This window comes from Schistocerca piceifrons, chromosome 1 (assembly GCF_021461385.2).
Source record: "Schistocerca piceifrons isolate TAMUIC-IGC-003096 chromosome 1, iqSchPice1.1, whole genome shotgun sequence".
In the NCBI taxonomy this organism is placed as follows: domain Eukaryota; kingdom Metazoa; phylum Arthropoda; class Insecta; order Orthoptera; family Acrididae; genus Schistocerca; species Schistocerca piceifrons.
The window spans coordinates 868,056,866-868,128,954 of record NC_060138.1 but is presented as its reverse complement, the minus strand read 5'-3'; positions in this window follow the sequence as shown (position 1 = coordinate 868,128,954).

The following is a 72,089-nucleotide window of genomic DNA, read 5'->3' as shown; positions in this document are numbered from 1 at the left end:
AACCATTATATATTAAATTCATATATTGACAAAAAGGCTTCTATAATGTGAAACTGGAATATTTAATCAAGATTTCATTTAGAGTTTGTCTAGATTTTAGAGGCGGAAAAAAGTTAATAAATTTTGTAAAAAGGAAGGTCCACCATACATATAAATTATGAAATGGTAGAAGTTTGCATAAATAAAAGAGTACGTGAGAGATGTGTATTGAGGAAGGCATTGAGGAAAGCAATGAGGATGTGCGAAGAACAAAATTAAAAGAAAGAAAATGAAATTCCTAAAATTTGCTGACGACACAACTGTCAGCGGGGAAAACGAAGAGAAAATGCAAGAAATTTTAGTATGAATGAGGAAGATCTACAAATAGAAGTATAGCATGAACTTTAATACAAAGAAAACCGAAATTATTGTAGGATGAGAATTACAGAGGCAAAATCAGCCTATCACAAGAAAAATTACTGTTTCCACCAAGAACTTAAATGCACAGACCAAAAAATATTTACCCAGAGCTTTGTCTATAGTGAGGCCTTGTAGAAATCGGACACGTGAACTGTTCGTTTATAAGACAAGAGACTTCTTGAAGCTTCTGAAATGTGGTCTGGAGGATGATAGAAAAGATTTCGTGGACAGCAGAACTCAAAAATGATAAAATTCTTAGAAGAATTTCTCCTGCAATATGTACAGAAAAGAAGAGATCAATTAATACTATAGTTCTCCTGACAAGTCACAGATGAGGTAGGGGTAGGCTCACTTGAGGAACAAGGAACAGAGAAAAGCGAAGCAGATGAATTGTTGCCAGCCAATCGTCGGACTGAGATTTACGGAAAGATGTCAGCTCAGTCCACAATTCAACGCTGTATTAAAACTTCACCTACAGAAAATTCAGCTATTTGTACCCTGTTGCGAGAAACGTTAGGTTTATGGAGATTTGCGTCGACAGTGAAATGTGTATGAAGCACACCGGGAAAAGACAAAATAACCAGATGAAATATATGTTTTGATAGCCCAGCATATACACTGACTTGACATTTTTCTGTTTCGTTTTAATTAATGTTGCATAGATAATATTCACCGTAAATGGTATGACGCGGAACGCGTTAAAAGAACAAACACACACACTTCAGTTACAGTCTAAAAAGCTTGTAAAGGTATTGCAGGACAGATTGTGCTGAGGAATAATTGCTAAGAAATGTTTGATTTGATACATTCCACCTTTTCCGAGTTAATTAGCATGGCAGTTAGCTAATCAGGCCGTTGTGCGGGAAATTCACGCGGCCCTTCAGGTACAATTAATGTCAGTTGCTCTCATAGTGTAGATGATAGGGAGCGAGATTGCTCAGCCCTTGGATCGGGTTCGATCGTTTCTACTATCCTGTGTCCTGTTTTTGTATCGCTCCATAGAAGCACTCGTTCGGCGACACCGTCTCTGGGAGGCCGCTTGAATCTGCGTGCGAAATGGTCTGATTGCTTAACTTCAATGCTGATTAACGCGAAACGGTGCAACGTATCGAATTCTTTCCTAAATGATTATTTCTCAGCTCAACCTACCATTCAACACCTTACCAAGTTTTTAAGACTGTTTCTGACCACCTTTTATGTATATGGTATATCATATTTCATGTCGTTCAATCATACAGTTCAAAGTGTACAAAAAAAAAAGCATATCTAACGAACAGTGAACACTTCTTCATCTTCGACGCTGTGAAACAAGTCTCTTTTACTGCAAACTCTTTGCTTTCTACGTTTTGGGAGGAGTTGGTTTGGATCAAACTAAGAAAAAAAGTCCAATAAACACGGAATCTAAAGCGCATACCTCAACACTATGAGCATTTGTTCAGTAGAAGAGATGCATTTCGCAGTAGCGAAAATGAAACAGGGGGTAGGTAACAGCTTCACGACTGATCCGATATTTGCCGGTCTCATGTATAGGAGACCTCCAAGTCTTTTTCTTTCGTGGGACTTTCCTCAGAGATGCTGGTTTGCTGTTAAGTTATCTTGTCGGCGTCCTCCGGTGTGTCTGGTGCCGATTTCGTGAATCTTTGTGCTACATACTGGACTATGGTTTTCTCATATTCTTTTTCCCTGCCGATTTGCACATTGAAGTCACCCAATAGAATCTTCACCATTTCTTTTGGGTATTTTTTGGCGTGACTTTCTCGAGCTTTGCGGGTATTTTCTGTTGTACACGTTACTGGCACATTGGACATTGATCAATGTGTACTTCCAGTCGGCGCACTGTATATGCATGGTCATAAGGCGGTTTTTTACAGGAGAAAGAAACTTTCTGGTTTGCTCTTAACGGTCCTATAGTTACAGTAGTCTATTGTTTTTTATTGGTGAATCATGTTTCTTGGATGGCGAATACTAAACTTTTTTTTGTAGATATAACTCTAACACTAGGGTGAGCAATTTTCCTGGTAGCATTGGAGCGTTGTGTTGAAGATGCAACGCATATGTGAATTCTAGGTTGGAGTTTGACAGAGAAGTCGGACAATATCCGTATTCGTGATTGCCCCATACCCCCAGCATCAGAGTGCAGGGATGCCTTCTGTCTACGGGTGGATCGGTTGCTAGTTTTTACTTTCACGAATTGTAATAGCTTGTGATTGTTTGTTCAGTATGCCCGTTGGTTACTTAAAATCTGGAATTGTCTCTGCCTGAAGCCGAGAGGCAGCCTCACCCGCGGTTGATCGGACACTGACCAAGTCATCAGTGGTTTCCACTGCAGACACCTCATACTCACTAATCCCTTCGCTACTGTTATCCTCAGAGAAGTCTACATCCGAAACAGATTCTTTTCCTCTTTCCACGTCATCTTTGGTGTCGTTCCAGAGCATATCATCCTCACTGCCGTCCAGAGTGTATGAACTACAGCATCTCTTGAATGATTTCACGATCACTGGTGCTACGATGCTTTTCCAGCTGAAACCGATGGTGCAATAATGTAGGACGCAGGACTCTTAATTTTTCTTGTCGAAGTCAATTCAAGAATTTGGTTCGTAAAACCATTTTTCATACTTTTCTGGAAAGTAACCTTTGAGAGGCTTATTTGTACTAATGTCCAGGGGTTGTAGCACAGAAGTTATTCCTCTTGAAATAATGATAAGGTCACTGGCTAAGCCGGCGATCTTCATTTCTATGTTTTCAGTGAGATGATCACGAACTGCATGAAGGCAAAGCATTGATGATGGTTTGGAAAGCCCACCAGGACGGAGTTCCCATACATTTCAGAGCCAGTCAAGCATTAAAGTTTCAGTCATGTATCCATCTTCTTGATTTCGAACAATGACATCATTCTTTTTACGGTTCGTGGGGCTTGTTTACTGCCTGAAGATCAAGAAAGGGTGAAATTTGCACCCATCTGCTTTGAATGCTAGCATTACAGTAATGCACTTTTTTTCGCACCTTGATGTTTTCATGATAACTTCTATTATCCACTTTCTCATCAGTCGGTAATTATGTGGTATTTCAAATCCCACTGGTGCCGCATCTGCGTTGCCTATTTCGCCAATCGAAAAATACTTATCTTTTTGAAGTGTAATAACATACCGCAGAAATTGTTGAAGTTCTTTGTCAAAATTCTCTGGAAGGTGTGGGCATACTATTGTACAATAACCTTGCTGGAAAAAATAAAGTTTGCGAAGCATGAAGACAAGCAGTAGAAAATCTCTAAGTGTGCAGGTGGCCATTGTCTTGATGAAACATACGCTCAGGATGGCTTGCCATGAATGGCAACGAAATAGTACAGAGAATATCATCGACGTACGGCTTCGCTGTAGGGGTGCCCTGATGACAAGCAAAGAGGGCCTGTTATAAAATGATATGACACTCCAGACCATCACTCCTGGTTGTCAGGCCGTTTGGCGAGTGACAGTCAGATTGGTATCCCACCAGCCCATTTGCTGGTCATCAGGACATGGAATCTCATTGACTGGAATAGAACTGTCTTCAGTGATGAATCCTGCTCTGAAATGGGCAACTATGACCAGTGAAGGCGTGTCTGTAGATGGTACAGACAGCTGAGGGAATACCAACCTGACTGTCACCCCCTGTATGGTTGTCATCAGAGACAACCTTAGAAAAAAGCTGTACGTCGACCATATTCTGTGCCCTGTTTTATTTCTGCTTCGTGGCAAGCCGTCCTGGGCTTATATTTCAGCACAATAATGTCGACCCACACATGGGGAGAGTTTCTACTGCTTGTCTTCGTGCTTGCCAAACCCTGCTGTGGCCAATGTGCCAATTATCCAACAACTATGTCAATCAGTGCCAAGCCGAATAAGTGCTTATGTGAGGGACAAAGCCGGCCGAAGTGGCTGTGCAGTTCTAGGTGCTGCAGTCTGGAACCGTGAACCGCTACGGTCGCAGGCTCGAATCCTGCCTCGGGCATGGATGTGTGTGATGTCCTTAGGTTAGTTAGGTTTAACTAGTTCTAAGTTCTAGGGGACTAATGACCTCAGTAGTTGAGTCCCATAGTGCTCAGAGCCATTTGAACCATTTTTTTGAGGGCCAAAGGTGGACCAATACGTTGTTGACTTGCTTAATTTGTGAGCTCTTTCACTTGAATAAATTACCGAATTTGTCTGAAATTATAATAATATGTTTTTCAGCATATGTATTACAAGTCACATCCACTGATTTCCGCCTCCCATTGAGAAAATTACTTCGAGGTGCATAGTGGCAAAGTATATGTTTTCAATGCACACGGTGATGAATCTGCCAATAAAATGCTAGTGTGTGTGTGTGTGAGGGCCCATGTATGTCTCTCTCCACCCCTCTCTCTCTCTATTGAGGCTATGAAACATCACCCTAACGTGCTACTGCACATGCGGCTGCTAGACAAAAATTAACGGCAACAGCCGCAAACAGTCCCCTATCAGTCCGTTATCAGCGCGTATTGCGCAACCGGAAGTGAATTATTCTGCAACACGATCTAAGTAATACTAGAGATCGTGTGTTGCAGCAGGCTCGCCAGCGACTAAGTCCCGTTCAAGGTCACCCGCATTAACGTGCGCCGCATTAAGATGCTAATATTTTGGCTTGGAAGACATGGAGTATTGCTGAGACTGTTGGCTAATCAGCCTTATGGTACTCTTGTTCCAAGCATGCCATTTGTTTTGACTACGAGAAGGAAGACCTCCAATCAATTGCTGTTTATTAAACTGACCAGCCAAGTCAATATCAATAGCCTTCAAACTGCAATACACAGGTATACTGCGCTTCCAGCGACGACGGTAACCGCGTTGCAGAGGCATTGCTGTGGCACGTTAACACAAGTGAACGTAGCAAGCCAACGCCCAGCGAGACACCCAGAGCTATGCGTCCGCACTCCTCGACGTTCGCAGAGCGAATGACACTCCGTGCTGCGGCGCAGCTGGGCCCCAGTAGCGCTTATTGCAATCACAACTTCAGGTCGCCACGTGCAGGCAGAGCGCCAGCGCGCCTTATCAGTCCTGACTGCCGCGACCAGAAGTCAGTTATTCTGCAACACGGGCCTAGTAATACTAGGGCCCGTGCTGCCCGGCAGCCTCGTCCAGCGGCTAAGTCCCACTGAAGTCCCTGGTTTTTTTTATTAAAAAAATTTATTCACTTTTTGGTTTGGTGGCCGTGCCGCTCTTCGTTGCACGCTAGGCGGGAGACCTTGAACGGGACGAGGCTACCGGGCAGCACGGGCCCTAGTATTACTAGGCCCGTGTTGCAGAATAATTGACTTCCGGTCGCAGCAGTCAGGAGGGAGATAAGGAAAAGAGATAAGGAAAAGACAGAACACACTTTATTGTCTATAATAAATCATACAATCACCGTTGATCTTTATTTTACAATTGCCATTGCCGACTTGTGTTAACGTGCAACAGCAATGCCTCTGCGACGTGGTTACCGTCGTCGTTGGCGGCACAGTGTACCTGTGTATCGCAGTTTGAAAGCTATTGATATGGACTTGGCTGGTCAGTTTAATAAATAGCAATTGATTGGAGGTCCAAATGTTTTTCGTGGACTCCATCTGAACTTCACGTGTGATATACAAGCAGTGTTTGGAGGTAATACCTGGCTTACACTTGCTGTTGTATGGGGCAATCAAGCAGATTATGGTGGCCTTGAAGCATTTCCAGAAGCTAATATTTTGGCTTGGAAGACATGGAGTATTGCTGAGACTAGAGGACTGTTGGCTAAACAGCCTTATGGTAGTCTTGTTCTAAGCATGCCATTTGTTTTGACTACGAGAAGGAAGAAGAAGTTAAATGCTGATGAGTACATATATATATATATATATATATTGTTGGGGGTCGGTGAGACGAACCCAGGACTCCAGATGGCCGAGCTGAAGCCGGGACCCAATGCGCCATTTTTCATCTGGAGGCCGAGCAAGTTCAAGAGAGTCGAGGGGCAAGGGGCAGTGCAGGGCGATACAGCGGTATTTGGTGGCATTTCCTTATTCAGCTAATTTACAGTACTCAATGGGTGCAGCATAGTGTTGCTGTGCTGTCCACAGCGCTGTCGCACGGGTCCAGTTGGCTCAGAAACTCCTGGTATGCCGATGCTGCTACTGCTGTCATCAAGACCACTCAGCTGGAAGTTGGCTGTGCTCTCCCTAGTCGCCGCCCACCGATGCATCCTTGTGGCTGCCCGCAATTCTGGAGACTGCTACAGTCTCTGCTCCTCACCGCCCTCCAACTCGTTTGGCCTGCTCTGTCCAACCATGGGACGAATGTGGATGTATTGGTCACCTGCTGCCCTTGGACAGCCGCTGCTTCCAGGACAGGACCGCACTGGAACCCACTCCCTCCTGTACACTGTGCAGCAACTTGCCACTAGTGGTGCTTGCTGGATGGCAACACCTGCTGCCGCTGTCTCTGGCACTGCCACAGTGCTGCTGCGCCTGCAGCAACATATGCCTCGCCCGGACCCCAGTACACCAGGTGGAAATCGAACGTGGCCTGTAGACTGGAGTGGAACCGGGCCCCTCCTGGACCCACTGCAGTCCGCTGTCACTGCCCTCTTTCAGGCAGCCCATGCAATCTCCAAGTTCCAGGCTGCTGTTCAATCTTGCCCTGGTGTTGTATCCCTGGGGGTGGAATATAGGCTGAACAAGTACATAGAAACAAAGCACAAGTTTATGCCAAATACTTATAACACTGCTGCCACACTGGCCCCCTAAGCGTAGACGGGCACAGGTCAGTCCCGACCTTCGACTGACGTGGCACACTCTCCCCTCTAGCTAAAATTGCCCGTCTATTTATACGGGTTTTTCCCTCGCTTCTGATGTAGTGTCAGAGAGGGACAGAAACATTTGCAGAGATAAATTCCCTCACATCAGCCACTTACAAATTGCCCTCCTGGCTCTGGCCTTGTGCCCCGCCTCATACATCGCAATAACTTTAAGCAACACTGAAGTTTCCTGCCTCGTTGTTGCTCCATTCAAAACATATCGTTCGTGCAATACTGCCGTCGCAACTCCACTCCCTCACGTGCCATGTTCACTATGCCCGGCCTGCTGGCTGTTTGTTACCACACTCTGCCAGTTGCCCCAAATTTCATCGCGTAACCACACCTTCATTGAACTTTGATAAAATTTCCCTTTCGCTCCACTAGGACTGACACTAGCGTAGCACACTTCCCTCCTTTCAACAAGATTCGTCCCAAATAGAGATAAACCAGACGTGGCCAGTGGCTGCGTAAACATACCTTGTTCAAAAAAACTTACATTCTACAGACTAAAATTAACAAGAACATCAAAACCTTACCTCTACACCTACACACTGTTTACACTGGTTACCCATATATATATATATATGTATTGCCGTAGGCAACTGATGTGTTGGCACCTCCTCCACTGGTGTATGTTTCCACATTCTCCACAAAGCTATACTCAAGAAAAATAGAAAAACGGCACACCCTGCGGCTGAAATGCTCACTGTCACTATACTGTTGCTCCGATGCTGTTGTAACGTTCGAATGTGTTCCAATACTTTATTAACAGTGATAGATCCTTCCTGTTCATTAGTAAAGGAATGCAACATTTCCAAAATCTCTGGGTTAAATGTGGAGTTCAAACATGTCAGGTTCTGCATTGATAATATCTCCAGAACCCCTTCCGGATAGAATAACGTTCCCTGTGACAAAGGTACAGCTGTTTCATCCATATGTGATGCTGGAAGACCGAAATCTTCCCCCACAACATCACAAACCGTACCATTTATAATTATTCCACTCTTCTGCAGTTGCAGCCTCCTTATTTTATCCGCTGTCTGGTTGCCATAACAAGTATCCATCGTGCATATCGGCGTAAATACCGAATATAACCAATGCCTCCCTACATTCTGGAAGTAGGAATGTATCGATAACACCTCTTTCTCACAATCTGAGCCATTCATAGTCCCCAGGAACAATCCAACTTCGCCTGTACTACTATCTGCAAAAACTGGTCGATTAGGGCAAATCATCACTCGTCCCTGCGACGAAAAGGAACGAAACATGCCTGTACTACCCCTTTCCACTACAAGTTACTACAACAGCGTACGACATCTTCAAAAATTGCAGATAGTTCACTTTGCCCCCAAAAAAGTAGTCTCCCCATGCAATGACAAAACTAAAACAACAAACAAAGAAAAACACAGCTATCATCGGACCCAACTAAACGCGAGAAAAAGAGAGAGAGAGAAAAACCACACACACACACACACACACACTCACACACACACACACACACAAAACAAAACGCAAATTATCCTTTGCTAGAAATGGTCTTGCGGTTGCGTTCTCGCTTCCCACGCCCGGGTTCCCAGGTTCGATTCCTGGCGGGGTCAGGGATTTTCTCTGCCTCCTGATGACTGGGTGTTGTGTGATGTCCCTAGGTTGGTTAGGTTTAAGTAGTTCTAAGTTCTAGGGGACTGATGACCATAGATGTTAAGTCCCATAATGCTCAGAGCCATCATTTTTGAACCTTGCTAGAAAAACACAAAACGTAAACATGCCATACAATACTACTCATACAATAATTTACTTCGTCCGTGACCGTAAAGCATACGGAACGTTATGTATTCACTGTTGTTCTTCTGCTGAGACCTTCTTCATCCGTTTGCTTTGCCTAGTCTCTTTAAAAAGTCCATCATAATTAACAAAAGATTGACACATAAACCATAAATCACTCATCCCTCGCGCGACTGCTACGGTCGCAGGTTCAAATCCCGCCTCGGGCATGGATGTGTGTGATGTCCTTAGTTAAGTTTAAGTAGTTCTAAGTTCTAGGGGACTGATGACCACAGATGTTAAGTCCCATAGTGCTCAGAGCCATTTGAACCATTTTTAGCCATCACTCATCCCTCCACATCGTGCTCATGTGCAGGTGAACAGTCCTGCTTTCCTCCCTCAACTGGTATGGACGAACACCTCCTGAATGACAAGATGTAACAAAAAGTGCACGACTACCCACCACGCACGCAACCAAACACCTCAACTACCCCTTTATACAGGCACACCTCAATGCCACTTGCTCAGCAGAAGATGTGGGATTGGAAATCCGGTACCAGCCTTGTAACTGACACCACTTCTGACATCACTATTGCGGGGTCGGTGAGTCGAGTCCAGGACTGCAGATGGCCGAGCTGAAGCCAGGACCCACCGTGCCGTATTTCATGAGTAGGTTGGGCAAGTTCAAGAGCGTCAAGGGGCAGTGCAGAGTGATACAGCGGTATTTGGTAGCATTTCGTTATTCTGCTAATTTACAGTATCTGATGGGTGCAGCATAGTGTGGGCGTGCTGCCCGCAGCACTGTCTCGTGAGTCCAGCTGGCTCAGCAACTCCTGGTACACCGATGCTGCTTCTGCTACCATCAAGGCCGCTCAGCTTGAAATCGGCCAATCTCTCCCCGGTCGCCATCCGCCGATGCATCACATCTTGCGCCATGTAGCTGCCCGAGATTCCGGAGACTGCTACATTCCCTGGTCCTCGCCGCCTCCGCCCCATTTGGCCTTCTCTGTCTGACCATGGGATGAATGTGGACGCACTGGTCACCTGTGGCCCTTGGGTCGACGCTGCTCACAGGACAGGACTGACTCAAACCCGCACCCTCCTGGACGGTGTGCCACAACTTGCCACTAGTGGTGCTTGCTGGATGGCAACACCCGCTGCTGTCTCTGGCGCTGCCAGAGTGCTGCTGCGCCTCCAGCAGCGCACATTTCGCCCAGACCCTGGTATGCCAGGTGGGAAGCAAACTTGACCCGTAGACTGGAGTGGAACCGAGCCCCTCCTGGACCTGCTGCAGTCCACTGTCACTGCCGTCTTTCAGGCAGACTGTGTGATCTCCAAGTTTCAGGCTGCTGTTCCGTCCCGCCCAGAGTTAGTTGTGTCCACGGGGGCAGAATATAGCCCAAACAAGTACATAGAAACAAAGTACAACTTTATGCCCATACTTATAACATGGCTGCCGGACTGACCCCTATAAGCGTAGACCAGCACAGGTCTGCCCCAATGCTCGACTGACCTGGCAACTCCCCTCTCAAGCTAAAATTGCCCATCTATTTATATGGGTTTTTCCCTCGCTTCTGACGTAATGTCAGAGAGAGACAGAAACTATGATAGAGATAAATTCCCACACATCAGCCACTTACAAATCGCCCTTCTGGCTGTGACCTTGTGCCCCACCTCATACATCGCAATAACTTAAAGCAACGTTGCAGTTTCCTGCCTTATTGTTGCTCCACTCAAAACAAATGGTGTGTGCAGTACCGCCGTCGCAGCTCCACGCCCATGGGTACCATGTTTACCTTGCCTGGCCTGCTAAATGTCGTCTGTTACCACACTCTGCCAGCAGCCCCAGATTTCATCGCCCAACCAAGCCTTCATCGAATTTTGATAAAATTTCCCTTTCCCTCGACTAGGACTGACACCTAGCACAGCAATATACATAAATATATATACTCTACTGGCCATTAAAATTGCTATACCAACAAGAATTGCAGATGATAGACGGGTGTTTATTGGACAAATATATTATACTGGAACTGACATGTGATTACGTTTTCATGCTATTTGGGTGCATAGATCCTGAGAAATCAGTACAGAGGTTGGATGGCGTGTACAGGGACAGCTGCCCATGCAGCTTCAACACGATACCACAGTTCATCAAGAGTAGTGAATGGCGTATTGTGACGAGCCAGTTGCTCGGCCACCATTGACCAGACGTTTTCAATTGGTGAGAGATCTGGAGAAAGTGCTGGCCAGGGCAGCAGTCGGACATTTTCTGTATCCAGAAAGGCCCGCACAGGACCTGCAACATGCGGTCGTGCATTATCCTGCTGAAATGTAAGTTTTTGCAGGGATCGAATGAAGGTAGAGCCACGGGTCATAAAACATCTGAAATGTAATGTCCACTGTTCAAAGTGCCGTCAATGCGAACAAGAGGTAACTGAGACGTGTAACCAATGCTATCCCATACCATCACGCCGGGCGATATGCCAGTATGGCGATGACGAATACACCGTCCAATGTGCGTTCAAATGGTTCAAATGGCTCTGAGCACTATGGGACTCAACTGCTGAGGTCATTAGTCCCCTAGAACTTAGAACTAGTTAAACCTAACTAACCTAAGGGCATCACAAACATCCATGCCCGAGGCAGGATTCGAACCTGCGACCGTAGCGGTCTTGCGGTTCCAGACTGCAGCGCCTTTAACCGCACGGCCACTTCGGCCGGCTCCAATGTGCGTTTACCGCGATGTCGTCAAACATGGGTGCGATCATCATGTTGCTGTAAACAGAACCTGGACTCATCCGAAAAAATGACGTTTTGCCATTCGTGCACCCAGGTTCGTCGTTCAGTACACCATCACAGGCGCTCCTGTCTGTGATGCAGCGTCAAGGGTAACCGCAGCCATGGTCTCCGAGCTGATAGTTCATGCCGCTGCAAACGTCGTCTAACTGCTTGTGCAGATAGTTGTTGTCTTGCAAACGTCCCCATCTGTTGACTCAGGGATCGAGACGTGGCTGCACGATCCGTTACAGCCATGCGGATAAGATGTCTTTCATCTCGACTGCTTGTGATACGAGGCCGTTGGGATCCAGCACGGCGTTCCGTATTACTGTCCTGAACCTACCAATTCCATATTCTGCTAACAGTCATTGGATCTCGACCAACGCGAGCAGCAATGTCGCGATACGATAAACCGCAATCGCGATAGGCTACAATGCGACCTTTATAAAAGTCGGAAACGTGATGGTACGCATTTCTCCTCCTTACACGAGGCACCACAACAATGTTTCACCAAGCACCGCCGGCCAACTGCTGTTTGTGTATGAGATATTCGAAACCATTAGGAGGCATGGATGACTGAAACCTTAATGGTTGACTGTCACTGAAACGTATGAGAACTCTGTCCTGGTGGGCTTTTCGAAAGCATCATCAATGCTCTGCCTTGATGCAGTTCGTGGTCATGTTACTGATAACGTAGAAATCAAGATCGTCAGCTTATCCAATGACATTATCATTATATACATATGAAAGCCCCTTACGGATTCGTTTATGTAACCAACTGTATTCATGAATTCCTCTATGGTATGGAAGGGAAAACGAGGAATTATTTCTGCTATCCTTAAGGGCTTTGATTTTCATGGGTAGGTCATCAAAGAGCTTTTTAGCTGCAAATTTCACGCCTTTCTGTACCAAAGCTAGGTTCGTTGAAGTATAATGCAAATCACTTTTCCTTGCAGCGTTGTACTTGTGAAAATCGCTGTTACTCTTAAGTTCTGATGGATTGTTGATGACAGATTCCATAACTGAATAAATGTCCTGTGAACAAGTGGTAAACATTCCCAGCTGGCTTAAAGCGATGCCTGTAAAATGTATGTTTATGAACCCCCACACGTAATTCTAATTTCTTTATGTTGTACAATGAATAGTTTTTATGTAAGTGAGGTGTTATCACAGAATATTATTTCATAACATATCAGTGAATGAAAATATGCAATTTATGAAAATCTAGTGACTTGTGTATCTGCAAAGCTGACAATTATTTCTATGGCAAAAGTCACCGAAGTTAAATGTTTTAGCAGGTACCTTATATGGTTTTACCACTTCAATATTTCTACAGTTTGGACGCCTATGAAATTAACGTTTTGTACTCTGTTTATTTTCTCTTGTTCGTAAAGTAGAGCAATAGGAGCTGGAATGTTTTAACAGTACAAAACTGGATGAGGTGTAGTATTTCAGAATTTAAAACCCGTCAGTTTGTGAAAAACTAGTCAATAATTTATACAAAAGCGCCATTTATTATTTTTCTCTTGATGTTTCTTTCCTCAGTTTCACCCCAACCCTTATATAATTAGCAAACATTACTAATTGTTCTGATTCAAATGTAGTAACAGATCACGAACATAAAGTTAGAAGAGTAATGGGCCAGAGATCGAATGCTATAGGGCTTTTGTTACTTACAAGCATGCAGATGATGTTGTGACCCTCTTTGTATTATCTGAATAGGCTAGGGTCACTTTCTGGATCCTACACTTAAAAGTAAGACCTAAACCAGACACTTGCTAAGTCATATATGTCATAAAAACTCAAATACAATGATGGAATTTTGTGAATGACACAGTAAAATGATTTCCATAATTCACAGAAGATCCCAAATGATGATATTTTGTGATTTAAAGATATTATTACATGCTCTATAAATGTATAAATAGTTTCCAGTAGAGTGGCGCTTTGAAATCCTAACTGTGACTGGCTAGATATCTGATCGCTATGCAGGGGCTGACGGCCACCCTGGAATACATTATCTCACCAAGATGTTTGGAAAATTATGTAAGGAGTGACGAAGAGTGGTAGCCATTATCTATGGGGTCGCAGTTCTTACAGAGTCCTACAATAGTACATTTCAGTCTGTCTGGGAAAACATCCTGAATTAATGATGCATTACATAAATGATTAAAACATTACATCTTATAGGACCACAGCATTTTTGTGTGTTGTTGGAAATATTATATATGAAGTTTTACTTTTTTGTTAATCTTCCTTATATCAGATGACAACGTGAGATAAATTTTTAATTTACTAAATGTTCTGTGCATCGCTTCCTCTTCTGAAACTTGAGCACTAATTTCTTCAACTATTTTTTAAAAAGCAACTATTACAATTATCTCCTACACATGAACTGTCTTTTACAGAGTTCCTCTCCTTTTCAACAGAAATAATGTCATCTTCCATAACATATTTACTTGTCTGCCTTTTGGTATTCCATACTGATTTGATTGTAGTGTTTGATCTATCAATCTGAGACAAGATTGCTCATCTCTGGACGTTTCTACAATTTTTCTTAACACGTTTAGTTACTGTTTATAGTATGAAATTGTCTCTGGATCATTACTTACTCTGGATTTTTAGTACAACTATTTTTTCATTCTGAAGAAAATCTGACACTGTAGTAATCCAAGGTTTTAACACTGACTTCTCATTACTTCATGTAATTATCTTTTTAGGAAAATTATTTTCAGAAATGGGCACAATCTCAGTTAGAAATTGTTGAATCTAAAACTAGAGCCAAGGTCATTGTAAACTTATATTATGTATATATTTGCAACTAAAACAAATAAGCCAATATATCATTCCACTAGTCCCAAGTGGAATGATCGTCATTTTTTAATGAACATTAAATGAAAGAGTCTTTTACAAATACTAATGCACTGAATTTTAAATAAAAAAGTTTTTATTTATTTATAAGGTAATAAACGTGTAATACAACTTATTTACAATGAACACATTACTGCACTGAAATTGTGCAGAAGTTATATATATACACAAATCAGTTGGTTTTACTGAGAAATTCATCAGTGGAGTGGGAGGAGTTGGGCACCAATAAATCCTTTAGGCTTCTCTCAAACTGAAATTCATTGATTGTTAAGCTTTTTATGGCTGCTGGCAAGTTATTGAAAATGTGTGTTCCTGAGTAATGGACACCTTTTTGTGCAAGACTAAGTGACTTTAAATCCTTGTGAAGATTATTATTATTTCTAGTATTGAGTCCATGAATTGTTTTTTTGTTTTGAAAAAGTGATATATTTTTAATGACGGACTTCCTTAAGGAATAAATATATTGGGAAGCAGTAGTTAGTATCCCTAGTTCCCTAAACAGGCTTCTGCTTTATGTTCTAGAGTTCACACCACATATAACTCTTACTGCACGTTTTTGTGCCCGGAAAACTTTAGCTTGGCTTGATGAATTACCCCAAAAAATAATACCATACGAGATTATGGAATGAAAGTAAGCGTAGTATGCCAGCTTTTCATTTTTATGTCCCCTATGTCTGACACAATTCGCATTGCAAATAGAGATTTGTTAAGATGCTTCAGCAGTTCTGTGGTGTGCTCCTCCCAGTTGAATTTATTATCAAGCTGTAATTCCAATAATTTTACACTGGCCACTTCTTCTATCTTATTGTCATTGTATGTTAGGCATATACTCATGGGACACCCCTTACAAGTTCTGAACTGCATATAGTGTCTTTTTTCAAAGTTTAGTGACAAAGAATTGGTTAGGAACCAGTGATTAATGTCCACAAATATTTTATTACTTGATCTTTCTAAGACTTCATTTGATTTGCTATTTATTGCAATGTTTGTATCATCAGTAAACAAAACGAAAGTGGCATCTGGTAATGTTACTGATGAAAGGTCATTGATATACACAAGAAAAAGTAAGGGCCCCAAAATGGAACCTTGTGGGACCCCACATGTAATTAGTTCCCAGTTGGATGGTGCCTGATAGCTTGATACATGTCTCTTTCCTAATAACACCCATTGTTTCCTGCCAGATATATAAGATTTGAACCATTTTGCAGTATTTCCTATTACACTATAATATTCTAATTTATTTAAAACGATATTGTGATTTACATAGTCAAATGCCTTTGACAGATCACAAAATATACCAGTTGCCTGCAATTTTTTGTCTAATGAATCAAGCACATTTTCACTGTAAGTTTAGATAGCCTTCTCAATATCAGAACCTATTAGAAACCCAAACTGTGACTTTGACAGTATGTTATTTGAGATAAGATGGTTATAAAGCCGATTGTACATTGCTTTTTATAAAATTTTTGAGAATGCTGCCAACAGTGAAATTGGACGGAAATTTAATGCTAATCTGACAATCCATTTACCACAAGACAGGCTTGTGTGTCTTTATATCCTGCTTGTTATATGAAAAAAATTGTCTGTAAGAGCAGAACTGTCTTGATCAACTTGGACAGGGAAATTCGTAAGTATTAAATTATAAGTGGCTAACAGACCTGTTAAATCACTTTTTGTCTCTGATTCCTGCAAAAAATTGGCTACATTTACTACAAAATTATAGAACCTTCCTAGCAAATACTTCTGCACCTGATCTTTACAGAATTTACTTATTTATGTATTCCTGTATTTATGTTTCCTTTTTATGAACGTGAAAATTTCTCCTCCATTTATAATGGTTTTCCACGAACATGCAGCTAATTTATAACCACTTACCTTAAGATTTTCAGTCTGTCTCGTTTTATGATGTTGATACAGGAAAATGACATCAAATTCTTTCCAACTACTAATATCTTGCAAACAAATGAACAAACCATTTACTTTCTTGTTTAACCCCCCACCTTCTAATACTGTGATGCAGCAGGTGATGTCACTTCTGCCTCTGTTATTACAATTTGAATTGGGAAACCCTGTTAATTTAATTACTTTTAATAATATCTCTCTGAATTCTGAATTTTTCTGAATTTGGTCTCTAGTCGATAACATCGGAATTTGCCTTTATGTGAGGGTTAGCGCCTCATATTTTCTGCTATTAAATTTGCTAACTTTTTCTTACCTGTTCTGTTCACATGTAATCCACGAGAAATAAATCCCTACGTTCCTATAGCAAATACTGGAACAGCACAATTATGAGAAGATGCATCCGTCTGAAGGAGCCCCCTCCACTCCAAGTTTCCTCGCTAAACAGCAGAGTTCAAGCAGGGCTAGCCATGGCGCCACAGATTCGCCAGAAAATCCACACTTGAGTGTTCAATAGCTGCTCCTATTTTTCAGTTACAATATTTGTCCACGCACATGTGATACAGAGTGACAATATTTTTTAAAAAATCTGCAAAATTTCAAAGCCTGGAATTGCAACCATTTCAGATCCGATGTTTGCAACATTTCACTATATTTTAAACTTACAGGAGAATCAAATGAAAGTGTCTTACAGTCAGCGCCAGTCAGCGCCTTTACAGGCAAAACGCAGTTTGACGGCAAGCTATTGTCATCAGATGCCCTTATGTCTTCCATTCATTGAGACTGGTTTCGGGTACGTAATTATCATAGGATGCAAGTCAATGAGAACTTTTTTGTGAAACTCCCAACATTGTGTTGGCAAAACAATCAAAATAATAAATTAAAACTATAGTGTTCAAATGTCTACCGTTGAAAGAAATGGAAATAATTCGAAGTGAGTACTTACTTAATATAGAAACATTAGCAGAATCCTGAAATACTTTACAAGTACTTCAGGACGCCGAGGCCACAATCATACTGGGATTGGCGCCTTTCCTCCAGAAGTATTCACTGTCTTCACATCTGTACGTCTTCGCTTAACATTACAAAAAAGAAAAAGAACGAGGAGAAACAATATCAGTGGCATCAATCGTTTCACTACATATTAGTGTCAATGTTCGCTATTTTTCTCATCTAGTTACGAAAAGCTGAACACCAGCTGTTTTGCAGGGCTCACTATTTGCGTGTTCATGCATACAGGTCAGCTCCTTGACGTGGAGGGCAGGCAACCCTTTTCACTGGATAAGTTTTCCTGCGATTTTGTATTCAGTTGATAAACGTAATGCACAGTTAATGATTCAGTTAAGATTCCGCTCATGTCACAGTGTATCTTTAAAAATGTTCAAATGTGTGTGAATTCCTAAAGGACCACACTGCTGAGGTCATCGGTCCCTAGACTTATAAACTACTTAAACTAACTTACTCTAAGGACAACACACACACCCATATCCGAAGGAGGACTCGAATCTCCGGCAGGAGGGGCTGCACAATTCGTGACATGGCGCCTCTAACCGCGTGGCCACTCCGCGCGGCAACGTATCTTATCCTGAAGAACTCTACGAGAGGGGTACGTAGGGTACGTATATGTACACAGTATTTTCTTATATTACTGAAGCAAATTTTCTTTTTGAAGTGTCATTAACACCTTCCGCGTTAAAGTACGGTTCTTGATGGGAGTGTTTGTCACTTGAAGTTGTTTGATATTGCTGCAACACTGCTACACGAATTAGATAAAAGTGTAGATTTTCAAGCGTATTCATTTCCTCCGTTTGTTTGTACTGGTAACGCAAGCTGTATGTAAGTCTAACTCGTCTACTAGCTGACTGTTCACACCGTACTTTCACTTTACTCTTTACAGCCGTCCTACGTGATTGTTCCACTTCGTGTGCTTACATATTGCCATTCCCAGGAATTTGTACGTCGTTTCAGGCCCAACTTGTGTTCTTTACTGATGCGTCAAGTCTCACATTTTGTTAATAAGACGTAACGTGTACGTTCTCGGATTCACGAGTCCTCTGAGTTCGCCACAGGGGCGAAGCCGTGAGGGCTCTGAGTTACGCAGGACCAGACTCCCCAAAGTTGGGCAGCGGGCCTCCAGAGACACAGAGAGCAGGCCAAGTTTTAATGGCGGCTGCCGCGATGGGCCCTGGCGCACCGCTCGCGAGCCAGAGTTGGCAGCCGGTGGGACTGGGCTCTCGAATAAAATTCCCCCCTCCGCACTTCGTTATTACTGCAAAATTTAGTCCACCGCTGAGTCTGCTCTAACTACCACTTGGAAAAAAATGTAGTAATGTCCGTTTGAAGGGCCACGTTCTCTTGAAACTATCTTGAGAGTTTATATAAATGGTCCAAACCACATTAATTAAATCACACTGTATTTGTTACCCCATTATTTAAAGCACTCCACTTGTTCTGTTCTGAAGTTGTTAAACTGATGCATGATTCATCACATTTTTTGAGTATGATCAGTCTTCTTACTTATTTGTTGTGGCCCGCCACGAATTCCTGCCCTGTGACAATCATTTCATCTCAGACTAACCTACGTCCTCAATTATTTGCTGGATGTATACCAACCTCTGGCTTCCTTTACTATTTTTACCCTTTATTTCTCCCTTTAGTACCATGGGAGTTATTCTCTGATGTCTTAACAGATGCCCTACCATTCTGTCCCTTCAACTTGTCAGTGTCTTCCAGATATTCCTTTCCCCGCCTCCTCATTCTTTACCTATTCAGACAACATAATTTTCAAGACTGATCTGTCGCAGCACATCTCAGAAGCTTCCTTTCTGTTCCGGTTTTCCCACAGTCTTATCTTTTTATACGACATAATACTATGCTCCAAAAGCAGATTCTCAGAAATTTCTTCTTCAACTTAAGACCTCTGTTTGATACTAGTTCATTTCTCTTGGGCGGGAATACCCTTTTTGACAGTGCTAGTCTACTCTTTATATCCTTCTTGCTCCTATTTTGCTATGTAGGTAGTAGAACTCCTTAACTTCGTTTAATTTGTTATCCACAATCCTGATGGTAAGTTTCTCGCTGTTCTCAATTCTGCTATTTCTCATTACTTTCGTCCTTCTTCGATTTACCCTCAGTCCACATTCTGTACTCATTACATTGTTCATTCCATTCAACAGAATTGCAGAATTCTTATTTACATACACTCAGGATAGTAATATCATCAGCGAATCTTTTCACTGACATCCTTTCACTTTGAATTTTAATCTCGCTCTTGAATCTTCCTTATATTTCCGCCATTGTTTCTTCGATGTATAGACTGAAGAGTAGGGGCGAAAGACCACATCCATGTCTAACTCAATTTTTAATCTGAGCACTTCATTCTGGGACCTCCAATCTTATTACTCCCTCTGGGCTCTTGTACATATTGCATATTACCCGTCTTTCCCAATAGCTTACCCTATTATTCTCAGAATTTCGAACACCTTGCACCATTCGACATTGTCGAACGCTTTTTCTTGGTCGACAAATCACATGAACGTTTCTTGATTTTTCTTAAATCATGCTTCCATTATCAACAGCAACGACAGACCTGCCTCTCTCATGCTCTTAACTTTCATAAATCCAAACTTATCGTCATCTAACAGATCTTCAGTTTCGTTTTCCATTCTTCTGTATATCATTCCTGTCATCAACTCGACTGCATGAGCTGATAAGCTGACTGTGCGGTAATTCTCGCACTGTCTTCATAATTGTGTGGATGGCGGTTTTTCGAAAGTCTGACGGTGTGTCGTCAGTCATATACATTCTACACATGGACGTGAACAGGCGTTTCGGTGCCACCTCCATTAATTGTTTTAGAAACTCCGATGTAATGTTATCCATCAGTATTGCCATATGTCCAAATCTCTTCCTATTCTAATATTGGATCCCCTATCTCTTCCCCATCGACTCCCGTTTCTTCTTCCAACACGTCATCAGTTAAGTCTTCAACCTCATAGGGGCCTTTAATGTACTCTTTCCACCTATCCGTTCCTTCATCTTCTTTACAGTGGAATTCCTGTTGCACTCTGATGTTACCGACCTTGCTTTTAATTTCACTGAAAGTTGATATGATCTTCCTGTATGCTAAGTCAGTTCTCCGACTATCATTTTTTTCGATTCTTCCACATTATTAATGCAGCTATTCCCATTTATTTCATTCTTAAATAACTTCTATTTCTGTATTCCTGAATTACCCCGAACAGTTTTGTACTGCCTCCTTATCTACCCCTCACATAATCCGTCATAATTTTTACTTCTCATGCTCACAATTATAACATTGGTTATCGTCAAGACTGCCTATTGGTGCTTTAATTATTTTCATATTTCCTCCTATTTTGAGCAGACTTATTATATCTTTGTATATAAAGATTGGTTGTGTAAGTTATTTGACTTCTCACCTAGAAATGAATTTCAGAAATGTCAACACTTGTATAGCATTTCTAGGCAGCTGGAGAATCAGTAGCATTTTTGAAGTAACACTTGGTTGTAACGTAACTGAAATGACAGAACAGTATAAACTAAAAAAAACGCTATTATCGATTTCTAACGAAATATGACTGAAAACAGAGTAATCTTTGGTATAAAAGAAGTAAAGTATGTTTTACTGAAGGCATGTAGAAGTTCAGTTTTACCTACGTCAGAGCTGTTAACAACTCGCTATACTGTTTATAGCAAACACGAAAACTCATTGTTGATGAAGACATGGCGCTCAAACATACACTATGTGATCAAAAGTATCCGGACACCTCCAAAAACATACGTTTTTCATATTAGGTGTATTGTGCTACCACCTACTGCCAGATACTCCGTATCAGCGACCTCAGTAGTCATTAGATATCGTGAGAGAGCAGAATGGGGCACTCCGCAGAACTCCCGGACCTCGAACGTGATCAGGTGATCAGGTGTCACTTGTGTCATACGTCTGCACGTGAGATCTCCTACACATCCCTAGGTCCACTGTTACCGATGTGATAGTGGAGTGGAAACGTGAAGAGACACGTACCGCACAAAAGGGTCTGTTGACTGACAGAGACCGCCGACTGTTGAAGAAGGTTGTAATGTGTAATACGCAGACATCTATCCAGACCATCACACAGGAATTCCAAGCTGAGACAGGATCCACTGCAAATACCATAACAGTTAGGCTGCTCATAAGTCACACTTCACGCCGATAAATGCCAAACGACACCTCGCTTGGTATAAGGAGCGGAAACATTGGGCGATTGAACACTGGAAAAGCGTTGTTTGGACTGACGAATCACAGTATGCAATGTGGCGATCCGATGACAGGATGTGGGCATGGCGAATTCCCGGTGAACGTCGTCTGTCAGCGTGTGTATTGCAAACAGTAAAATTCGGAGGCGGTGGTGTAATGGTGTGGTCGTGTTTTTCATGAAGGGGGCTTGCATTCCCTTGTTGTTTTGCTTGGCACTATCACAGCACAGACCTACATTGATGTATTAAGCACGCTCTTGCTTCCCACTGTTGAAGACCAATTGAGGGATGGCGATCGCATTTTTCAACAGGATGGGGCACCTGTTCATAATACCGGCCTGTGGTGGAGTGGTTACACGACAATAACGTTTCTGTAATGGATTGGCCTTCTCAGAGTCCTGACCTGAATCCTATAAACACCTCTGGAATGTTTTGGAACGCCGACGTCGTGCCTGGCCTCACCGACCGACATCGATACCTCTCCTCAGTGCAGAACTCGATGAACAATGGGCTGCCTTTCGCCAAGAATCCCCGCAGCACCCAATTGAACGTATGCCTGCGAGAGTGGAAGTTGTCATCAGTGCTAAGGGTGGGCTAACAGCATATTGAATTCCAGCATTTCCGAAGGAGGGCGTCACAAACTTGTAAGTCATTTGGAGCCAGGTGTCCGGATACTTTTGTTTACATAATGTATTATAGCTAAAATTAATTATAGTATTACGTTTTGCAGAGATTATTATGGAAGCGCAGTAAAAATGTTCATGTTATCAACTTTGCAGATACATACATGCTAAAACAAAAGAGAAAACGGGTGACAGATTTAGCTACTACGAAATTCCGTATGACCCGTCGGTAATATAGGAGGGCTGGTACAAGTAAAGAGTAACATCGGCCCACGCACCACTTCTGGTGCATCCTTATGCATCACGTCCAGTGAGCACCCTTTCCGAAATACACTGACAGACATCAGAAGAAGTTTCAGGATCTCGGCAGTCTACAGTCGTGTTATCAATATGGATTTGTGATGTGATTCGCCATAGCAATTTAGCAGTAGGTTTTCTCCGTCAGTGCAGGACGACAAACCTACTGTTTGAACACCAGTACTGTCAATGTCGGTATGATACTGAAAAGGGAGTTCTGCCTGGTGGTAGTACTTTAAAATCCTCGGTTTATGATGTCAGAGTAATGATATCCATGGTTGAATGGTGTCGATTGTATGATGTGTGTGCATATTTCGGCCTTGTCCACGGAAACGTTTACTCTCCACTGGTGATATTGGATGAACATACAACCTCTGTAGGGGATTTCCCTGGTACAGTTAAAATATTTAACAGCAGAGAGTCCACCACTCGTCACGTGCTGTTGACAATGTAACCATCTCTGACTAACGTCACTACTCTCGATCTAAGGTAATCGATTGTCACATCGTTGATGCAAAGTCGACCGCCATATCTTATCCAACTTTATGCCTTCTTCTTTTCTGATAAAATTACGGTAGTGTTTACAAATCTGTATTGGTTGTCTGCACATACTTGCATAATAATGCGATGCTAACACGCTTGTCTCACTACATTTTACGAGGGGCGTTCAGAAAGGAAGCTCCGATCGGTCGCGAAATGGAAACGACTATGAAAATCCGATAAAGCTTTGCACAGATGTGTTGGGTAGTGTCTCTAGTATAACCCCAGTTAGCATCACGTCGCTCTTCTCATTTCTGAGCTCGCAGTGAGTGCGTAAAGATGTCTAGAAAATAGTGTCTGCCGCCAAGTACGAGGGCCTGGTGAGAAATTTCGCCTGAAGCTATGCAGCTAACATTACATAACTGTCGTGCTGTTTCTTCTTCAAGACAATTCTCAGCCGCATTCTGCAGGGGCAATGAAGATGCTCCTACATCGTTTTCAAATGGAAATGTGAGATTACCCACAATACAGTCCGCAATTGTCTCCCCCCTGAGTTTCATCTCTGGTCACATGAACCGCTGTCTTTGAAGACAACATTTTGACACAGACAACGAGGTGTAGGCCAGCGTGGAGAATTGGCGGAAAGCACTGGCGGCTGCCTTCTATGATGAGGCTATTGAAAAGTTGGTACAACGCTATGACAAACGTCTAAGTCAGAACGGCGACTACGTAGAGAAGTAGCTGAAAGGTGTAGCTAATTGTTACAAGTAAAACATTTCTGATGTTCACTGTGGTTTCAATTTGGCAATCAATCGGAGCTTACTTTCTGAACAGGCCTCGTATTTCATGATCACCGTCTTCAAAAACATGTTCCGCTACAACCGGTTTGTCGGTATGCCCTAGACGACACTTCCTTTTGTATTCAGTTAGGCGGTTATTAACACTGCTTTTCATTGTTCCAATATAAATCCTCCCACAACTTCCATGGGACTGTACAGCTGGTCCAAAAACCAATTCTTCTTGATTAGTGATTCGAAGAACTTCACCAGACTAAGGAATCCTCACGCTTTTAGATCATTCTCCAGCATAATCTCCTGTTTGATTATTTTCCGCATGTCTTGAGATCAATATGTGTTAAGCAACGCGTCCATGAACTCTTTATACAAGCGACAACTCTCAGGAACACTGTGCATATGTTCCGCAATCGATCCCTCTAAAAATCCACAGACAAGTTCCAGCTTATATTTCAGTGGTCATGACTCCAGTGGTACTTTGTCGTGCTGACCTACCCAACGTTTTGGACGTAATTTATTGTTATTCTCCTTGAACATTTGGAAATTTTGAATGGATAAGGAATGTTTGAGGTCGTTCGACATTTCCTGCTAACGAACTTTTTCTCTTTCTGCAGCACACGTCTCCATAAATCGGTGTCTAAACCTTCCTTGTGCTCTGTTAAGGCCTCCCCTTGTGTCGTCATATTCACGGAGTAATGTTTGCGTCCGCCGATGACGTACACAATTGTGCTCTGGTTCGGTTTCTGCCATCTTTGCGTAACCGACGTGCGCCCTGCGGCAGCTGGTATGTTCTCCTGCGGCATTCACCTTTGTGCTGGTGATGTAGCCTCATATTGTGCATCGAAATGTCATAACACGTGCTCTTCTTACCTTCACTGATCATGCGGGAATGCTGCCGTACCACACCGTGATTCTAATTGTGCAATTCGCTGACGTGCTTCCTGGACCTCTTTTGCTAGCTTGTTTTGCTGTGAGTGATCCCGGTCTGTTGCTCTTTAACCTCTGATATTTCTGCCTATTTGTTCTCGATCTGTTGGATGCACTTCAAGTTCTCGCAAATTTTTTTTTGCATTCTCTTGAAATACTTCTTCCCTGTGAGGGGTGGCGCCTTATATCGCTCCTGTCTAGAGCCTGTGTATCGGGAGAATGACTCATGCGTGCACAGTGAGAGATGGTCTGAAGCGGGTTCAGTTTAGAACGTAGTTCTAATTTTCATCTGGTAGAGACCATTAGTGAACAGAGACATTCAAGAAACAGGTCAAGAGAATGTTTTTTTGAATTGTTCTATTTATTTCGTGACGGTTTTTGTTTATTTATGTTTGTACCGTTTTATATATGCTTTTAGTAGTGTGAATGATGCGTGAATGTGGTCTAAAATAAATATGTAGATCACTGTTCCACTGATGAACGCTGTATGAACTAGCATGAGAAATTTTTAAGACCGTGTGAATACAACCGACAGGGAATTTTGTATCATAATATGTTAAGTAAGTTTATAGTGGAAGGAAAGCTAATTCGAGTGCAAAAGAAAGTAGTTAATAACGTAAAGTATAAACAAAATATCAGAATGTTAAATATTTATTTTGGGAAAAAGTACAGTTAGAAAGTATATTATTTGTGGATTGATTAGTCATGAAAAGCGCGGACTAAGGCGGAAGAATAATGTTTTCCTATTGGCCTAAAGAAAACTGACCAATTAGAATGGAGTATTCTTTTCTCTCAGAAATATAGAATACTTACAGCAGTCTAAGTAGTCGGAGCCTAGCTTTTCAATGGTACGGTCATGTGTAGTATAAGCTCCAAAAGAAGTTATATTTTGCCTGTTTTAGTTGGGCTACATGCCTCAAAAGAGTTTGAAATAGAAAAGGCATAATATATCCCGGTGTGTTTTTTCTTTAGAAAGAACGGATTTTTAAGTAAATTTGTGTATGAGAAATGACAGTAATTCCACGAAGCATATTGAGCAGATCGGTGACTAAAAACTTGAGTTCATTAGACTTAATAGCGTGGCGAGCATTTTCATTTAAGAGCAATCCGTGCTTAGTAGCTGTTCAGATTTCGGGAAATACGTTACCATAATAAATGTAAAACACCAGTTTGCTTCTGTTCTACAATGTCGTAGATCAAAAGCAAACTGGTGCTTTTCATTTATTATAATGTTGTTTTACCAAGAACCGACGGAAGATTCTGTTAACATGTTACCACAAACTCGATAACGTGAATGAAAGGATCTGTGCATGACTGTGTTGGGATTAGCACGGGCTTGGCAGTGAACGTGTACAGTATCGACTTCAGAATATACCGAAGTTTTGACAGCATTTTCACCTTTCATTCAAAATTAAGATATTTCCCGGTTATTAGAATAGTTACGTTGTTTGCAGCCTGGTGCGAGTTGCCGTACGGTAGGTTTCTGCTCGGCTTTCCTACTGGCGATCTGTTGCAACGAATTCACAGGTTTAGATGCTGGTAAAAAGGACTAGAGGAACCACGCTGTCGCACATGTTTTTGGTGCGTGGCGAGAACTACACTTCTGGAAATTGAAATAAGAACACCGTGAATTCATTGTCCCAGGAAGGGGAAACTTTATTGACACATTCCTGGGGTCAGATACATCACATGATCACACTGACAGAACCACAGGCACATAGACACAGGCAACAGAGCATGCACAATGTCGGCACTAGTACAGTGTATATTCACCTTTCGCAGCAATGCAGGCTGCTATTCTCCCATGGAGACGATCGTAGAGATGCTGGATGTAGTCCTGTGGAACGGCTTGCCATGCCATTTCCACCTGGCACCTCAGTTGGACCAGCGTTCGTGCTGGACGTGCAGACCGCGTGAGACGACGCTTCATCCAGTCCCAAACATGCTCAATGGGGGACAGATCCGGAGATCTTGCTGGCCAGGGTAGTTGACTTACACCTTCTAGAGCACGTTGGGTGGCACGGGATACATGCGGACGTACATTGTCCTGTTGGAACAGCAAGTTCCCTTGCCGGTCTAGGAATGGTAGAACGATGGGCTCGATGACGGTTTGGATGTACCGTGCACTATTCAGTGTCCTCTCGACGATCACCAGTGGTGTACGGCCAGTGTAGGAGATCGCTCCCCACACCATGATGCCGGGTGTTGGCCCTGTGTGCCTCGGTCGTATGCAGTCCTGATTGTGGCGCTCACCTGCACGGCGCCAAAGACGCATACGACCATCATTCACGCCTGTCGCGACACCACTGGAGGTGGGCTGCACGATGTTGGGGCGTGAGCAGAAGACGGCCTAACGGTGTGCGGGACCGTAGCCCAGCTTCATGGAGACGGTTGCGAATGGTCCTTGCCGATACCCCAGGAGCAACAGTGTCCCTAATTTGCTGGGAAGTGGCGGTGCGGTCCCCTACGGCACTGCGTAGGATCCTACGGTCTTGGCGTGCATCCGTGAGTCGCTGCGGTCCGGTCCCAGGTCGACGGGCATGTGCACCTTCCGCCGACCACTGGCGACAACATCGATGTACTGTGTAGACCTCACGCCCCACGTGTTGAGCAATTCGGCGGTACGTCCACCCGGCCTCCCGCATGCCCACTATACGCCCTCGCTCAAAGTCCGTCAACTGCACATACGGTTCACGTCCACGCTGTCGCGGCATGCTACCAGTGTTAAAGACTGCGATGGAGCTCCGTATGCCACGGCAAACTGGCTGACACTGACGGCGGCGGTGCACAAATGCTGCGTAGCTAGCGCCATTCGACGGCCAACACCGCGGTTCCTGGTGTGTCCGCTGTGCCGTGCGTGTGATCATTGCTTGTACAGCCCTCTCGCAGTGTCCGGAGCAAGTATGGTGGGTCTGACACACCGGTGTCAATGTGATCTTTTTTCCATTTCCAGGAGTGTATTTGGTTTTACACTTTCCTGTTTCGGCATTTTTTACTTGCTCTTTTGCTAACAAAGAGTTCTTGACTGCACCACGGGCTACTGCTGTTGCCGCCCTGGCATCGCGTTTTGCCTCGTTCGCTACCTCTTGAGTCTCAGTTTTTTCCTCTTCTTTAACACCCGCGAGTTCCTTCTTAACCTGCTCTATACTTTCAAAAAGCTCTTCAGACATCATCCGCCTTCGTCTCCTTAGTGACTAATTCCTTCATCTCCTTCGTGGCTACCTCCTCTCTCTCTTGCCTCTTCACCTTCGCTTCCTGTGTGAATTGCACGGGGGCCTCAAACTGAGATCCTCTGCTAATACCTTCAAGACTATACGAAAGCGATTCAATTGCTCTATGGCGTTTTGTTCGTTGATATGATCTGCCATTCTCACTGCCGGTACGTCTTGTCGTGCCTTCACATTCTACCGGGCGCTCTGCTGCAGTTTCACCTTCACGCTCGTAGTCTGACTGAAGCACCTCGTCATAAGCAGAAAATTCTGCGTTCGACATATCCGCAAGGACATCTACTACAATCGACTGAGAATCCTCCGCAACATTCTCCTGATCAATGCTACCGGTCTGAAACTGGTCCATTTGGGACGAGATTCGAATATTCTCACTTCTTTGGAGCAAACGTACCTTGCTTCTAGTGAACATGCATTCAGGTTTCTAGTACCGAGAGGTTTCAACTGCTCCTCGTGGCAATGCCACACAAGTGTGCCCTGAAATTTGCTCTGGCAAGCCACTAATTGTAAATCTCTGACGGCGCATATCAAATAAATTCAACTCTAATCTACACAAAATGCAAGAGCCACAGATAATCTACCATCCCCCACGTTAACACAAAGCCGTTCACCGTCAGGAACAATCAACAAGTGACACAGATATCACAACAACAACTGAATGAAAATACTAACAAGAAACACACACAAAATTTACAAATATTGCGGTTACGCGCAACTAATTTACCCCATTGCACAAACTGAATTTCAACATGGGAAAGCAGAAACCTTTTCAAAAAATTGCATCTGACTGTCACAGAAGGAGCAATCAGTTCAGGATCCTGGCAGCGATCGTCAAATTGCAAGACTACACTGGACTTTAGATATGATTCGGAAGGCGATAGGCGACTACGAGTTTACGCCCTGATAGCAATTACTTTATCCATTCCTTCCACACGTCTATCTGGCCCATGCATCTGATAACTCATTTTGGCCTTTGACTGTGTTTGTTGTTGAAATTCTGCATTTATAAGAATATAAATCAACTTGAATGCTAAAATAATATTAATGAAATGGTGGTTCTGTGATAATTTTGGTCTATTGTCTATGAGTGATTATATATCAACACAGGATTGATCTTTTATAAAAGTTATGGCACAAGTTTAATGATTAAAAACAGGGCAAAAAATACATGTTAAATGTGATGAAAAATAAACACGAACTGTTTTGAACCCAATTATGTCACAAACAGCTAAATCTGCCCTTGGTGGTGGCTGATAGGCAAAGACTAAGGTTCCTGTGACTGAACTATGTACTCTGGCTCAAAACATCGATAATGTAATCTGAAATATTGTAATTCAAAATATACTTTGATGGATTTGTTCAACACAGAAGTTATAATGCGTTGGTGCAGCTGAGGACAAGTGGCGAGGCTGTGATCCTGATTCATCTACATCTACATCTGCATCCATACTCCGCAAGCCACCTGACGGTGTGTGGTGGAGGGTGCCTTGAGTACCTCTATCGGTTCTCCCTTCTATTCCAGTCTCGTATCGTTCGTGGAAAGAAGGATTGTCGGTATGCCTCTGTGTGGGCTCTAATCTCTCTGATTTTATCCTCATGGTCTCTTCGCGAGATATACGTAGGAAGGAGCAATATACTGCTTGAATCCTCGGTAAAGGTATGTTCTCGAAACTTCAACAAAAGCCCGTACCGAGCTACTGAGCGTCTCTCCTGCAGAGTCTTCCACTGGAGTTTATCTATCATCTCCGTAACGCTTTCGCGATTACTAAATCATCCTGTAATGAAGCGCGCTGCTCTCCGTTGGATCTTCTCTATCTCTTCTATCAACCCTATCTGGTACGGATCCCACACTGCTGAGCCGTATTCAAGCAGTGGGCGAACAAGTGTACTTTAACCTACTTCCTACTTGCACTTCCTTAGGATTCTTCCAATGAATCTTAGTCCGGCATCTGCTTTACCGACGATCAACTTTATATGATCATTCCGTTTTAAATCACTCCTAATGCGTACTCCCAGATAATTTATGGAATTAACTGCTTCCAGTTGCTGACATGCTATACTGTAGCTAAATGATAAGGTATCTCTCTTTCTATGTATTCGCAGCACATTACAGTTGTCTACATTGAGATTCAATTGCCATTCCTTGCACCATGCATCAATTCGCTGCAGATCCTCCTGCATTTCAGTACAATTTTCCATTGTTACAACCTCTCGATATACCACAGCATCATCCGCAAAAAGCCTCAGTGAACTTCCGATGTCATCCACAAGGTCATTTATATATATTGTGAATAGCAACGGTCCTACGAAACTCCCCTGCGGCACATCTGAAATCACTCTTACTTCGGAAGACTTCTCTCCATTGAGAATGACATGCGTTCTGTTATATAGGAACTCTTCAATACAATCACACAATTGGTCTGATAGTCCATATGCTCTTACCTTGTACATTAAACGACTGTGGGGAACTGTATCGAACGCCTTGCGGCAGTGAAGAAACACGGCATCTACCTGGGAAGCCGAGTCTATAGCCCTCTGAGTCTCGTGGACGAATAGCGCGAGCTGGGTTTCACACGGTCGTCTTTTTCGAAACCCATGCTGATTCCTACAGAGTAGATTTCTAGTCTCCAGAAAAGTCATTATACTCGAACATAATACGTGTTCCAAAATTCTACAACTGATAGACGTTAGAAATATAGGTCTATGGTTCTGCACATCTGTTCGACGTCCCTTCTTGAAAACGTGGATGACCTGTGCCCTCTTCCAATCCTTTGGAACGCTACGCTCTTCTAGAGACCTACGGTACACCGCTGCAAGAAGGGGGGCAAGTTCCTTCGCGTACTCTGTGTAAAATCGAACTGGTATCCCATCAGGTCCAGCGGCCTTTCCTCTTTTGAGCGATTTTAATTGTTTCTCTATCCCTCTGTCGTCTATTTCGATATCTACCATTTTGTCATCTGTTCGACAATCTAGAGAAGGAACTACAGTGCAGTCTTCCTCTGTGAAACAGCTTTGGAAAAAGACATTTAGTATTTCGGCCTTTAGTCTGTCATCCTCTGTTTCAGTACCATTTTGGTTACAGAGTGTCTGGACATTTTGTTTTGATCTACCTACCGCTTTGACATAAGACCAAAATTTCTTAGGATTTTCTGCCAAGTCAGTACATAGAACTTTACTTTCGAATTCATTGAACGCCTCTTGCTTAGCCCTCCTCACACTACATTTCGCTTCGCGTAATTTTTGTTTGTCTGCAAGGCTTTGGCTATGTTTATGTTTGCTGTGAGGTTCCCTTTGCTTCCGCAGCAGTTTTCTAACTTGGTTGTTGTACCACGGTGGCTCTTTTCCATCTCTTACGATCTTGCTTGGCACATACTCATCTAACGCGTATTGTACGATGGTTTTGAACTTTGTCCACTGATCCTCAACACTATCTGTACTAGAGACAAAACTTTTGTGTTGAGCCGTCAGGTACTCTGAAATCTGTTTTTTGTCACTTTTGCTAAACAGAAAACTCTTCCTACTTTTTTTAATATTTCTATTTACGGCTGAAATCATCGATTCAGTAACCGCTTTATGATCGCTGATTCCCTGTTATGCGTTAACTGTTTCAAATAGTTCGGGTCCGTTTGTCACCAGAAGGTCTAATATGTTATCGACACGAGTTGGTTCTCTGTTTAACTGCTCAAGGTAGTTTTCAGATAAAGCACTTAAAAAAATTCACTGGATTCTTTGTCCCTGCCACCCGTTATGAAAGTTTGAGTCTCCCAGTCTATATCCGGAAAATTAAAATCCCCACCCAGAACTATAACATGGTGGGGAAATCTATTCGAAATATTTTCCAAATTATCCTTCAGGTGCTCAGTCACAACAGCTGCTGAGCCAGGGGGCCTATAGAGACATCCAATTACCATGTCTGAGCCTGCTTTAACCGTGACCCTCACCCAAATTATTTCACATTTCTGATGTCCGTCAATTTCCTTCGATACTATTGCACTTCTTATCGCTATAAACACGCCTCCCCCTTCACTTTCCAGCCTGTCTCTGCGGTATACATTCCAATCTGAGTTTAGGATTTCATCGCTGTTTACATCTGGTTTCAGCCAACTTTCTGTCCCTAGTACTATGTGGGCATCGCGACCGATTATTAATGAGAGCAGTTCTGGGACCTTTCTATAGACGCTCCTGCAGTTTACTATTAGCAGATTAGTATTGTTATTCCCTGTTGCATTTTGCCTACTCCTACCTTGCCGCGTCTGAGGTTGCGTCTTGTCGGGCCTAGGGAGGCAATTCTCTAACCTAAAAAACCCACATGTGCACTCCACACGTACTCCGCTACCCTTGTAGCCGCTTCCTGCGTGTAGTGCACGCCTGACCTATTCAGGGGGACCCTACATTTCTCCACCCGATAGCGGAGGTCGAGAAATTTGCAGCCCAGAGCTCCGCAGAATCGTCTGAGCCTCTGGTTTAAGCCTTCCACTCGGCTCCAAACCAGAGGACCGCGATCGGTTCTGGCAACGATACTACAAATAGTTAGCTCAGATTCTACACCGCGAGCGAGGCTTTCCGCCTTCACCAACTCCGCCAACCGCCTGTATGAACTGAGGATGACCTCTGAACCCAGACGGCAGGAGTCATTGGTGCCGACATGAGCAACAATTTGCAGTCGGGTGCACCCAGTGCTCTCTATCGCCGCCGGCAGGGCCTCCTCCACATCTCGGATGAGACCCCCCGCCAAGCAGACTGAGTGAACACTAGCCTTCTTCCCCGACCTTTCCGCTATTTCCCTAAGGGGCTCCATCACCCGCCTAACGTTGGAGCTCCAATAACTAATAAACCCCTCCCCCCCGTGTGCCTGCTCGGACCTTAGTGAAGGAGCGGCCACATGTCCACTCACAGGCAGAGCGGGCGATGCCACACGGCCAGCCTCCACATTGACCTTCCGCCTCGTGCGCCGCGAACGCTGCTGAACCCGCCACTCCCCTTGGGGAGAGGGTGGCCCAACCGCGCCCGGTACGCGCGAAGATGTCTCGACAGCAGGGACAGTGGGTGAAGCATGTAACACCTGGGGTGTACCATGCGACACACCAGACTCCCCACTGCCGCTACAAACCGAGGCAGCAGCCTGAAGACGACTGACCGCAGCCGTCAACACGTCCAGCTGTTCGTGAACAGTGGCCAGCTCCTCCTGCGTCCGTACACAGCAGTCACACATCCTATCCATCCAAAGGAATCAATTTACTGTAGAGAGTTAATCATCTTTTAACTAGACTGCTAATTCACTAAAGGCGGCTGATAGCTGACTAAGCTGTGGTTACTAGACACTTCTTGTAGAAAACAATGAAAATAGCACTACCTGTCTCTGGACTGTATTCAAAACAAACACCAGCACTACTGGCACTATGGCTGACTAAAGAGACTCTCTCTGACTGTATTCAAAACAAACACGAAATCTATGGAATACTATTACTAGCACTCGACAATTAAAGCTTCCTAAAAGCAAAAACACACAGAAGAAGTGACAAGTAAGAAAAATACAGTTAATACTGCAATTAACGTAGCTCGCTGCACAGCAGACGTGAGGCAGACGGCAGTTGCCCTTACAAGCTGGAGAACCAATACACTACCACTTATATCGATGTTTGGCACTGTCTCTGGTGATGGTCGTGGTTCAAGCATCTGCATAGCAGCGATGTGCTGCGCCTCTAATTAGCAAGCACAAAATATGCAAAGTCTTGTTTGGTGATCTGTTGGACGGATTGCAATTAGTCTCTAATGGAGCCCTAAAATCGCAACAGATTCCACCTCTGAGTGACACTCCAATTTGCCAGTCATATCATGGACCAATCTAACTCATTCATATGGCAGTGCAGACAAGGAGATCAAATGTCAAGGTGCCAGACTATACATGAATAACATGGCCCTCGACACAGTGAGTTTTCAGAGGTGACTGAGGTCTAAATTATTTGTACAACTAACCCCTCACCACAGGCTCCCCAGTGAAGACCAGCGCTGGTGTGGAGTCACACTCAGGTCAATTATCCCAAGTTCACCCCATTCATAACAAGAATCAAAACCAGTATTCTCTACAGATCTGAGCCTGAATCATAAGACCCACTTCAGACTCAGACAGGGTTCTGAATCGAAAGACCCAGTTTTCCTCTCCCCACTTTCCATCAAACCGTGGTAAACTCCCCGAAAGCACTTTCACATCTGCTCCCACAAGGGTTTCAAGCTAATCATAAGACTCCACAAGCTCCATGTCTCCCCTCTAACACGTCTGTCCTACTCATCAGCCAATCCTTATCAAAGTTAATAATACTCTACTCTTTTCCAGGAGAAGCAGCCAATCCCTGACTCACAAATTCCTGTGCAGAGAGGAGGAGATGTTGTGCTCCTGAGTTACTTCTTTTTTTGGGTGGATTTTCGTATACGTAGCTTTGAAGTGAACAACACATTTAACATGGAGAACATTATCTGGACGACCTGAATATTACTAAGTATCCGACCAGAGCCCCTGGCTAAACTACAAGAAATGATATTGTGTCGGAACGTACATCGTTTTAAAGCCTCTATAAACGTTGTTTTCCTTCTAAAATTGATTTGAAGACCTGAGGATTCGGGAAGATCTCTGCAGGCAGAGGGCAACACCAGCTGATGGCTCCCTCGACAGCGTCCAGTCCAGGGTGAACCTCGAAACTCGCGAATTTTTATGGTCCCTCAACCATGATCACATAAGACTTCTATGACACTGCCCAAACGCGTTGGTTGGGCGACCTATATTTCTCTCAGGCCCCTGCCCGTGCTGTAGGTAGAGGCGCATAACAGGTAGGTCCAAGTAGGCAGCTTTTCCGCCTCTTTGACTGAACATATTGTCTGCAAACTGGTGTGAGAAATCCGTGAGACCAGCATTTTGTCCTCAGTAAGTGCTTCGAGATGTTAATTTTCCTAATTGCTGCACATGGCTTTCAAGATCCTAATGTCCACTGCCAGATTTATTGTTAAATGGCCTAACTGCCTACCTGTTCAGTACTCCTGAAAATACTGTTGGAGGGAGAGTCACTATCAAGGTCCCGCATGCATTAAAAATGTACATGTTCCCTTCAATGTCTGCTCATGATGATATATTCCTGTCTACTCACATAGCTGATGTCTTGAGTGTATAATCAACATTGAATTGTATCTTCAAAAATAGAGAACAGTGACTGAGTGACTCGCCCCTTAGTACTGCAAATATTAGAGTTATCACACTATTTAAAGTCAGCTGATACAAATATAATAGTGTCTTCATGTCTTCCTCTAAACACAAATAAGCTAATCCACCCTGGCTTGGTATTATCTCATTGCAGCCTAGTAATCAGAAGTAGTAACTCTTCTCATTCTGTTAATCTTCAGTGATTGTGTTTCAAAGTATTCTCCATGTAATATCGAAACTAATGCTACAATGTCTTTACGCTTTACTCTGCTTATAACTACTATTTACATGTACATACACAGTAATAAATGCTTGAATAGTCCAGGCAGTACAGGGCCTACCAAGTAATTCATTCAACATTCATGGTCAGTAAGATAGTAACATCCAGATTCAAGTAAATATTAATAACTCAAATTTCCTTCTTCTGCTAATAAGTATCCAAGTACTAACAGTAATAAGATCCTAGTATTCTTTCAGTCCATACAGATAGTTTTGTTACACAGGACATTGGAGTTTCAACTGCCAACATTAGTTAAACTAGTTCCATATGTCAAATAATAATCACACTTAAAGATAAGAAATCAGATATAAATAAATAAGTCAGTGATTTATGCGAATATTTCTTGTGGTACTGTTGGGCACTTAATCCTTCAATTCTACTGGTTTTAAGATAGTCGATGAGATATCTTCCTTTTGGTGCAATTCTCATTCTTTTATAAGAACTTGTGTACAAGAATTGTCATTTCCAGATTTTTTTTTTTTTTTTTTTTTTGAAGAAGTGACGATTTTGGGGTGGTTTTTAATAGAACGTACTCTATTAACTGAGTTTTTGCATTTGTCGAAATCTTCTGCCACAATAGAGCTTTCTCATGCGAGACTAAGATTTTTCTCGCCTTCTCTGTCCAGGAATACTCTTCTCTGAGAATACGAAGAAGTAGACTCATCTGTTCATTCTTTGCTTTCGTCTTACTTACGACTTCAGGTGAAGTGAATTGTGTATTATACAGTGGCAAATTGTTCACTGCCTGTTCAAAAAGCTCTAAATATTCTACTTATTTTGTTTCATTATTGTGTGCATAGGTTCTGATGAAATGGTAAATTTTTGGAAGATATATTTAGTGGGATTTTCCTCAGGATGGAAATGGGGTGTGAGGGGAAATGGCTCCTAGGATCTGTTTGCAGACTAGGTCTCGGGCTAGTGCCTGTATGTGAAGGCTTTGGTGAGACCCTCAGCATACTGGGCAAGGAAGTTTTTGTCCCCTCACACCACCAATCCTTCCACCACCTGCAAGAACCAGCAACAAAGTAGTATCCCCTTCATCACCCAGTACCACCTCAGATTGGAACAACTGAACCACATCCTTCGCCAAGGCTTACCTATCATCAAACCCTGAAATGAGGGATATCCCACCCGAGATACACTATTGGCCATTAAAATTACTACACTAAGAAGAAATGCAGATGATAAACGGATATTCATTGGAAAAATATATTATACTAGAACTGACATGTGATTATATTATCAGCAATCTGGGTGCATAGATCCTGAGAAATCAGTAACCAGAACAGCCACCTCTGGCCTAATAACGGCCTTGATACGCCTGGGCTTTGAGTAAAACAGAGCTTGGATAGCGTGTACAGGTACAGCTGCCCATGCAGCTTCAACACGATACCACAGTTCATCAAGAGTAGTGACTGGCGTATTGTGACGAGCCAGTTGCTCGGCCACCATTGTCCAGACGTTTTCAATTGGTGAGAGACCTGGAGAATGTGCTGGCCAGGGCAGCAGTCAAACATTTTCTGTATCCAGAAAGGCCCTTACAGGACCTGCAACATGCGGCCGTGCATTATCCTGCTGAAATGTAGGGTTTCGCAGGGATCGACTGAAGGGTAGAGCCACGGGTCGTAACATCTGAAATGTAACGTCCACTGTTCAAAGTGCCGTCAATGCGTACAAGAGGTGACCGAGACGTGTAACCAATGGCACCCACACCATCACGCCGGGTGATACACAAGTATGGCGATGACGAATACATGCTTCCAATTTGTCTTCACCGCGATGTCGCCAAACACGGTTGCGACCATCACGATGCTGTAAACAAAACCTGGATTCATCCGAAAAAATGACGTTTTGCCATTCGTGCACCCAGGTTCGTCGTTGAGTACGCCATCGCAGGCGCTCCTGTCTGTGATGCAGCGTCACTGTGTGACGTCCGTTGGGTGTCGTTACGTCACATACAAAAAAATTTTTACATATATATTTTTATTTGTAATTTATCAGCATGCTTCTTTCTCTCAGGGATAATGTCTTTTTTTATCCCTTTTACTTATGTGCATAAGTAAATATGAAATGGGTTCTTGAAGGGCCTCAGTTATTCATGTACCAACTTTAGATTTTGAACGTGATGACTAAAATATAGTTGCCGTTAACTGAATTGAATGTAATTTTGTTAATTTCTATTTATTGATTGCAAAGCAAGGCTTGAGAGAATTTCGATTGTTGCCGTGGAGCGGCCAAGATAAAACTTACTGAACTCATGGAATCTGTATAGTTTAAAAACATGAACTTTAACGTAAATTAATTATCTGTTGCAATTTAAAAAGGTTCTTATAACGAAATCTCTCGCATTTACAGTTACTGTTAACATTGAAAAATAAATTAATAGTTCGGCGCTTAATGGACGACCAGAGGCTGCATCGGAAGATGAGCTTCTCGCAGCGCAAATTACTGAAAAAATGCTTATTAAAAATAATTAGCCACTGCGAGCATTTGAGGTGACAACTATTACAAAGAAATTCATTTTCTAATAATAATAACAAGTTTATTTTAGCAACAAACACGAATAACTTACAAAGAATATGTGTAGCCGCTCAATGGCTGCCTTCCGTATAGCGAAACAAAACTGTGTGTCCCACAAAATACGTCCTTCCTCCTCGGCCGTACAATCGCGTCTCTTTCGATCCTTTTTTTATTTTCATAGACATTAAATAAAGATGCTATCGCTGCATATCAGTTGTTTCAAGAACATTAACTATATCTTTTACACTAATTATATTCATAAAATACGTAAACTACGATTTACAGCCGCTAAAAATGTCAATATTTATGTGACGTACCGTCACAACGGCTAACCGCAGCCAAGGTCTCCGAGCTGATAGTCAATGCTACTGCAAACGTCGTCGAACTTTTCGTGCAGATGGCTGTTGTCTTGCGAACGTCCCAGTCTGTTGACTCAGGGATTGAGACGTGGCTGCACGTCCGTTACAGCCTTACGGATAAGATGCCTGTCATCTCGACTGCTAGTGATACGAGACCGTTGGGATCCAGCACGACGTTCCATATTACCCTCCTGAACCCACCGATTCCATATTCTGCTAACAGTCATTGGATCTCGACCAACGCGAGCAGCAATGTCGCGATACGAAAAACCGCAATCGCGATAGGCTACAATCAGCCCTTTATCAAAGTCGGAAACGTGATGGTACGCATTTCTCCTCCTTACACGAGGCATCAGAACAATGTTTCACAAGGCAACGCCGGTCAACTGCTGTTTGTGTATGAGAAATCGTTTGGAAACTTCCCTCATGTCAGCACGTTGTGGGTGTCGCCACCGCCGCCAACCTTGTGTGAATGTTCTGGAAACCTAATCATTTGCATATCACAGCATCTTCTTCCTGTCGGTTAAATTTCGCGTCTGTAGCACATCATGTTTGTGTTGAGCAATTTTAATGGTCAGTAGTGTATTTCTCACTCCTGCTAAAGTGGTGTTTTGTTGCCCACCCAACCTCCACAACGTCCTGATCCTTCTCTATGCCACTCCTTATCCCAATCCTTTCCACAAGGATTATATTCCTGCGGAAGAACCAGGTGTAAAACTTTTCCAATCCATCCATCCTGCACATCCTATTCCAGTCTTGTCACGGGTTTATCCTACCTCAACAGGGTCTGGGCCACATGTGATAGCAGCCATGTCATTTGCCAACTCTGCTGCAATCATTGCACTGCTTTTTATATTGGTATGACTACAAAGCAGCTGTCCACCAGGATGAATGGCCCCCGCCAAACAGCGACCAAGAGCGAAGTAGAGTACACTGTGCCACAACATGCAGCTGAACATAATACATTTGATTTCAATGGCTGCTTCACTACCTGACCCATCTGGATCCTTCCTTCCATCACCAGTTTTTCTGAAATGCGCAGATGGGAGTTATCCTTACAACACATTCTCCACTTTCACTAATTATCCTGACCGCAACCTATGGTAAAATACTGTCCCCACACCCTCCACCCAACAAATTCCACCCCACTGTCCTACCATCTCCTCGCCATACTCATCTCCCACCCTGTTTATTTGCAACCCGCTGCCAACACATCCGCCCATCTTTCCCCATTACTCTACCTTTTTGCTTCTTTTTTTCTGTACCTCCCTTCTCCACAAATTCCTGACGCTGTGCCTGTTGGCAGTCCAGTCCCTGTACACTCCACCAGACAGCGTTTGTCTCTCTCCCCATCCATACACTACTATCCCTTCCCCTTCCCCTTCCCCTTCCCCTTCCCCTTCCCCTTCCCCTTCCCCTTCCCCTTCCCCTTCCCCTCCCCTTCCCCTTCCCTGCCCCCTGCAGATTGATGCTTGCATCTTACGTGACAGTTGCATTCCAGCCCGAGATGCTGGAGTTGGTGGTCATGTGCGCATAAGGCGTGCTTGCTTGTGTGTGTGTGTGTGTGTGTGTGTGTGTGTGTGTGTGAATGGTTTGTGTCTCTCTTTTACTGATGAAGACTGTGGCCTAAAGACTTACGTAAGGGTCTTTTAATTGCACCTCTCTCCAACTTGATGTGTCTTCTTTACGGTAAGTAGAAATCTGTCTTTGCCTGCATTGTTCATTTATGTACACTAGCAGAATTATTGGGGTTTACAAAAACGTAAACAACTTGATATTTACGATCTTGCCTTTTAACAACGCTTTAATCTTGATGAATGATAGTGCAGTAATTTAGATTAGTTTGGTTACGTAAGTCAAGATATTTTGCAATTCGCCATAGTAGATAGTTTTGTGTGATTTCATCAGTTAGGATACGTTCAACTATGTAGGAAGTTCATTTGGTGCTAGAATCTTTTGAAACTATTGTGATCTGTTGAAGACGAGCCAATTAGTTTAACTAAAGTTATCGTGTTTTTATAGGTAATAGCACGAAGAAGTAAGGGAACCATGGGATTTGATAGGTTGATCGATGTGGGGTCACGGGAAAATTTAACCTATTTAAAGGTAGAAAATATTCCAATGTCAGTAAACATCAGATTTGATAGTCGTGATTCATCGAACCCAGGTTCCTCTGAGTGAGATATGGAACACAGCAAAGCATATTCTGAATCGGTTTCACATCAATGTTTTTATGAAACCATATAATCTATAGTAAAACGAAATGAGGTACCCAGTTGACGGATGACTTCTGATCCATTTACTGATCTGTTAATAATAGCAAACGAATGAGTAAAGAAAGGGAGAAGAAATAGGTGGAAAGGTATAAGCATTTAATCGCTGAGTTTGATGAAAAGGAAAAAGAACGACACAGAAAATTAGCAGGAACTTATAAGCGACGGAACGAAGAGGAAAAAGAACGAGACAGAAAGTTAGCACAGAGGGATAGATAGATTTTCGGCCATTTGGAACAAATACACAACAAACTGGCCGAATTTAACCTCAAATATGAGAGTTTGCCTCATTTAGTCGATTAATTAAACTTAGACTTAGAACATTTCCAGGGAAAGCAGACCAGGACCGAAAATACAGTAGAATCAGTTCCGCAAAAGGTCAAAACTTGGAAGTCGACAATCAGAAACACATAGATGAATATTTGTTTAAACAATCTCAGAGGTGTGAAGAGCAATGGATGGAAGCCAAAAATACCGAAATTAATACCAAGATCAATTCAGAAATAGCTGCAGCAGTTAAAATATCAAATAAAGATTCAAATACCGGTAAGAAGAAGGCTGAGTTTAAGCGAATAGAAAATAAGGTTATATTTGAACTCCCGAAATGGCACGGTGAAATTAGTCGAAATTTTACAGTACACGAAAACAAAGTTCCTGTGGGAACCAACAAAGAACAGAGAGGGTTCACAAAATAATCTGAAAAAAGATTCACCTAGCAGTAGATATGACAATGAACACACAATGTTCAGACCTTATTCTGAAAACAATGACGATCTAAGGAGTAGCTGTCTGTGTTATCATTGCAGAAACATGAGCAAAGTACAATCAGAAATCGGTACTTCCAGACATACACCTCAGAAAAAGATGATCAGTACTCAAAAGTGGTCATCAAAAGTTTTAGGAATATTTTCCCACGATTCTGGAATAAAATCCAGTTCGTTGCCTCTCAAATACTCGCCCCCTGGCAAACAAGAAAAACTGAGGAAGGAGGTATGCAGTCCCTTGTATTACAGTCTGAAAAAAGGTAGCTCTCGAAAACATTTTGAGCATTACATAAATAGGTCCCGATATTGGGATGAACCGATTCCACCTCGAGAAGTACTCAGAATTTTGAAAGCTAAATTATCCATCAATATCAGGTAAACTTTTCTATGTTACTGATACCGATCTCGAACATTGCTTAAAATTGTACATTCCCTTGATCTGATTCAAGAGGATCTCAAGCAATTGAATGGAAACGGAAATATCAAAAACCGTAGTGAAAATTCTAAAGATAACTGCAATAAGTATAATAATCATAATAACAGCAATAATGGTTTCTATTCCAATATGAATAATCAGAATTACTAGAGAAACAGGAAAGGTCGGGATAATGGCAACGAAAATGGTAAAGGAAATTTACATATATTTCAGGTCCACCTACAGATTTTAACCCTAACTTACATCCGTAGGACCACCAAAATCAAAATTAGTATGCACAGAAAAAAAACAATACAAGAAAAAGAAAGTATAATGAAAACTAACATAATAACGATAACTGAAATATGAATCCTCAGTGGCATAGTACTAATGATCCAGTTTCTCAGCAGCCATCTACTGCTGCTATTGCCTGAACAATATTTTCAACGCAGCTTTAGATGAACAGTCATATAAATAATCCTATTCCTATGACAGCCCCGTCAAATCTTGGCCACAGAATAATCACAGAACGAGAATAGTCGCAGTTATGGAAGACTGCAGTAGCGCACTAACTAACCAGGAAAACGGAATATGACCAGTCTCTGCCTTCTGAGGCTGGTCGTAGAATAAGAGGAAGGCAAATATGAAATCCGGATTCTAATGCTAAGAGACAATGACGACGAGAAAATTCAGGACGAATTAAGTAAAGAATATCTCGAATGTAATTCAGGAAAGGGAAAATTGATACAATAAATGTTTAAGGCATCAATTACTGATATGCCTACTGAGATATTTATTGATATTGGTGCTACTACTTCCATTACGAGTTAGAATTTATACGAACAAATCAATGCGTAGAGTAAGATTCAGGTTTTCCCCGTTCAGAAGTGTAGTGTTATTGGAGCTTTTGGGCGTCAGTCACGAAATGTAAAATTTTAAATACAGGTCGACTTTATGATCCAGAAGTAAATACTAAAAGGCACCTTCTTGGTATTAAATAAATTGTGCGTTTGTGTACTTGAGGAAGGGATTTCCTGTGTGAGAGGAAAACTATAGTGGACCTCAAGGTAGGGATATTAGTGTTAGATAGTAACGGTAACAGTACAAAACTACACCTAGTGAAGCTGCCAGAACTTTGTGGTAAATATTATCAGCTAATGATATCAGATGTGTTAGTTCAATGGTACTGCGCATTGCAACTGAAAATAGTTTGTACGATTGAAACCAGAGCAGGAAGTAGGGATAATAGATCTTATCAAAATTAAAGTTGCAAGTTTATGTACCTGATGGATGAACAACAAAGAGAAATATGTCATGTGTTAAAAAATTATTTTAGGTTATTTGATGGAAAGCCAGGCATTATTAAGAATTATGTGTCACATGGAGCTGTACCCTCATAAAACATTTTGTCACTCATCTTATTCAGTCCTTTAGTCAAAGAAAGAAGCAGTGACCAAAGAAATTCGTAAGATGTTGGACTGGCAGATAACTGAACTGCCCAATTCTGCCTACAGTAGTCTGTTGTTTGCCAGTAAACAAGCCAGACAGAAGTCTCCACTTAGTTCTGGATGCATGGGACATTACTGAAATTATTTTAGCTGTCCTTTTGTGACCAGATAACTTAGAAGACCTGTTTAAAAAATTCTATGGAGTGGAATATTTAATCCTCACAGATTCGAGATAATCATACTGGCAGATCAAATTAGACAAAGAATACAGGAAGTACACAGACTTCATCTGAAGTTACCAGTTTCAAGTGCTACCATTTGGTCTGAATGTAAGTGGAAGCGTTTTCGTTGCAGTGATGGATACAGTATTAGGACCAGAGCCGCTTGACTAAGTCACTTTCAATGAAGACGATTTGCTAATAGCCATGGAAATGTGGGAAGAACATATTAAATTATTAGAAACGGTATTAGGAAAGTTAAAAAATCAACTCAAATTTTTTTCATATTATCACCGAGTAGGCATAAAATAAAATCCAAAAAAGCTGGACGCTTTCAGAAATTTTCCACATCCCACCAATAAAAAAAAAAATTAAAATCATTTCTTAGTCTGACCTCACTCATCTGAAGATTTCAACCAAATCATTTACTGAATAATGGGAAACTCTTGAGTCTGTTGAGAAAGAATAAGTCGTGGTATTGGTCTCCCCAGTGTACTGAAGTACATAAGAAAATAAAAACAAAACTGCTTTAGTAGAGTCAGGTATTTTGTACCATCTGAACATGAATGAGGATTTTTGTTTACCTGCTGATGCATCACTGTTGGGGTTAGGTACTTGCCTCTTCCAGCTAGTAAAGGTAGATAGCCAGCAAGAAATTGCAATTATAGGTTTCGGCAGCCGGATTCTGTCTGACTGCGAAGGAGGTTACACTGTAACTGAGTTACAAGTATTAGCCATAAATGAGCTTTGGAGAAATGGGCTTTGTGCAGATTTAATTATTTTGTGTACAGGAAAAGAATTAAAGTGTACTGCGATCACTAATCAGTAAGTTTCTTGTTATCTTGCAAGTTATTACATGCCAGGCTTGTCTGATAGACACTAGTTTTATAAAGTTGTGGTACAGAATTGATCTACGTCGAAGAAAGAGACAATGCTGAAGCAGACGCTCTTTGGAGACCAACTGAAGGTTTGACGAAAGTGTACGAAACAGTTGAAAAATCACCCAACTTTAAAACCCTAATAGTAAAAACAATCCCTGTTTCAGCAACAATACTTGAACATGTACAATAACATGGAAAATTTACAAGGCTCCAATCCTAAAAGGAGCATAATTAAGCAAGCTTTACTTCAGGACAATGATCAAGTTGTTGCTGGAAATGATATATTAAACTCTTGTATATTGTATTGGAATAAGAGAAAAGATGAGGTAAAAATTTGGAAAGTGTGCATTCCATCACAGTGTCTTTTGAGCTTTATTTGGTTTACCCGTTTTGTTAGGGATATTTCGGAGCTGATACGTGTACATCAAAAATGCCTAGGCATTGTTATTGCCCTAATGGAAAAAAATAACTCCTATTAAGAACTTGTGTAGTATGCCAAAAGGCTAAACCACTGAACAGATGAGGCAGGATGCAATTACATTCTATAATTCCTATGAAACCTTTGCAGTTAGTATCTTATGATGTAGCTGGTTCCCCACCGCCTGCAAGAGGTGGCTTTAAGTATAAAGTAGCATTATATAATCTGTTTTTAAACGTGTTAAATAGAATCCCATTACAGTAGCAACAGCTACTTCTGTCGGTAAAAGAATCACACAAGATTATATTCTCTCCTTTATGAGAGAACCTAGTGTTGAGAAGACTTTAAATATTCCGCTTTCGCTCCTGCTTAATGAGTATTTAGAGAATTTGTTAGATTTACAAGATCATATGTTCCAAAACAGCAGTCAAAATGGATTGACTACGCAACTGTATTTCAAGATTTCTTTAATAATTTACCTCATTTGTCTACAAAACACATACCATCTGAGGCAATATTGAACGAAATAGAAAAGAACGAATAGATGGACCCAATACCTAAGGTACCAGAGTCTCCAGCAACAAAAACGAGCAGATACGCCAAGTTTTACAAGAACTGCGACATAATGTTCAAAAGAGAAAATCTCAGTTTGATAAAAATCTAGGACAAATAACAAAGTAATAAATTGGAGACAATATTTTCTTCAGAACTCAGTCTAAAGCGTCTTTATTGAAAAGACGTAATAAAAAGTGGTAAGCTCTTTATTCTGGAGCATACATTATTGTACGATTACTGTACGTATTCCTCATAAAGGGAGCTGCTTACTTTGCTATCCAGAAACTAAAAAAAGGATTACATTTTCGTAATGATGTCAAAAAATAGGATAAATGAGATGTTTATTTTCTTTGTTACAGATGTAGTGATTTGCAGTGAAGTACTTCTTTTAAGTAAAATGCTTCTTTTGTCGTTTGGTATCTAGATGTGAGCATTTGTTTTCTAAGAAAGATGTTAGTCCATGTGTTAGCCTTAAGTTAAATGAAATTTCCATAAAGTTTGAAACTTCAGCTCGTATTCAAGGTTTTGCTGTTAATGAATTGTTCTCTGACAGTTAGAATATTTATCTGTTATTACTTAAGTAAGTAGAAAGTAGGATTTTATTGATCGTGTTTTATATAATAGCTATATTCCTTTAAAGAGGCACCAGCTCCTTTACAAATAAAAATGAAGTTATTGAAAGACATCTTCAATACACGATGAGCTGCACTAGAATAGTTTTATTAGCCAAAACCGGTTTTCAGGTTTATAACCCATCATCAGTGGCATCTGATGCAGACGAACAAATACCTGCATGTTTTTCCTCTGTATCAAATGTCCCAGATGATGTTATGTTTTTTGTGGGTCACCAATCTTTTGACTGGTTGATGCGGCCCACCACGAATTGCTCTTCATCTCAGAGTAGCACCCGCAACCTACGTCCTCAGTTATCTGCTGTACGTGTTCCAGTCTCAGTCTTCCTCTACAGTTTTCGCCCTCTACAGTTCCCTCTAGTATCGTAGAAGGCGTTCCCTGATGTCTTAACAGATGTCCTATCATCCTGTCCCTTCTCCTAGTCAGTGTTTTCCACATATTCCTTTCATCTCCGATTCTTGCAGTATCTCCTCATTCATTACCTTATCAGTCCACCTAATATTCAACTTTCGCCTGTAGCTCCACGTCTCAAATGCTTCAGTTCTCTTCTGTTCCGAATTTCCCAGAGCCTATGTTTCACTACCATACAATGTAATCCTCCAGACGTACATTCTCAGAAAGAAATTTCTTCCTCAAATCAAGGCCTATGTGGGATACTACTAGACTTGTCTTGGCCCGAGATTCCCTTTTTGCCAGGGCTAGTTTGCTTTTGATGTTCTCCTAGGTCCGTCAGTCAGTGGTTATTTTAATACCCAGGTAGCAGAATTCCTTAACGACGTCTACTGTGTGACCATCAAGCCTGATGCTAAATTTCTCGCTGTTCTCATTTCTGCTACTTCTCATTACTTTCGTCTTTCTTCGATTTACTCCCAATCCATGTTGTCTACTCATTAGATTGTTCATTCCATTCATCATATCATGTAATTCTACTTCACTTTCACTGAGGATAGCAATGTCATCAGCGAATCATTTCATTTATATTCTTTCACCTTGAATTTTAATTTCACTCCTGAAGCTTTCTTTCATTTCCATCATTCCTTCTTCACTGTGCAGATAGAATAGTATGGGGGAAAGACTACATCCCTGTCATACACCCTTTTCAATCCGAGTCCTTCGTTCCTGGTCGTCCACTCTTATTATTCCTTCTTGGCTCTTGTACATATTGTGTATTACCCGTCTGTCCCTATAACTTGCCCCTATTTTGCTCAGAATTTCGAACATTTTGCAACATTTTACACCGTCGAAGGTTTTTTCCAGGTCGACAGATCCTACGAACGTGTCTTGATTTTTCTTTAGTCTTGCTTCTATTATCAACCGCAACGTCAGAATTGCTTCTCTGATACCTTTACCTTTTCTAAAACCAAACTGATCGTCATCTAGCGCATCCTCAATTTTCTTTTCCATTCTTCTGTATATTATTCTTGTTAGCAACTTCGATGCATGAGCTGTTAAGCTGATTGTGCCATAATTCTCGTTCTTGGCAGCTTTTGCAGTATTCAGAATTGTGTGGATGATATTTTTTCGGCAGTCAGATGGCATGACCCCCGACTCATACATTCTACACACCAACGTGAATAGGCGTTTTGTTGCTACTTCTCCCAACTATTTTAGAAATACTGATGGAATGTTATCTATCCCTTCTGCCTTATTTAAGCTTAAGTCTTCCAAAATTCTCTTAAATTCTGATTCTAATACTGGATCCCTTATCTCTTCTAAATCGACTCCTGTTTCTTCTTTTATCACATCTGACAAATACTCCCCCTCATAGAGCCTTCAATGTACTCTTTCTGCCTATCCGCTCTCTCCTCCGCATTTAACAGTGGAAATTCCGCTGCACTCTTAATGCTACCACCCTTGCTTTTCGTGTCACCGAAGGCTGTTTTGACTTTCCTGTATGCTGTGTCAGTCCTTCCGACACTCATTTCTTTTTCGATTTCTTCACATTTTTCATGCAGCCATTTCGTCTTAGGTTCCTTGTGCTTCCTATTTATTTCCTTCCTTAGCAACTTTTTGTATTCCTGAATTTCCCTGAACGTTTTTGTACTTCCTTCTTTCATTGACCAACAAGTATTTCATCTGCTCCCCTTGGTTTCTTCCCAGGTAACTTCTTTGTACCTATGTTTTTCTTTCCAACTTCTATGACTGCCCTTTTTACAGATGTCCATTCCTCTTCAACTGTACTGCCTAGTGAGCTATTCCTTACTGCTGTATCTATAGCCCTAGAGAACTTCAAGCTTGTCTCGTCATCCCTTAGTACTTACGTATCCCACTTCCTTGAGTATTAATTCTTCCTGGCTAATCTCTTGAATTTCAGCCTACTCTTCATCACTACTACACCATGATCTGAGTCTATATATGTTCCTGGGTACGCCTTACAATATAGTATCTGATTTCGGAATCTCTGTCTGGCTGAAATCTCCCCGTATCATCCGGTCTTTTCCAAGTATATCTCCTCCTCCTGCGTTTCGTGAATAGAGTATTGGCTACGTTAGCTGAAATTTATTACAGAACTCAATTAGTCTTCCTCCTCTCTCATTCCTTGTCCAAAGCCCATAGTCTTCTGTAACCTTTTCTTCTACTGCTTCCCCTACAAGTGCCTTCCAGTCCCCCATGAGTGTTAGATTTTCATCTCCCTTTATGTACTGTATTACCCTTTTAATAACCTCATATACTTTCTGTACCTCTTCATCTTCAGCTTGCGACGTCGGCACGTATACCTGAACTACGATTGTCGGTGTTGGTTTACTGTCGATTCTGACGAAAACAGCCCCATCACTGAACTGTTCACTGTAATATATTCTCGCTCTACCTTCCTATTCATATCGAATCCTACTCCCGTTATACCATTTCTGCTGCTGTTGATAATACCCTATACTCATCTGACCAGAAATCCTTGTCTTCTTTCCATTTAACGTCATTGACCCTTATTATATCTTGATTGAGCCTTTGCATTTCTCTTTTCAGATGTTCTAGCTTCCCTAAAACATTCAAACTTCTGACTCGTAGAACGTTATCCTTTCGTCTATTATTCAGTCTTTTTCTCATGGTCACCTCCGCCTTGGCAGTCCCATCCTGGAGATCCGAATAGGGGACTATTCCGGAATCTTTTGCCAGTGGAGATATCATCATGACAGTTTCTCAATTACACCCACATGTCCTGTGGATACACGTTATGTGATTTCCATTGCCTTCTGCATCCTCATGCCGTTGATCATTGCTGATTCTCCCACCTTGGGATGCAGTTTCCCACGCCACGGATAATAGAAGAGTGTCCTGAACCTCCGTCCACTCCTCCGCGTTCTTTGACAAGGTCGTTGGCAGAATTAGGGTGATTTCTTATGCTGGAAGTCTTCGGCCTGCAAATGCTGATTATTAATCAAGATTTAAGCGGTGGCGGGTTTCGAACCTGGGACATAGAACGCTTTGATTACTAACGATAGACGCTACCCTAGACCACGGGTGGTGCCTTATGATAATGGGTTATAAACCCAAACCTGGTTTTTGCAAATGAAAGAGTTCTAGGGCTGCACATTATGTACTGAAGATGTGTTTCAATGAGTATCTTAAAGCTGCGGAGCACCAAGCATTCAAGTTTTATTAAATAATGAATTTATTTTCACGAGCCATTAGCTCGTCTTACAAAGTGATCATGACTTTAAAAACGACTTCTCTTAAAAGAGCCTTAAGCTCACCAGAAACTTGTGATGATTTTGTTTTACAGAGCCTTCTGCTCTTATTAACGTTAGTTAATATTCAATAAAACTGATGATCTTTTGGATGAATAGGATATGAATGAATAATTGAATATTTCTGATATGCATATTTCCAAAGCAAAAATGCGTCAGTAATATTTTATAAAACTGTGCTTGTTACGCTAGAAGAGACTCTTTTGCATCTAATTCTCTTTGACAAACCGATTATTTACTCATCAGGATTCAAGTCCGAATGTAAAATCGAGGGAAGTCGGTCGGATCTAACGTGTCTTGAGATCAGATTTTTCCTTATCATTCAGATGAAGGGTAGCAGCTTTGCTGGCCGAAAGTACTGATAAAGGCTAACCACAAATAGCAGCCCCTGGCAAGCTCTCTATGAACCATTGAAACTGCCGTGACTCCTGTGTACTTAGACGTTTACAGCCAGAAGCTTGTGACACCAAGTGTAAAGTGATTAATTGTGACAACATGTAAAAACAAAACTACAAAAAGTTTCATTGATACGCTCTGAAGCATTACTTGAGGAAAGAATTGAACTGATACACATCACAAGAATGCACGAGAAATGCAAAAACAGATGTCGGTGACATAAAGCGAAGGAACTGTAATCATTGCGCTCACGATAAATGTACTACAGTAGTGTATTCAAAAATACTAAAGCAGTGAACGGACTGCATCTAGATGTTATTTCACCGTGGTAAGTATTACGAGAAGGAAAAAGTGCATATCCGGAATAAAAAAGACTGGTCCATGACTGTACGTGTTTCCACGTGTTGTGAGTAATGGTGACCGTCTTGTGCTATCTTCAATTGTTACGTGTTCACATGCTGGAGTACCAAAAGCTGTCCACCACAGGTTGTCGATTATACAACCGGTTGCGGCCTGGGCGAGCAGAATCCATAGAGAAAATGATCCCATTGGGATTTCAATTCATTTTCCCTTACATGTTGTCACTACTGCCAGGGCTCTCAGATATTGGCAAGCATCCCAGCACTAGACATAATGGGACGTCCTTGTACCATTGATGATCTTTATAGATCTTATAATTAAATGTTTCCCTGAGACATGTAAGTCTCTTTTTATTATCTAAGATAATGATCGAAGCAGACGAAGTGAATTAACATTTGTGCTGCAGCCGGGACTCAAAATTGGGTCCTCTTGCTTGATAGGCACAAATGGTAACCATTACACCACCGCAGTACGATGGTTAACATTGCTGCACGAACTACCTAAGCTACTACCTCTCCTTAGGTAGTTTGTGCTTTGGGATTGCTTCTTAAACCGCCAACCACAGACATAGTGCGTTGGTACACATGTGCTCTGAATGATCCTCGAGAAAATGATCCCACTGGGCTCGGCTATTAAAGCGCCAGCCACAGACCTAGTTGATTGGCGCATCTGTACACTCCGAGTTCCTCAGATAGTTCTCCAGGCTACGGAAAGAAGACAGCACAAGAAGAGATATAAAAGAAAAAAATGTAAAAAACCTTATGAAATTTGAAATAATTGACGTTTACAGTGAGCAATCTGTTAGATTTATCTAGTTTTAACTTCCCATACTTAAGGAATGAAAGAACTGAAGTTTATACTGAGCAAATACTGTTAGGTTCAATTAATGTTTAAGTGTCCGCCCCAATAGCTGAACGGTCAGTGCGCTGGAATGCCACGAATGGGTGCCTGGGTTCGTTTCCCGGCTGGGGTGGGAGATTTTCTCCCCTCAGCGACTGGGTGTTGTGCTGTCATCATCATTTCATCCGCAGTGTCGACGCGTAAGTCAACCAATGTGGCGTCGCACTCAATAAGACTTGCACTTGGCGGCCGAACTTGCCGCCAGGGAACTCCCCGCCACTGACGCCATATGGTCATTTCCATTTTCATTTTCAATGTTTAAGAGGGAATATTTAGGATTAATTAAGGAATGAACATTTTCAAAACACCAAATTGTTAGGCTTACAAATAACTTTGAGAACTTAACCTAAAATTTAACAAGTGTGGCATCATGACTCCTTCTGGACTGAGGCCAGTGAACCAATTATTCACCGCCCCCAATCCAGGGGCTAATGAACCCACTGTTACATGGCCATAAGCTACGATTTTAAATAATTTCGTTAAGATTTTTGTGTGATTGTGAATTATTTAAGAATAATCATTTCACAAAAAAAAAAAAAAAAAATAGTGTGTTCGAAGAGATTCTAGGTGTAAGGAGTTTTATTTGAGTCAACTTTTGTATAATTCTATAAATAGTCGAGACAATAATATCTCGCTCTCTGTTTGTCATTTTGTCTCAGCTCATCTAGTCTCACTTTGTCTGTGTTGTGTTATCTCGTGTGACCGTTTATATCTTTTAATTTTGAAAATATATAGTGAGAAAGTATTCAAAACTTTAATTTCAGAAATACCTACCACCTTATCTTAAAGTAAGTACCTTTGTGAAATGGAAATGTTTAGTTATTAAGAAGAACTGATAATTAATTTTTTAAATGAATTCAGGGAAGTGAGATAGGGAGTTTCTGTGGACAGGAATTAATTCAAAGCCGGCGGGTGTGGCCGTGCGGTTCTAGGCGCGTCAGTCTGGAACCGCGAGACCGCTACGGTCGCAGGTTCGAATCCTGCCTCGGGGATGGATGTGTGTGTTGTCCTTAGGTTAGTTAGGTTTAAGTATTCTAAGTTCTAGGGGACTGATGACCTCAGCTGTTAAGTCCCATAGTGCTCAGAGCCATTTGAACCAATTAATTCAAAGTTGAAACTGTGAGAACTTAAATTATTTTCGATCCTTACATTACACAGCGCAGAGCAGTGATCGTCTTTTTTCATCAAATCGAACGAAAGTGAACATAGACATAGGATCTTTAACTGCCAACATTAATGAACATTGGCTTTATAATACCTCTCAAAAATAACTTTTAACATGAATCAACTTACTTGCAAGAGGGTAAAATTAATTTGCACAGGAATTGCTCAAAGATTATCGTCTTTCTTCATGGATTAATCCATAAAAGTTGAAGAGAGAAAGATGTACGAAATATTCAGTTCCACTGTGAACCCTGTTATACGACGAATTTTAAAGACGGTAAATTGTGGCGTCTTCTCTCAAAGAAAATTAACTTTTATTACCACGCCCTGCGCTCAGAAAGAAACCCAATATTAACAACTAACCACTATCAACTAGTCAAGAAGTATCAAGATTACGAGTGCCACCACAATATGGAGGGGTATGTGGTCAGCCCACCGCTCTCCTGGCCATTGATACGAGGATTCACTGAAAAGTAATGCCTCCACCTTCGTAACTCTTCAACAGTTGGCAGCATTGGTATGCAGAGGGTACTGGCTTGTTCCGTAGCCTCTTCTCTGCAGCTCCAGTTGGCGGGAAGCCTTAGCATTGAACGGTTGTGTTATTACAGTATGGAACACTGCTCAGACGGTCGGTCAAAGTGATTTAAGCAACGTGCAGTCATTGAGTTCTTGACAGCAAAAGGTGTCGTCCAAAAGGAGATCCATCAGAGAATGAAAGCAGTCAATGGTGATTATGTTGATGTGAGTACTGTGCGTCGTTGGACGATGATGTTTAAAGATGTTGAGGTGGTAACATCTGACCTGCGTGACAAACAAAGAGTTGGACGTCCTGTGACAGCAACCACCGAGTTTGACAAGCAAAATATTGATAGATTGATTCAGGACGATCGTTGTATCACTACGAGAGAAACTGCAAGCACAATCGGCATTTCACTAGAACGTGTGGGTCACATTATTGCTTTGCTTGGCTATCGAAAGATCTGTGCACGATGGGTACCCCGGGTGCTGACTCCTGAAATGAAAGTGCACAGACTTGAAATTTGCCAGGAACTCCTCTCGCGTTACGAGAATGAAAGTGACGCCTTTCTTCATTCAGTTGCAACAGGAGACGAGACTTGGGTACACCATTATGAGCCGGAGACGAAGCGTCAGTCTATGGAATATCGACACAAAGACTCGCCCCAGAAAAAGAAATTCAAGACGCAGCCCTCAGCTGGAAAAGTCATGGTCACAGTGTTCTGGGACGCAGATGGTGATATCCACGTTGATTTCCTTGATTGTGGAACAACAATAAATTTAGAGCGTTATATCACAACGCTACGAACTCTGAAACGACGGCTAACAAGAGTCTGAAAGGAAAGGAAAATGTTTTCCTGCAACATGGCAATGCCAAACCACACGCTTCATGTGCCACCACAGCAGAACTTGAGAGACTGAATCTAACCACAATACGGCGTCCTCCATACAGCGCAGATCTAGCACCGCATGACTTCCATCTGTTCCCGACAGTGAAAGACGATCTGCAGGGACATCAATATGCTTCTGATGAAGACATTGAGAGAACTGTGAGACTGTGGTTGCAGAAACAGAGTGTCGACTTCTTCCGTGAAGGCTTCAGAAATCCTGTTCATCGTTGGCAGAAACGTATCCAATTTCCTAGTGGTTATGTGGAAAAGTGAATCCTGGTAATTAAAGATCACATTCTAAGGATTATTTCTGCTTTTGATTTATCAAAATATTCCCTTTCAAACCCAATTAACGAAGGTGGAGGCATTACTTTTCATTCAACCTTCGTAGTTTCCATCCCTAATGTTCACATCATCGTGTATACATTTACTGTATTATTTATGTTTTCTGTGTTCCACTCGACAGCCAGCACCTGAAGGTGCAGTGTCACCGAACTTAGTTTGTTGACCCCAAATTAGGAGGCCATGGTTTTTCTGCCACTTCAATGATGTTCACAGCGGAGTTTCGTGTCCAGCAATAGCCTTCAAAAATTTGGTTTTGTACTAGAACCTCTTCCATGTTGGTACTGTTCAGCATGGGTGGTTGGTTCTACTTCCCAAATGGAAATTCCATCTAATGTGGTTATTTATAATGATTCTGTCAGTGCCCATTACAATTACCACAATAACATGAATGATAGCAGTTATCAGTTCTTTTCTTGTTATCAGAGTCTGGTGGACTGAGATCAATCTGGTTTGCATTACCTATGTGAGGCATCCCTGACAATGTAACGTAATTTAATCATTTCTCCCTTGGTCCACCGTGGCTATACCACTGGGCTCACAGCAGAGGATCGTGCCACACTAGTATTGTTATGATTATGCTATTTTGAGTCCTTGTATGAGGTCAAGCGAGTCTAACACAGACGTAAAATTGTCCGAGTATCAGTTAGATCATCAGTGAGAGTGCACCAAGAGTTCCTGCTGCTAATAAGCCGAGTACACCATTTGTTTATTACACATCTTTACGTGTTTCAAACAGGAGCTAGTTCAAAAATGGATAGGCACTGTGATTGCTGTGTATAGATGCGAGCTGAGTTGGTGACCCTTCACTCACAGCTCCAGGCAGTGTTGGCTTCCGTCACACAGCTTGAGGCTGCTGCCAATGGGCATCACTGTGGGGGGTCGGACACGGGGATGTGAGGGACATCGAGCATGTCCCACGTGTCCCCTGAGTGGCTGCTCCGGGTACTGCCTGCACTGAGGTTGACCCCTCACCCATGGTCAAGTGGGAGATCACTGCAAAGTATAGCAGGCAACTTTCTGAGGGGCCGATCGTAGGGTCTCTCCAGTTTGTTTGACGAACAGGTTTTGGGCATTATCTGTGGCTGACAGACTCTCTGAGCCAGATGCAGTCATCCACCCTGTTCCAGAGGAAGCTTCTTGGCCCGCAGGGTCTGGGCATTCACAGAGGGTGGGTTTGCTGGTAATTAGGAGCTCCACCGTTAGGCATATAATGGGGCCCCTTAGGAACATGACTGCCAAGGAGGGGAAGGAAGCCAGTGTGCACTCCACGTGCATACTGGGAGGAGTAATTTCAGATGGGGAAAGGGAGGTTTTGGATGCCACGAAGACTACAGGATGCAGCCAGCTGCCGGTGGTGGACCATGTTGGTACCAATGACATGTGTCCCTTTGGATCAGAGGAGTTTCTCTCTTGTTTCGGATGGCTAGCAGAATCGGTAAAGACTGCCAGTCTTGCTTTCGAGATTAAGGCAGAGCTCACCATCTGCAGCATCGTCGACAGACCTATCTGCCAGGATTCCACTACACACAGGAAGCGGGTACATGGGTAGTGGGGGGCTGTGTGGAAGGAACTGGGCCGTTTTTTAGGCTAGAAGGTCTCAGGAAAACACACAAAGGGCGTCCGTCTGAAATAGGGTGGGTAAAACACAGTGAGGTAGTTGTAGAAACGATTGGTATTGTAGTTGTACATTGTCGTACTGTGTTGGGAAAGAAGCAGAGCTCCAAGCCCTAACAGAAAGCACTGAAGCTCAAATAGTTATAGGTGCAGAAAGCTGGCTAAAGCCAGAAATAAGTTCAGCCAAAATTTTTTCGAATGATCTAACAGTGTTCGGAAAGGATAGATTAAATACATTTGGTGGTTGAGTATTTATTGCTGTCAGAACTATTTTGCCTTGTAGTGAAATTGAAATAGATACTGCGAAATAGTATGGATAGAGGCTACACTTGACAATCGGAGTAAACTATTAACTGGATCGTTTTACCGACCCTCCGACTCAGAAGATATAGCTACTGAACAGTTCAAAGAAAACTTGAGTCTCACTTCAAATAGGTACCCTACTCACACAATTAAAGTCGGTGGCGATTTCAATCTACCGTTGGGAAAAATATACGTTTAATGCCAGTGGTAGGCGTAAAACGTCATTCCAAATTGTACGGAATGCTTTCTCAGAAAATTATTTTGAGCTATTAATTCATGAGCCTACTCGCAGTGTAAATGGTTGCGAAAGCATACTTGACCTCTTAGCAACAAATAATTCTGGACAGATAGGGAGTATCATGACGAATACAGGCATTAGCGACCAAAAGGCAGTTGCTACTAGGCTAAATACCGTAACACCCACAACGATCAAAAAGAAAAGAAAAGTACATCTGTTTAACAAAGCTGATAAAAATGCTCTTAACGCCTTTTTAAGAGGCAGTCGCCACTCCTCCCGATCTGATCACGTAAGCGTAAGAACAATGGTTGGTTGGTTGATTGGGGTTGAAGGAACCAAGCAGCAAGGTCATCAGTCCCTTGTTTCAAAGGTGGTCCATTCGGATAGATTTACACCTTAGAAGAGTCATTACAATAAAAGGTAAAAGGCTAAAAAAACACAGACGTTCAATTGTGTTGTCAATGGTGAAAAAAAGGAAGGAAGTCAGCAAATGGGCAACCCCAAGGAAATATCCCACCTCTGATGCAGTACAGGCAAGACCATCTGCTATTCAAAAGCGTTCAACTGCTAAAATCTAAAAATGCATATTGTAAAAGGAGACTAACCAAATCTAAAAAGCGATAAAGACAGAATAAAAGGGAGAGAAAAGAGGATCTTGGCCAGGGAGGGGAGTCAGGAATCTCCAAACACAGCTTACAGTGGGAGCCACCCCAACCCTCACCACCCTGCCCCTACTCCAAAGGGAGATTAAAAACCTTAGAACTGAAAATAAAAACCATTTACACAAAGGAAACCGAGAACCAGTTCAACCATCCAGGAACTGTCTGCCAATATTAAAGGTAAAGTGTGGGGAAGTCTGTACTTAGTATGCAGCGCCAAAAGAAGGGGGAATTTCACCAAAATGTGGGCTACTGACTGGAAGGCTCTATAACCTTAAAGTGGGGGTGGCTCATTACGCAAAAGAAAACCATGGGTCAGGCTGGTAGGGCTGATGCAGTGACGACACAGGGTGGTTGAGTCCTTTCGGGAGAGGTGGAAGGTAGAATGCCATGGGACAAGTGTCACCTTAAGTGCGCAGAGTTTGTTAGACAGGGAGGTAGCCTCCCGAGAGGTTGCCCATGATTGTGCGAAGTGGGATTTGATATTAAGCCATAAATCCGCCACAGGAGGGGTTACAGAGAAAGGGGGGTAAGTGACTGCTCCCCCAGCCAAACAATTAGCAAGCTCATTACCTGGGATGTCCACATAGACAGGGACCGAAAGGAAGTCAACGGCACAAGCAGCATGGTGAAGATCAGCGAGGCTGTCATGGATGGCCGAGACCAAGGGATAGCAGGAAAAACACCGGTAAGTAGCCTGAAGGCCACTCATTGAGTCTGTACATAACGAAACGTGCTTGAGTTGGGACTGTTTGATAAAGGTAATGGCCTGGGAAATTGACATCAATTCCACAGTATACACCCCACATGCAGTTGGCAGCAGATGACTTTCCTTGCCAACAGAGGATGTGACGGCATATCCCACACGATCAGTAGATTTAGAGTCATTGATGTAAAAAGCAACATCATCCTGGAACTCCCATAAAATTCGTCAGAAAAAACAACGGAATACCATCGGGGGAACAGAATCTTTTTGACCTCAGTGAAGATCCATCCGAATCTGGGGCCGAGGAACTAACCAGTGGAAGGTGGAACCCAACCGGTAAAACTGCCCAAGGGTGGGAATTACGTGGGCGACATCCTTGGTCTGGGAATAAGATAGAACAGGAAGGATGAGTGGGATTGGAATGGGCAGCGATTGTATAAGAAACCAGAAGGTGGGTCCTCCAAACAGAAAGGGGGGGGGGATCCCAGCTTCAACAATTCGACTAACAACAGAGCTAGGAGGGAGGGCAGCGGTGGCCAAATGGATACCACGATGGTGGACCAGATCCAGGAGGTGCAGCGTGGAAGAAGCAGCAGAACCATAGTCTTGACAATCACAATCGAAGCGAGACAGCACTGCAGCCCGATAAAAGCGGAGAAGACTGGAATGATCCGCACCCCAAGAGGTGCAGGCAAGAAAGAGAAGGACATTGAGTTTTTTGGAAACATCCTGTCTTCAGAAGTCTTATACGGGGCAGCCAAGTGAGCTTGTTGTCGAAAAGAAGACCCAGGAAACTGTGGGACCACAGATAATCCTTGTGCATCAAGGTAGAGCTCTGGATTGGGGTAGACTGTAGTACGGCAACAGAAGTGGACCACCCGCGATTTTAAAGCAGAGGGTCCATGCAGAGGCATGCTGTATAGCACCCTGGAGCTGCCGTTCTGCAGAGGCCATCGAAGAGGAACTAACCCAAATGCAGAAATCATCCACACACAGAGCAGTGATGACCAAAGGACAGACAGAGGCCACAAGTCCATCTATAGCAATGAGGAAAAGAAGTACACTCAATATGGAACCCTGTGGGATGCCATTCTCCTGGGTCCATGGAAAACTAAAAACAGTACCAACCTGAACCCTGAACGACCAGTGGAATAGGAATTGGCGGATAAAAATCGGGAGTGGGCCCCAAAGACCCCACTCACGAAGTGTAAGTAAAATATAATGGCGCCAAGCCATGTCATAGGCCTTGTGAAAGTCGAAGAATACTACAGCCAAAAGGTGGAGCTTGGAAAAAAGCCTGCTGAACTGCGTATTCCAAACAAAGTAAATGATTAATCAGAGATCGTCCCTCTCGGAAGCCACACTGGTAAGGGGACAATAGATCCCGAGATTCGAGGACCCAATTGAGCCAATGGGCTACCATCCATTCCAGTAACTTGCAAACAACGTTTTTAAGAGTAATTGGCCGATAGCTTTCGACAAATAGGGGGTTCTTACCAGGCTTAAGGATGGGAAGCACGATACGATTCCTCTATTGAGAAGGGAAGTCACCCTGGAGCCAAATACTGTTAAGCACGTGGAGAATGGCTGGCTCTGAGCACTATGGGACTCAACTGCTGAGGTCATTAGTCCCCTAGAACTTAGAACTAGTTAAATCTAAGTAACCTAAGGACATCACAAACATCCATGCCCGAGGCAGGATTCGAACCTGCGACCGTAGCGGTCTTGCGGTTCCAGACTGCAGCGCCTTTAACCGCACGGCCACTTCGGCCGGCTGCACGTGGAGAAGATGTTGTCGTTGTGGAGCACTGAGATGTTGAAGCACCTGGTTATGGTTTGTGTTTGGGCCAGGGGCCATATCATGAGAAGAAGAATGTGCAGGAAGAAGTTCCCATTCAGTAAAAGGTTCGTTGTAAGAGTCTGACTGACAAGGTGTAAAACATAAGGCAGAAGCTTCGGCCCACTGTTTCTAGTGAAGGAAGGCAGCTGGATAGGAGGTTGATGCTGATGCTGTTGCAAAGTGGGTCGCAAGATGTTCCATGGGAATCAACGGGTCTGTGCAAAGGCTATTCAGGAGGGCATGGCCCAGAAGGGTAGACTGCTGATGTCAACCTTAGAGAGAGAGCGAAGTGTAGCCTATACCTGTGACAGAAGAAGAGTAGAACCAAGGGAAGAAACAAAGCTTTCCCAACACACCCGTTTGCTCCATTTGTTTGGGTTACAGGCTTTGGCGCCGAACCGTTTAAAGTTAATATGATTGACAGTGGATGGGTGCCTCTTAAGGTGTTGCAAAGCTTGACAGCGATCACGGATGGCAATGGCAATGGCCGTACTCCACCACAGGACTTGCTGGCGGCGAAATGGTCCACATGAGCGTGGGATAGCAAGGCTAGCAGCACGAACAATCGCGTCAGACACGTCACATAGGACGTCACCAACACAACCCCACAAAGACGGAGAAAAAACGACCTGCGCTGTATATAGAGACCAATCGGCGCATTGGAAAGACCCACGAGGTAACCTGTCCATCAGGGGAGTGGGAAGGGAGAATCAATGGGAAGTGGTCACTGTCGCAAAGGTCATCATATGGGGACCAGTGTAATGAAGGGAGGGGGGTGGGAGAAGAAAGAGAAAAATCAGTGGCAGAAAGGTACCATGACCAGCACTGAAATAGGTAGGTGAGTCATCATTAAGAAAGCACAAGTCATGGTCTGTAAGAAACTGGTCTATGAAAAGACCTCGACTAGATGGAAATGCACTGCCCCACTAGGGATGATTAGCATTAAAATCCCTGGGAAGGAGGGAGGGAGGAGGAAGTTGCTGAAGAAGGGAAGGTAAGGCAGCAGGTGTAAGAGCTCTCTCAGGATGGACTGTGACCCCAGAGTCCAGTTGGACCCTAACAGCAGCCGCTTCCAATGTAATTTGAAGAGGAATCCATGTGCTAGCAACATCCATACAGACCAACATACAAACACCACCAGCAGCCTACAAGGGACCGGCCTGAATTTGACAGAAAGCATGGAACCCACGGAGGGTCGGTGAGTGATCATCAGTAAAATGAGATTCCTGTAGAACTACACAAGCTGCAGAGTAAAACGAAATAAGGGATTTCATCTCCGAAAAGTGATGGTAACATCCATTACAATTCCATTTGGTAACCACAGAACGATGATTCAAATGGGGGGTGAACGGGCTAAAGCCAGTCATGCCGTTAGGGTCAAATAGCTCTGAGCACTATGGGACTTAACATCTGATGTCGTCAGTCCCCTAGAACTTAGAACTACTTAAACCTAACTAACCTAAGGACATCACACACATCCATGCCCGAGGCAGGATTCGAACCTGCGACCATAGCGGTCGCGCGGTTCCAGACTGCAGTGCCTAGAACCGCTTGGCCACTCTGGCCGGCCGTTAGTGTCACCATCCATCACTGACAAGGAGGGGACAGCTTCCATGAACAGCAGGTCAGCGTCAGGTTGCGAAAGTGAGGAGGGACCTCTGGTGACACCAGAGGCTCCTTGTCCCAAAACTTATGTTTCTTCTTCTTTTCTGTTTGAGATCGATGAGGGCTGTGCTGCAAAAGGGACCCAGCTGCAGCAAGATCTGGAACAGAAAGAGAGTAGGCGAAGTGGGGGCCCACAGACGATGGTTCTCGTAGCTGTCATGTGGTATCAGACCTTTGGCCTGGAAGTTGCTGGGAAAAGGGGTCCTGGGAGGGTCGCCCTGACCGGCCAATGTCAAAGAAGTGGGACACTTCCCTGACAAAGGAGGGGGATCAATGCCCAGAGGGGAGGGTGTGGGAACCACAGGGGAGAGGGGTAAGGGGAGGGGGTCAGTACTGGGGTAAGGAAGGGGGAGGAAGGGGCGAAGATGTAACAAAGCATAGCTAGACATCATTGACACAGGATGAAGATGTGCATACTTCTTACGAGCCTCAGTGTAGGTTAGACGATCCTGTATATTCTTTTCCTTCTTATAAGCCGGGCAATCAAGTGAACATGGAGAATGATTGCCATGAAAATTAACATACACAGGAGGGGGAACATAGAACTCCTCTCATGGAGTGGACGTCTACAGTCACCACAGAGAGGGGTCTGTGGGAAGACATGTGTCCAAAACGCAAACACTTAAAACGTCGCATAGGTGGTGGGATGTACGGCTTCACGTCACATCGATAAACCATAATCTTGACCTTCTCAGTGAGGGTATCCCCTTTAAAGGCTGGGATAAGATGTGGAATGATTTCAAAGAGATAGTATCGATGGCAGTTGAGAGATATATTCCACACAAATTAATAAGTGATGGAACTGCTCCCCCATGGTACACAAAAAGGGTCAGATCGCTGTTGCACAAGCAACAAAAAAAGCGTGCCAAAAAATCCTCAACAATGGCAAAGTTTTGCAGAAGTTCTAAATATAGCACGTGCTTCAACGCGAGGTGCTTTTATTAATTTCCACAACAAAATTCTGTCTCGGAATCTCGCAGAAAACCCAAAGAGATTCTGGTCATATGTAAAGCACACAAGCGGCAAGACACAATCAATAACTTCACTGGGCGATAACAACGGTGAAGTCACTGATGACAGTGCCACCAAAGCAGAGTTATTAAACACGGTTTTCCGATACTCTTTCACCAAAGAAGACGAAGTAAATATTCCAGAATTCCATTGAAGGTCAACTGCGAAGATGAAAAACATAGAAGTAGATACCTTTCATGTAACAAAGCAGCTTTAATCACTTAATAAAGCCAAGGCCTCTGGTCCAGATTGTATACCATACAGGTTCCTCTCAGAGTATGCTGATACAGTAGATCCATATTTAGCAATTATATACAACCGCTCGCTCACAGGAAGTCCCGTACCTAAAGACTGGAAATTATCTCAAGTTACACCAATACCGAAAAAGAGAAACAAGAGTCTTTCTTTGTTTCCCTTGCACCATAGTCCCGCAGAGATCGCAGGGTCGGCGTGGTTACAACGGATTTGGCAGTGTTAGTGTTAGGGATGGCCAGATGCCCTTCCTGCCGCCACCCGTACCCCCGGGATGGAATCAGTGTACCCCAACTGTCTGCATCTAGTGTAAATCGTGAAATAGTGCAGACGTGATTCAGATGCCTGCGACGCGTGTAACTGATGCGGAACGGGGGTCCAGCCCGGTATTCACTTAGCGGGATGTGGAAAACCGCCTAAAAACCACACCGGCCCTCGTCATTAATCCGCCGGGTGGATTCGATCAGGGGCCGGCGTGCCTACCCGAGTCCAGGAAGCAGCGCGTTAGCATGCTCGGCTACCCTGGCGGGTAAAACGGGAAATAGGAGTAATCCGCTGAATTACAGGCCCATATCACTAACGTCGATTTGCAGTAGCGTTTTGGAACATATACTGTATTCCAACATTATGAAGTACCTCGAAGAAAACTAGTTCCTGACACATAGTCAGCACGGATTCAGAAAACATCGTTCTTGCGGAACGCAACTAGCTCTTTATACTTATGAAGTAATGAGAACTATCGACAGGGGACGTCAAATTGACTCCATATTTTTAGATTTTCAGGATTCTTTCTACACCGTTCTTCACAAGCGTCTTCTAACCAACCTGTGTGCCTATGGAATATCGCCTCAGTTGTGCCACTGGATTCGTGATTTCCTGTCAGAATGGTCACAGTTCGTAGTAATAGACGGAAAGTAATCGAGTAAAACAGAAGTAATATCAAGCGTTCCCCAAGGAAGTCTTATAGGCCCTCTATTGGTCCTGATCTACACTCCTGGAAATGGAAAAAAGAACACATTGACACCGGTGTGTCAGACCCACCATACTTGCTCCGGACACTGCGAGAGGGCTGTACAAGCAATGATCACACGCACGGCACAGCGGACACACTAGGAACTGCGGTGTTGGCCGTCGAATGGCGCTAGCTGCGCAGCATTTGTGCACCGCCGCCGTCAGTGTCAGCCAGTTTGCCGTGGCATACGGAGCTCCATCGCAGTCTTTAACACTGGTAGCATGCCGCGACAGCGTGGACGTGAACCGTATGTGCAGTTGACGGACTTTGAGCGAGGGCGTATAGTGGGCATGCGGGAGGCCGGGTGGACGTACCGCCGAATTGCTCAACACGTGGGGCGTGAGGTCTCCACAGTACATCGATGTTGTCGCCAGTGGTCGGCGGAAGGTGCACGTGCCCGTCGACCTGGGACCGGACCGCAGCGACGCACGGATGCACGCCAAGACCGTAGGATCCCACGCAGTGCCGTAGGGGACCGCACCGCCACTTCCCAGCAAATTAGGGACACTGTTGCTCCTGGGGTATCGGCGAGGACCATTCGCAACCGTCTCTATGAAGCTGGGCTACGGTCCCGCACACCGTTAGGCCGTCTTCCGCTCACGCCCCAACATCGTGCAGCCCGCCTCCAGTGGTGTCGCGACAGGCGTGAATGGAGGGACGAATGGAGACGTGTCGTCTTCAGCGATGAGAGTCGCTTCTGCCTTGGTGCCAATGATGGTCGTATGCGTGTTTGGCGCCGTGCAGGTGAGCGCCACAATCAGGACTGCATACGACCGAGGCACACAGGGCCAACACCCGGCATCATGGTGTGGGGAGCGATCACCTACACTGGCCGTACACCACTGGTGATCGTCGAGGGGACACTGAATAGTGCACGGTACATCCAAACCGTCATCGAACCCATCGTTCTACCATTCCTAGACCGGCAAGGGAACTTGCTGTTCCAACAGGACAATGCACGTTCGCATGTATCCCGTGCCACCCAACGTGCTCTAGAAGGTGTAAGTCAACTACCCTGGCCAGCAAGATCTCCGGATCTGTCCCCCATTGAGCATGTTTGGGACTGGATGAAGCGTCGTCTCACGCGGTCTGCACGTCCAGCACGAACGCTGGTCCAACTGAGGTGCCAGGTGGAAATGGCATGGCAAGCCGTTCCACAGGACTACATCCAGCATCTCTACGATCGTCTCCATGGGAGAATAACAGCCTGCATTGCTGCGAAAGGTGGATATACACTGTACTAGTGCCGACATTGTGCATGCTCTGTTGCCTGTGTCTATGTGCCTGTGGTTCTGTCAGTGTGATCATGTGATGTATCTGACCCCAGGAATGTGTCAATAAAGTTTCCCCTTCCTGGGACAATGAATTCACGGTGTTCTTATTTCAATTTCCAGGAGTGTATATTAACGACATAGGACACAATCTGAGCAGCCTTTGTAGATTATTTGCAGATGATACTGTCATTTGCAGTCTTTTAAAGTCATCAGATGACCAAAATGAATTGCAAAATGATTTAGATAAGATATCTGTGTGCTGCGAAAAGTTGCTATTGACCCTGAATAAAGAAAAGTGTGAAGTTATTCACCTGAGTACTAAAAAAAATCCGCGAGATTTCGATTACGTGATAAATCACACAAATCTGAAGGGTGTAAATTCAACTTCATACTTAGGGATTACAATTACAAATAACCTAAATTTGAATGATCCCATAGATAATGTTGTGGGTAGAGGAAACCAAACACTGCGAGTTATTGGCAGAACACTTAGAAGGTGCAACAGATCTACTAAAGAGACTGCTTACACTACACTTGTCCGCCCTATTCTGGAATATTGCTGGGTGGTGTGGGATCCGTATCAGATGGGACTGACGGATTATATTGTACAAGTTCAAAGAAGGGCGGCTCGTTTTGTATTATCGCGAAATAGGGGAGATAGTGCCACAGACATGATACGTGAATTGGAGTGGCAATCATTAAAACAAAGGCGTTTTTCGTTGTGACGGGACCTTCTCATGAAATTTCAATCACCACTTTTCTCCTCTGATTGCGAAAACATTCTGTTGGCACCCACATACATAGGGAGAAATGATCATCGCAATAAAATAAGAGAAATCAGGGATCGCACAGAAAAATGTAAGTACTCGTTTTCCCGCGCGCCGTTGAGAGTGGAACGATAAAGAGACAGCTTGAAGGTGGTTCATTGAACCTTCTGCCAAGCACTTAATTGTGAATAGCAGAGTAATCATGTAGATGTAAATGTAGGTCAAGATTGTTCTCTGGTACGTGGACTAATTTGTTCCTGTGACCTGTCAGCATTGATCTTTCAGTATTCTTAGATCGTCCTGATTAGGTATGGATTCGTATCAATACACTGTTTTACTTAGGTACTTTCCAAGGTATGTTTGGAGTCTACCTGACTACTGTAGAGAGGTACCAGATTAAAGGGCTCTTTTTGGAGTCTTTCCAGGACACACCCAGATCAAAAATTAGCTAGGAACCCTCACTGAAATTATGCATAATTTGACCTGACTGAGTGTGGTGCTGCAGAGGCTGGCCTCCCTCTGAATGAAATCTCTGATGAAGCGAGTTCGTTGTTGATCAGTTCATGACCCCAGTAATACTCCACAAAAGTACTTCATGTAGAGAAAGGGAGATAACACTTGAAACTGCCTATGTTTTAACAAACTTACAATTAACTGAACAGATGATATTTGAGGTGCTGCCCCATCCTATTCAATAAAGGGTTAGCCGACATATCGGTATGACTGATATCTTCCTTCATATACTACAGGACTTATGGTTTCATCTTCTATTCTTGTAATAAAGGACAATGAGTCATTTACCTAGTTTAACCAAGGCAGCTCCTGTTGGATGTCACTCATTTGGGATGCGACATTTCCTCGCCACTTTGATAAGTACTTGTCTAGTGCTGTCTTAATTTGGTTATCTCCATGTTAATCACTTCTCATGAAGTGCGCCCAAAGGTAACACCTCGTTAAGGGTCTGCTAAATAACACATAGCAGTTCTGAATTCACTCTTTCATTAATGGGGGTTTCCCTATTCGAAATCCACGGATAGGAACGTTCCTCAAAACTTTATTTTTGAGCGTCAAATTGAAGTTAATCTTAGTATCTTCCTCCACAGTGAAATTTTAGATTCCTGAACCTAGTTTACTAACAGAGTCTTTGATGTTTGGTTGTTCACAAGACAAATGTTTCATCGCAGCAGGCAGGCCCTGACAGGCAGTTTTTAATGCTATAATTTTAGTAGTTAATGTAATGAGAAATTTGTCTCTTCAGTTTTCAAAGTATTTTTCTGTAATGTTAAATGACTGTAATGTTAAAGGAGACAATGGTGGTTGAGCTTGCTATTCGTGAAGGGATATCATTACACGTAGCTGATATTTCAGAAGATAATTATTCTATCACATCCGTTCAACTGCCCATCATTGCGGTATTTGGATCCGGTATATGGCTGTTGGTTGGACTAACCATAGGATTAATTAGACCTCGGGCAGCCCATGATTCTCTTTTGTATGCTGAATGTTTGGAGCACGACTTCGTATGATAATGAAACATGGACTCTGGGAAAACTGGAACAGAAGAAAAGCGAAGCATTTGAGGTGTGGTGATACAGACGAAACTGAAAATTAGGTGGACTGATAAGGTACGGAATGAGGAGGTTCTTCGCACAATGGGCGAGGAAAGGAAAATGTGGAAAACACTGATAAGAAAAAGGGACGGGTTGATAGGAAATCTGTTAAGATATCAGGGAATCACTTCCATGGTACTAGAGGGAACTCTAAGAGGACAAAAACCGTAGAGGAAGAGAGAGACTGGAATGCATCCAGCAAATAATGGAGGATGTAGGTTGCACGTGCCACTCTGAGATGAAGAGGTTGCCACAGTAGAGGAATTCGTGGTGGGCCACGTCAAACCAGTCAGAAGACTGATGACTAAAAAAAAAAAACCAACTGAAGTGGCTACATCATCTACAGCCGTGTCAGCTAATTCGCTTTCTTCATCATTAAATTCTGTTTCTGTTTCATGAAGCGCTTCATGTCCCATATTGAAGATTTTTAGATACTTACCATAACACGGAAACTGACTGAAATTACATACGTAAAATCATGTAATGTAAGCTAATATCAGCATAGAATACTGCTGAGCAAGATTGTTCAGGAAATATAACATTACTGAGGGGAAACCAGCAAAATATCGCGCTTGTGATGCGAAATCAGCCATCTTACACACATCATTTACTCACTGTTCCTAAAATTATTTACTGTATAAATCTCAAATTTTAATGTAGGAAGAAAACTTTTGCCTTGAATGAGTACAGATGATACGCGATTCACTCTATGTGCAATCAACAGCAAAAAGTGGCCCTTTTCTTTTATGACATAGTGCAGCCAGTAGACGTCCATTGTGTTCAAAATTTCTCTAGTTATTCCAGTTAAACATTTTTGGGTTGTTTACAATATTCCTTTTGTCTTTTCCTCTGGATTCTCGTGCTGTTTCTCAGATTAATTCAATCAGTTTTCGGCAATCTTTTGTTGTTCATGAAACAAATACAAAAAATTATAAGAATGTTATACTGATGAAGTTTACATTCATGTACATAAAAGTGAAACAACGTCAAATTACAGCTTTGTCAATGTAATGTATCTCTCAAAGAATGAATGTGTAATACAATGATGCAACTTTAATCCCTCGAGAGCTAGTTGTAGATAGGAGGAACACATCACAGTGGCCACAGCAGGAGCACGTTAAAAACACTGATAATCATAATTTTAATATTAACTTATATTAAGACTCCTAGTGTGGACATGTCCGAGTTCAGCATTATTCACAGTTTGACTGATCTGGTTTTTCATCTACTTGTAGGCAATATGATGTCGTTTGTATGTTCTGCGAGCTCCGTCTCTGAGATTGAGGGTTCTATGTGTTATCCAGATTGTACGTTTTCGTCATTTTCCTAGTCTTTGGGCCTCAATATGTCATATATTATGGTAAATAAATCATTAATTCACTCATTTTCTCGGTTATTTATGAGAAAGAGACAAATATCGTCTGGAAAGATTCCTGACAAAGTAAAAAAAATTACTTTTCTCCATTTTCTTTCAGGAATTTGTGTTGTAGTGGCTTCAAAGGACTCTATGATTTTTTTGTAAAATTTTATTTTGAAACATTTTTCAGTGCCAGTATTCGGAAGCACCGCTCCAGAGAAAGAAGTGCAACAAGCACACAAAAAGGCTTGCTTTTTGTCTAACATGTACTTTATTCCATATAATTATTGCATATTTTTACATTTCAGACGTAATTAATAACAATTGAGAATGCATTTTGTGTATTGCACGTATTTTACATCTTCCTCGTTTACCATTGACACCATAAAGTGCTTGCCTCTGTTGCTGGGACGTATATCTTTAGGAGCAGAAACATTATCCTTTCTCCTCTTTGTGGGAGTTATTCCATCTCTATTAGAGTTTATTTTCCTGAGATTTTCTACAAGCTGCTCATTCATAAGCTACAGCACATTTGAATTCCAGCAGTGGCAGCGCCCCATGTAAATAACTGAAATGACATTAGTTGTAGATAAGCACGACAAAAAGGCTGTCACAAAATGAGTTTTCAGCCAACAAGGCATTTGTCGGAAACAGGCAAAACACACACACACACACACACACACACACACACACAGACACACACACGCACACACACACACACACACACACACACACACACACACACACACACACATACATACAAACGCAACTCACATGACCACAGTCTCTGGCAGATAAAGCCAGACTATGAGCAGCAGCACATGGGAGAGGCAAACGGGCGGGGGTAAGGAGGACGTTGAGGTGGAGAATGGGAGAGATAGAAGGGTAGAGATGGGGAATGGTAAGGTGCTGCTAGTGGGAGCTGCAGGGACCAGGTAGAGAGAGAAGAGGGCAGCTAGGTACAGCTGGAGGTAAGATGGAAGAGGGGGAGAGAGTGGGTGTTGATAGCGAAATAGGAGAGAAGTAAAAAGACTGGGTGTGTAGGTAGAATAGAGGGCTGTGTAGTGCTGGAATGGGAACAGGGAAGGGGCCAGATGGATAAGGACAATAGCTGACGAAGGTTGAGGATAGGAGGGTTATGGGAACGTACGATTACTGCAGGGAGAGTTCCCACCTGTGCAAGCCAGGAAAGCTGGTGTTGGTGAGCAGGATCGAGATGGAAAAGGGTGCAAAACGAAAATGAAGCATGTCGTGATCGGTGGCGTGCTCAGCAACAGGGTGTACCAGTTGTTTCTTGACCACATTTTGTCGGGGCTATTCATGTGGACAGACAGATTGTTGGTTGTTAAGCCCAGATAGAATGCAGCACAGTGGTTGCAGCTTAGCTCGTAGATTATGTGACTGGTTTCACAAGCAGCCCTGCCTTTGATGTGATAGGTTATGTTTGTGACCAGACTGTAGTAGGTGGGGGTAGGAGAATGTATGGGACAGGTCTTGCATTTAGGCCTGTTACGGGGGTAAGAGTCATGAGACAAGTGGTTGGGAGCAGGGGTTGTGTAGGGATGGATGAAGGTATTGTGTATGTGCGTTGGGCGGCGGAATACCACTGTGAGAGGAATGGGAAGGATAGTGGGTTAGGACATGTGTCATTTCATGGCACGGTGAGAGGTAGTCGAAACCCTGTTGGAGAATATAATTCAGTTGCTGCAGCCCTGGGTGGTACTGAATAACGAGGGGAACACTTCTCTGTGCCCAGATGGTGGGACTTTGAGAGGTGATGGCTGACTGGAAAGGTTAGGAGCGAGAGATCTGTCTTTGTACATGGTTGGGAGGGCAATTGCGCCTGTCAAGGCCTCTGTGTATATGGTAGCAGCAACAACGTTTTTCATAATATTTTACATTTCATCCTGGATTTTTCTTTGTTTGAAATGACATTAGCACTGACGAAAGCAGTTTCTATTGCATTCCAGAAGAGACGGCGTGCCATTTCTTTGAGCGCCTGCCAAGACCATAAGTTGAACGCAGTCTGACGGCATGGTGCACCCCATCATGTTTTTGTTGTACTCACCTACAATACCTGCACATTGTGTACTTGCACTAGTACCATGGTTCTGGTTTCTCGAAATTGCCGTGGAGGTTTGACGCAAAGTGCGCTACTTTATTGTCTCGCCATTGAACGACTGTTAGTTCTAATGATGGCACTCCGTGATTTGAGTCTGCATCATTTAGCCTTTTTTATTTTTTTTTTAGGGAAACTGGTTGGCAAACCTTTCCTGTTGGTTCTAATTTTTCCTCAGGGAAATATATTTCCTAATTTTAATTTATCTAAAAGTGGAATACAGATAAAAAAAATTCCACTTACAGTTTTTTGAATGATCCAAATATGGTTTAGAAATTTCCAATAAAATTCTCTCTCCTAATAGTACCCTTCGAATTCCTTCTCCACTGTCTCATTTTTGCCTTCATGCACGTTAGAATTTAGTGTGCATCCTTTACACGGCCTCTTTCGATTGGTTTTAATGGATTATACTCCTTTAGGCTACTTCTTTCCTTGGCGACAATCGTCGACTCACCAATACTGAGCTCCTTAGTGCTACTGTAAACGATAATAAATTGCTTATTCAAAGCAGTTAGAATGGGCATGTTTCATACGACTTGTCAGTGCTATTTTCTGGATATTTTTGTCATCATTAAGATGTAGATTACTCAGAATAAAATAAATCCTTTTCCTACTCGTACAACGCCTTACAGTAGAAATACCAAGGTCATTTCATACAGACCAGTAGCGTGTCCGTGACGGGAGCTTGTGGTAACCTGTAAATAAATTAATTAAAAAAAAATCTAACAACTCATGTTGTTCAGTTTTAAAATTTTTTCCTAGCATGCTGTATAAAGATTACTCTGGAACATTACGTCCTCTAAGTTTGGCTTGAGAACGAAAATAAAAACGTCTTTAGCTGAGATGCAATCCTGAAATACTTCTACGGGATCTGTAATAAGAATACATGAATTCAGATAGTACTATAGTTGTCACAGTCGGAACGGGCTTTTAGCCTAATCCATGAACTGAAGAAGAATAAGTTGTCATTGACTGAAAAAAATATATGATGAGTAAAATATAAGAATGGATCAACACTTTTTCTGTATTCCATTTGTTTCCCAACTTTCTATGAAATCTGGCTGATTTTCACTTTGAAGTGTACGTGTAGATCGCGAAATACTTCAAGAGACATAAGTAACAGAATGTAAGTGTTTATTACACAATTTGTTTCTTGCAAATAGCACGCAAAGTTTTGTCAAAATTGTTAACATTGTCGTCGTCTTCATCTTCGTTGTCAGTGATTCTGAAATATCGCTGAGAATGTGCTCAAACGAAAGCGATTTAATTTCTGCTACAGTGAAAGGTTGAAAATAACCGCCAGTGTCACCATTTTTGTCCACCTTTG